This window comes from Nannobrachium achirus (genome assembly GCF_963921795.1).
Source record: "Nannobrachium achirus genome assembly, chromosome: 10".
Taxonomy (NCBI): Eukaryota; Metazoa; Chordata; class Actinopteri; order Myctophiformes; family Myctophidae; genus Nannobrachium; species Nannobrachium achirus.
In genome coordinates this window covers 30,623,617-30,695,705 of record NC_137819.1, presented here as the reverse complement: position 1 = coordinate 30,695,705, position 72,089 = coordinate 30,623,617, and the positions used below count along the sequence as shown (strand labels likewise).

The 72,089-nt window shown below is 41.7% G+C and overlaps 4 protein-coding genes across 5 annotated transcripts; 2 read left to right on the top strand and 2 right to left on the bottom strand.

Annotated features, from left to right (window-relative positions):
* Nucleotides 1-5,523: 5,523 nt before the first annotated feature.
* Nucleotides 5,524-10,668, bottom strand: LOC308292958 (G-protein coupled receptor 20-like; the record flags this gene model as incomplete). Its single annotated transcript, XM_080735384.1, has 4 exons — nucleotides 5,524-6,129; nucleotides 6,440-6,572; nucleotides 8,337-8,593; nucleotides 10,498-10,668. 4 exons carry the CDS (start codon nucleotides 10,666-10,668, stop codon nucleotides 5,524-5,526), a joined length of 1,167 nt encoding a protein of 388 aa, XP_080591510.1.
* Nucleotides 10,669-14,914: 4,246 nt separating this feature from the next.
* On the top strand, nucleotides 14,915-18,223 carry cfap20 (cilia and flagella associated protein 20). 2 transcript variants are annotated; one of them, XM_080734751.1, is made up of 6 exons: nucleotides 14,915-15,053; nucleotides 15,721-15,800; nucleotides 16,275-16,386; nucleotides 16,537-16,725; nucleotides 17,702-17,812; nucleotides 18,104-18,223. In XM_080734751.1, exons 1-6 carry the CDS (start codon nucleotides 14,970-14,972, stop codon nucleotides 18,104-18,106), a joined length of 579 nt encoding a protein of 192 aa, XP_080590877.1. In that variant the 5' UTR covers nucleotides 14,915-14,969; the 3' UTR covers nucleotides 18,107-18,223. The 2 variants fall into 2 exon arrangements, with proteins under 2 accessions (XP_080590877.1, XP_080590876.1); XM_080734750.1 differs by having other exon boundaries at nucleotides 18,101-18,209.
* Nucleotides 18,224-18,970: 747 nt separating this feature from the next.
* On the bottom strand, nucleotides 18,971-46,986 carry LOC308292723 (diacylglycerol O-acyltransferase 1-like). Its single transcript, XM_080735135.1, has 17 exons — nucleotides 46,596-46,986; nucleotides 40,051-40,138; nucleotides 35,387-35,427; nucleotides 33,960-34,045; nucleotides 31,842-31,894; nucleotides 31,390-31,495; nucleotides 30,428-30,556; nucleotides 27,742-27,816; nucleotides 26,389-26,492; nucleotides 26,269-26,307; nucleotides 26,093-26,134; nucleotides 25,222-25,266; nucleotides 24,296-24,408; nucleotides 23,920-23,985; nucleotides 23,676-23,763; nucleotides 23,371-23,433; nucleotides 18,971-22,372 (listed from the first exon to the last, which is right to left on the bottom strand). The coding sequence occupies exons 1-17, from the start codon at nucleotides 46,886-46,888 to the stop codon at nucleotides 22,226-22,228; spliced, it is 1,578 nt and encodes a 525-aa protein (XP_080591261.1). The 5' UTR covers nucleotides 46,889-46,986; the 3' UTR covers nucleotides 18,971-22,225.
* A 3,441-nt stretch (nucleotides 46,987-50,427) lies between these two features.
* LOC308292957 (TBC1 domain family member 20) lies at nucleotides 50,428-61,991 on the top strand (the record flags this gene model as incomplete). Its single annotated transcript, XM_080735383.1, has 10 exons — nucleotides 50,428-50,521; nucleotides 52,064-52,118; nucleotides 54,109-54,239; nucleotides 54,392-54,472; nucleotides 55,143-55,329; nucleotides 55,598-55,699; nucleotides 56,449-56,590; nucleotides 58,566-58,753; nucleotides 60,389-60,489; nucleotides 61,564-61,991. The coding sequence occupies 10 exons, from the start codon at nucleotides 50,428-50,430 to the stop codon at nucleotides 61,746-61,748; spliced, it is 1,266 nt and encodes a 421-aa protein (XP_080591509.1). The 3' UTR covers nucleotides 61,749-61,991.
* Between the last annotated feature and the right edge of the window lie 10,098 nt (nucleotides 61,992-72,089).

Below are 72,089 nucleotides of genomic sequence, written 5' to 3'. Positions count from 1 at the left end.
CCCGTATATACAGGGGTTAATTATTATAATTGAATTTAAGGACACAACTGTTCAAGTGTGGAGAGCTACAGAGCTGGCGAGAGCCTAGTGCAGTGTTCCAGACGGATCCAGCCTCATATACTCCCCTTATAAGTCAGTGGTTCAACTATGGGACCCCTAGAGGGGTCTCCATACTCCCCTTATAAGTCAGTGGTTCAACTATGGGACCCCTAGAGGGGTCTCCAAATGATCTTGGGTGGTCCCAAATGTTTAGCTTAATGTGAAACATTGTTTTTCCACTCAACAGTATACAGAGGCTATCTGCACATTTCTAAAGAGACAATTTAAGGACTTTTTAATACTTTTAAAATGATAAATTAAATATTAGGGGCAGAAATTGTGAAAATATCAGATCTACATGCTCACGCCGCCCTGCGTTGTGAGGTGTTGTGAGCATGTAGATCTGCTATTTTCACAAGGCCGTGTTTTACAAAATGTAACGCCTCAACTCTTTGTCCAAACAGTGAGGCATTGTGAGCTTGAAGATTAGCTATTTTCGCCATCTGTTGGAACCAAGTCAAATAAATGCAAGGCCTACAATTCTCTGTCTGTCTGTCTGTCTGTCTGTCTGTCTGTCTGTCTGTCTGTCTATCTATCTGGCAATATGTTCAGGGTGTCCAGTCAAAACACCACAAAACTGACATTCAAGGAGTAGTTCACCCCCAAAATGACTTATTTTTTCAATGTATTACTCACGCCATGGAGACTTGAGTTCAATAGAAAAAAAGTCACTTTGGGGGTGAACTACTCCTTTAATGAAATGTTTTTCTTCTCTTCACCCACACCAAATGATCACCACTCTGTTTTGTTACACACGTGTGGTTCTAAAGATGAAAGAAAAATGCAGGGCATTCACAATCCGGCTAATTAAACAACAAACAAATTGGAATTATCAGAAATATTAGTTAGTCGCACGCATACTGTACCAACAAAACACAGTAAGTCCAAATGGAAAACAAATACACTTGCACTGATCTGAAACATTCTCTCCCAGTGAACTTGACTGACCAGGGAACAAAGACAGACTGGTGCCACTCATCAAGCAGAAGCCACTGATCAAAAGAAGGCACTAATTGACCACACCTGGCTTGGTGGCCTGAGTGGTGTAGTATAGTGTGTTGACAGCAAGGCTTATGCAGGCCAACCTACTCTGTCCCTGGCATGTGCGAGGTGCTTGTAGATCTGCTGTATTGGGTTTTTTAACTAGTTTGAAGTGTTGGTGCCGTGCTGTGACAGCTTGAAGCAGGGATGGCTCCCCACAAACCCAATTGTGATGAAAAATATTTATGAAATAAATAAATGAAATATATATATATATATATATATATATATATATATATATATATATATATATATATATATATATATATATGTGTATATATATATATATGTGTGTGTGTGTGTGTGTGTGTGTGTGTGTGTGTGTGTGTGAAAGACAACTGACTTTTATGTAAACCAAACTATGGACAGTTTGTTCTGCATGTCACTATGCTGGAAAGTGTCCTAATCGGGAGATAAGCCCTGGGGGTCCCTGGAGGGGTGGAGGTTGTGGATTGGCAGGCAAGGAGTGTGTGTGCAAAGTTTGGCATTGAGTAATATGCTGGCTGTGTACACATGTTCACAGCGGCGTCAGTTCAGGAAAGGCTAAGGTATGGCAACATGACTGGTGTCTTGCAAGACACCAATCATGTTGCCATACCTTAGCAACAGGCACGATGAAAAGTACATTTAATTATTTCCCCCCTGTAGCCAAGGTATGGCAGCTGCCATAGCTTGCCATACCCAATTGACGCCCCTGCATGTTCACCTCCAGTAGGTTGGGAAAGTAGCCTGCCACCCTGTGGAAATAGGCTTGAACTGCAAGATAGGACCCTAAAACAAATAAAATGGAATAAAAAAGCATCCGTAAGACGGATGGGCGAACAAGTGGTGTCCATACGTAGATGGGGTCCCAGAGGACATGTAGAGCCCACGCCCTTATTTTTCACGCCCCCAGGGAACACACAGCGGGGTTTGGAAATTTGTCGTGTACACCAGCCCTAGGACCTCGGCTTCGTGGACCGATTTAACGATAGGGGTAATAATAATAATAATAATAATAATAATAACAAATCTTTATTTGTATATAGCACCTTTCATGACATGAAATGCAACTCAAAGCGATTTACAGAGCAGAAAATGAAGCACAAGTGCTTAACAGAAAAAATACGCATGATTACAATAAAGCAGAGAAAAATAAAAACATAAAACATTGAAGAACATTTAAAACATTTTGAGAACAGTGCGGACTTCAATAGCACAGGAATTTAAAAATTCCGCTAAAAGCTAGAGTAAAGAAATAGGCTTTGAGCTGTGCTTTAAAGCTATCCACAGAGGCTGCCTGTCTAGTGTCTTGGGTGTAGTGGGAGTTTATTCCAAGCTGTCGGTCCGTAGAAGCAGAAAGCTGCTTCACCATATTTTTTATATGTCATTTTAGGCACATCGAGCAGGTCTGCACTAGAAGACCTGAGGGGGGCGGTTTGTAATGTATCTAGGCAGGCAGTCATAGAGGTACAAAGGTGCCAGACCATTTAGAGCTTTATAAACAAGTACATCGTTTTAAAATCAATCCTAAAAATAACCGGGAACCAGTGTGACGCTAAGACTGAAGTAATATGTTCTCTTATCTTGGTTTTAGTTAAAACTCTGGCTGCCGCATTTTGAAAAGTTGTAATCTGTCGGTAGTTATCTTTGGCAGACCAGAGAGAAGTGCGTTGCATTAATCAAGCCGAGAGAAAACAAAAGCGCGGATCAGCGTTTTTGCATCGTCCAACGACAGATAAGCTCTAATTCGCACAATATTTCTAAGGTGAAAGAAGGCAATCTTCATGACATGATTAATGTGTGTATTAAAATTCAATTCAGCATCAATGATCACCCCCAGGTCTTTTACAGTAAATGGGTAGTCTTAGCTAAATTAGGCTACTTACATCTGCCTGTAGGTGTAGACCTGTAGGCTATATTAGTAACCTGCTGAAATGTAAAGTTACTTAACCACTTAAAGTAAACCATCTCTTTGTAAAAAAAAAGAAAGAAAAAATATAGACTGAGGTGCAACAGTGCTCACAAAACGCTCACAAAACCCAGAATGGATGCTAGCAAGTGGTTAGTAAAAACATGAGAAACATGGTAACATGGTCCCACGGCCATTGGTAACATGATAGTGCTGGTACCATGTTATCATGTTACCAGCGATCTACAGTACATGCTCACAACGTGTCGACGATGCATTGTTAGGTAGATAGGCCTGTTATTTTTAATAGACTTTCTTCTTCCACCAATGCTGAAGAGCATGCAAGACAATAGACAACATAGAAACCCCAGTACTGTGGTATGATTTCAGATCTATAGATGTTTCTATATATTTGTAGCTGGCTGTAATCTTTCACTGAAGAGCATGCAGGGCAATGGTCAACACATTTTAACAGTTTTATAAATACACACAACAGTTCTATAGTGGTAAACACAGTCCGATGCGTGTACAACAACAATACCCTCCCCATGGGCTCAAGACAGTTGAAATGATGTAAACTCAAATTTACATATTTTTGCAACGTTTGGACAAAATCTTTTGGAGTAACATAGTCTCTGGCCTGGCGGGGAGAATAATAATTAATAACTTTATTGTTTCCAAACATAATGAAAGGTAATAGGCCTACACTTAACAACATCGCAAAAAGCACTTTAAATAGTTAAATTAAAAACAACATCAAAGAAGGATAAATAATGAACAAACAAAAAAGATATCAAGGAAGGATAAATAATTAACGAAAATAAATTGGCAACTAATAGTTTTTTTTTTTTGAACAAAAGGTGTTTATTTGCCATTCTGTCTCCATAAACATTCACAAAGTTATCAGCAAGTTATCCACAAATAATAATAATAACATAAAAGCAAAATAAAAATAAAGATAAACACAAAACACACACATCGGCAAACATTAAATAAAACAATTTCGGAATTTGGAAGAAATAACAGGACATAAACTTGGAATCAGAACAACACACACTCAAAATCTCACAATAGCATGGCAACTACATTTACATTCATACAGGGAGGTTCAGATAACATATTACCGGGGCCCAGTTCTTAAGGAAAACATCGAACTTCATCTGGAGCTTAATCAAGGATACAATACAAAACAAGTTACTTTTTAACTAACTTGTTTTGCTTTATAGAAGAAGGACAAATACAGAAACAGTTTCTCGGTTATGTAAAGAGGTGCATGGTGAAGAAAAATAAATAACCCTAAAAAGGATTGATGATTCCCTGTTATTGGTGTCCTGTTCACTAAGCGAATTGAAAATAAGCATAGTTTATGTGCTTATAAATTCAGTTGAGAAAGCAATAAAACAAGTGGTCTGCTCTGGGCACTTTGAAGTAGGCCGCCTTCATCCCTACAAAATCCTCTTATGTTTTTACGCTTTTGCACAATCCACATTATGTACCAAAAATACTTCATGACCCCGGGAGCCAAGCCAAATTAACACCTTGTATGGACTATTTGACCAAGACAACAATATCAGTGTTAAAACAACTAGTTTTGATTATTTGAAAGATTGTGGAGATAGGAGGTCTCTGTGGGACTCTCATGGCATGCTTCCTTTTAGACACTTAGGAAAGTCATAAACAATGGCATTACGAGTGGGCTACAATAAGCACTTGAAAGAGTAACTGTTGCAAGTGTTTATACAGGCACAGATAGGATCGCGTCTAGCTTATTAACTTTGTTGACTCAAGAACATTCTCTCCGTTTCTGTCTCGCTTTCCCCCTTATCTGTCCGTCCCTCTCCCTATTTTACATTGTGCTGCTTAATTTATGCTCCGTGGCACGATGGTGTTGCACGCACGCCGAAGATCTACAAGCACACGACACATTTTGTAGGCTGTATAAATCGGGCTTACCTTTATTTCTTTGGCTCTGTCGATGACATCATGGCTTCAGAATCTTACTGCCTGAGTGAGAGCTTGTGAAGCAAATGGAGACATAGCCTACCATAAAATACAATATTATCATATTATTGTAGGCTATAGATATAGACCTATCTCTTGTGGACCAAATCGTGGTCCAGCATAACAGAGCGTTGCAATTCTCTCTGTCATTCTTCAGACAGACTAGAGAGTCAATCTGCCTTTAGACTATACAGAAGTTATAGTGACGGGTAGGAAGACGACTTGGCCACTCAGTTGCTTCACAGAGAAGATCAGTCTGTCAGACCCATTGCAGTTAGGTCTAATTTGTAGTTATCCACAGGAACACAGTCAGTCCACTCTGTCCCTGTAACTAAGAGAGGACAGGACCCTCCCTGCGTGCGTGTGTGTGTGTGTGTGTGTGTGTGTGTGTGTGTGTGTGTGTGTGTGTGTGTGTATGTGTGTGCGTGCGTGTGCGTGTGTGTGCGTGTGCATGTGTGTGTCTGTCTGTCTGTGAGGGGGGGGGTCGGCTGTTACACATTGGTCACAGAGCGGGACGAGTTGGCCAGCGTGAGCGCCGCCACACTGTGCACTATCGCCAGCGCCGTGCCCGAATACTTATTCACCGTGGAGTTCCTGTCCCCTTCCCCCCCGCTCGTCCTCCCGCCCTCCCACTCCCCGTCCAGCTCCCTCGCCCCTCCTCCTCCTCCTCCTCCTCGCCGCCGCCTCCGCCACACCCGCTTGAAGCTGTCCGTCACGAAGCAGTAGACCACGGGGTCCAGGCAGCTGTTCAGGCTGCTGAGGGTCACCGTGACGTGGTAGGCCAGCACGTGGCCCGCCCCCGGCCTCAGCCCCTCCCCGGCGACCTCCACCCGGAAGTAGACCAGCAGCTGGCGCACGTGGAAGGGCGTGAAGCAGACGGTGAAGACCACCAGCACGGTGGCCAGCAGCCGCACGGCACGCATCTTCCTGGCCCGGCTCTGCTGCGGCTGCATCAGCCGCTGGCTGGCCGAGAGGAAGCAGGCCACGCGCAGCGTGAAGCCCACCACGGCCAGCAGCGGCAGCAGGAACTCCAGGATGGTGAGGGAGAAGAGGGCGGGTATGAGGACGCAGGAGGAGCTGAGGTCCAGGGCCGTGGTCTGCATGGGGAGGGGGAACAGGGGAGAGGTGAGGCGGTGGGAGACAAAACACAACAGATTCCACACTCTTCACAGATCATCATCATCATCATCAATTGTCTGGAAGAGGTGTGGTGCAGAAACGAGGAGAGTGAGGAGAGGGTGGATGGATGCAGATTCTGGGCTGAACTTTGGGTTCATCTCCTGTGTGTGTGTGTGTGTGTGCGTGCGTGTGCGTGTGCGTGCGTGTGTGCACGTGTGCGTGTGCGTGTGTATGTGTAAATGAGCACACGTGGTGTTTTCATGTGTATGGGCGTGTGCGTCTGTTTACCTGGAAGGAATAGGTAACCACCACTGCAAAGAACCACACGGCGCCACTGACCCACTTGGCTGCCCCGGTAGTTCTCCATCGATGAAGGGTACCGGATGCATGGACAACAGCCAGGTATCGATCTATACAAATACTGGAGGGAGAGGATAAAGATTTAATAAGCAGGCAATGGTTGAACTCACTGATTTTAAACACTCCTGTGGGTGCAAACAACTCTTGTTCTAGACCTGTCTTTGTTCTTGACCTTTGACTTTTTTTTACCCTAACATCTTTTTTAAATGGTAGCTATTCCAAATGTTGTTCTGACAATATCGAGCACAGACCACAGCTGTTGGGTGGGTTCTGCCAGGTCTTCTGGCCTAGGCTGGGCTGTAACAGGTGGGCATCGGCACATTGCGGCAGTTCCTGACTTTCATCAGTGCTTTGCTCCTCCCCTGCTCCACACGCAGTCTATTTCGAGATTTCCACTGGTCGCCCATCCAAGGTCAAGACCGCTAGCAAGGCATTCAGTGGGAATAATGCCTCTGTCGAGCCATTCAAGAGCTCAGCTGTCATAATCTTCGCATTCATCTTTCCAGAGGTTGCGGAGAGGCAGGACTGTCAGCTGGTTCTCGATCTCAGCCTTGTTACGGCAATATTGGACTGTCATCATTATTGTATGACTATTACAAGTGACTGACACCCTAGGTTTCCAGTCAGGGGCCACACCCCATTTGATACCCCTGACTTCCTCAGCATTAAATGAATCTGTATGTAAAAGGCCATGCCACACCTAGTATTGTTTGTTGGTCATAGGATCCCTGGGCTTAGCTTGAGAGAGGGGCACTAAGAAAAGATATGAGGGGACGGCTTGGGAAGGAGATGACATGCAAGGCTGACATGCTAGGCTTAAGCCTAGTATATGGGATATGATGTATATTTCCTTGTTGCGCTTCTAAATAAACTTGGACTTCTTCATCTTCCGAATGGACAATATATTATTTCCTTAACCGTCTCTATGGAGGTGCAACAACTAATATCAAACTCCTGTATTGTGCATTAATCTTGGTAGATAACAGATTGTCTGGTGTAGGGGTAGTGATGCAGACTATAGGCTTAGATAGGACAGGTGTTGTCTTAATGCATGGAGTCGTAATGTGACAGGTGTAATTTAAAGCTGTGTCAACCGGTTTGGTGTGATGTGATTAGCTCGAGCTTGAGGACAACTCTCACTTGGAGTTCTGTAAGACAGGCTCAAATTTACCTAAAAATAAAGACAAGTTAAAGTACAAGGAATGTCATATAGTTAAACATAACGGTTTGTTATACTATCAAAACAGTTACAAATACAAAGGGGTTGTTATACAGTTATACACTCATGAAAGAGTGTCTTATGTTAAGTATGAGGTGGCAGGCTTTGGCACATTCACTGGTGTAGTGTTTAGCAGTTACAATTACACACAATGTTTATCATTGAGATCATTAAAATGTACAACATAGTCGGAGAGTAGAAGAAACAGTTCTGAGCAAATCTCTGCATATACAGTACAGTAGTTAACAGTGCATGGCTTTAATATTGATGACATCAGGGATCTCCATATATGGGCATAAAAGGGACAAGGACAGAATTAATTTGCAAGTATGGTTTCCATGACGCGAGTCACACTTGCACATAAATTCTGTCTTGGCCATGTATGGAGTGTGACATGAGGCGTGACTGACTGACTGACTGACTGACTGACTGACATGACTGAAGCACATGAGCTGCAGGTCCTCTTAGTAAATGCCTCCCATGGTAGCAAAATAAGTGTCTGTTTGGGAACCAGTGAGCTAATGTACGGTATGCATGTTGACAAAGTAACTGACAGTCAACAAAGGATATGGAGAGATGAAGGGAGAAGAGCACTGGCCTACCCACCTGGTCAGAAAGAGGATACTGCAGTACATGTTCACAAAGTAGCTGAAGGCGTGCACATAGGAGCAGGCCAGACAGTTCCCTCCACTGTAGTACAGAGCGATACGGGCTGGGAGTGATAGCGCCACCAAGAGGTCAGCTATGGCCAGGTTTATGGTATAAACCACAGGGGCTGAAGGCTGGGTGGAGGCCCCGCAGAACACGAAGAGAGCAATGCTATTGAGCACGACCCCAACTACCAGCATCACACAGTTACACACCTGGGAGAGGGAGTGAATATGGAATGTCAGTCAATGATGAAGTATTCTGTTGAGACAAGACAGACTGTAGGCTGCTATGCTTCTAATTAGCTCACATAACGTTTCCTCCAGACAGCCAAGAGTTTGATCGATTGATTGAATACTTTATTAGCGGTTCACATAGGAAAAGCACAGGACAGTACAGTTCAGATACAAGGTCTACTAATAGAATTTAAACCCAAGAAAGCACTATGGCTTGTTTACTTTGAGGTCCTTGGAACTCAATTCATGTAGAGACACCATGACAGCTAAACATTTGCATGTTTGTCAACTATGCAAATTATTTTGGGCTGCGCCATGGATGTCAGGATGAGTGCTACTGCTACTTTGACCTTTGACCTATATATACTGTACACAGCTTGGTCTACTAATTGGATGTGGAAATGATGGTGATGAGTCGGACACAATCACCCTGCCAGTTCACTGTGGGTGTGCTCCTGTTGGCTCTGATAACCATAGACATACGTGTAGAAAGGTAGACGCCTCCTTCGTCTTTGAGGCATAGCATCAAGGAACCGAGGGAATCTGCATGGCTTCCGTGTGCGTCACACATACGCCAATACAGCTCTGTTGAATTGAAGTCCCGGAAAAGACGCGCTGTGATTGGCCAGTAGTCACTTTGACTGGCAGCGATCCCTCGGTTTTTCCCGGACGTCCTGCCTCCAGTTGTTGCACATCGGTACAATGAACTGCAGAGGCGGATGAGGTATCTAATTTCATATCTATGCTGACAGCCCTGATCATCAGGTGTAAGGAGATCTACTGGGACTCTGATGGAACTCACAAACTGGTGGTGAAAATGACTGAAAATTGTAATCTGATACCCACTGCAAAACATTTTCACATTATTATTTCTGCAGGCCACATTTTTCAAATCGGCCTCATGATGACGCTATAGGGCCATTTCTGTTTTGGCCTTGCACAATATACAACATTGTATAATAGAGAAATAACTGCATTGCATTGTTGTTTTTTTCAAAATGACTATAACTCCAACTGATTTTGTCCAAACAGCAGGCAAAACAGTACACATATAATCATAGCGAGATGGACCTGTCAGATTTTTCATATCGAGCACAGCACATTTCTTTAGTTGGTAGTGTAACTTGCTGCCCAGAAGGGGAACAAGTAGCCTGAATTTATGGAATTGTTTTATTGAAGCCTCTGTTTAGGGAAGAGCATAGCCTATGTGCCTGTATGTTTGGATTCCAGTGCCATCAGACCATAAAAACCTATGGCTGTACCTCAGTCACCTCTGCAACACAACAGTATCCTTCCTGAGTGTTGATTTGCCACAACGGACAATAAAAGGACGACTTCGCCCATTTTCAACCTTATCTTCATGTAATTGGTCCACACTAATGCTCACTAAGATGCTCACTCTGACGGTTCAGACCTGCATACATCATCAAAGGCGATTCCAAGCTAATAGACATTACAATCTTTCTCTTCTTGGAAAGTTAGCATGCTGAAGCAGAAGCCATTGTTCTTTCATTAATACAAAATACACTTTGAAATAAACCAGACCTGCCTACAGATGATGTCATGGTGGAAGGCAGGCAGAAATGGTGCCATCTTTATATGAAGATCGGCTGCAAATGGGTGTAGGGGTCCTTTAAGTAGATCAACCTGGCATCCCTTATTTAGTCATGTAAATAAATAATATAATTGAATTCATTAATTTGTTTCTAAATATTTTGCTAAAATGGCAGATCTACAGTACAAGCTCACAACGCACCTCATACTTCTGTGTACATTTCACAGTGGTTTTACAGTATATGAAAGAATCGATGAGAGATCTGCCTTTCCAAGGACAGAGAACAGCAATGACATTAACCTTTCTCTACCCAACTGCAATGTCTCACCATGAGGGACACCCAGACAGCGTAGAAGTCTTTGTAGAGCTCGGTGTCTAGGTGGGCTACCTTGCGCAGATAGGCGCCTCCCCACTGATCGTCCCAGCCACTGCAGTTAGTAGGTTCTGGTGTCTGCGCAGGCATAGATGTGGAGCTCAGGTTTGTCAGAAGATTCTCCATCGGTTAAGTAGGATGACCAATGGTTTCTGAATGGGAGGAGAGAGGAGGGGAGGGGAGGCGAGGCGAGTTATTGATCCAGTCCACAGCTTTTCCACGACTGCAGCTAACCTACTCCTGAGCAACACACTCCACACCTACAGAAATGTGCCCTATTTTGGTATATTTTATACATATAGCTCTGTATGGAAAGCACCTTGAATCCCTGGGACATACAGTATACGCAGATGCAGATGTTTGACTGCATTAGACTCACACATTTAACATTGAATCATGGTGAATAACTGCTTCCGTCAGATAAAGATGAGGTCATGTTTAGAAAGCTCTCAAATCTAAAGTGATGGATTAGGTCCCAAATACACACTTATATTCTCTCTCTCTCTCTCTCTCTCTCTATCTGACAAATATTACACACACACACACACACGCGCACGCACACGCGCGCACACACACACACACACACACACACACACACACACACACACACACACACACACACACACACACACACACACACACACACACACACACACACACACAGAGAGAGAGGAAGAGTAATGACCCACAAGGATGAAAAATGGTCAACATCAGCACAAGTTAATCCAGAGAGGGAGACTTATACAGTCTCTCTCCGTGTTATAAACACTGTGTTCTTCTACTGTACGCTTCCCTTGGACACGAGAAAATACACGCTCAAAAAGGATGTGACATTTACAGCCAACCCACGCACAGACTGAGTAAGGGCCATGGGCAACATACTTATTCTACAGGGTGGTGTGTGACATGTCAATGTGTGTCTGTATTCAACACACCTTTCACAGTTGCGCAAGACAATCTACATTGTGTTGCTGATACACATTTGAATGTGATAAACATGGCACATGCAGCATGCTGTTAATTGTGTAGGGGCTGAAACACAAATGTGTTTAAATATGTTCCATGGTGGTAGGTAGGGGGATAGGGGGGTGGAAAGAAAAAGAGAATGAAAGAAGTTGAGAAAGAAGGTGATAGAACTGCCCAAATACATATCTGAATATAAACACAGTTTCTACTCAACACCTGAAAGTGATCATTCAGCTCGCTGTCTGTCTGTCAGTTAGTTACTCCAGACTTGTAAGATTTTAAAACCTTTAGCCAAGCCACTCAATTGGAGCTTCAGTAGAAATGCTTAAGCACTTTAATCATGAATTACAACCTTATAGCATATGTATTTTCCTACTATTTCAAATTATTTCACCAAAATCAAAGAAGCAAACCTTGAATGTGATTATTCTGCTAACGTTGCAGCTGGTTTAGTGAAACAGAGACATTGGTTATGAGGGAAGTGTCTTCCTTCTTACAAATACCAGACGGATGAGTTCCTATCTGTTAACACTCTTCATCATCATGCACAGACAGCTTGATAGAACATGGCCAGGGTCCTAGATTCACATCAACATCTTCTTATAGCACTAAGATAAGATCACATAAAATCCAAGTTATACCATTAACAGGATGTATTATCCATAAACACCGACCAGTTAGATGTCATGTTATATGTAGCTAATTTTTTCCATTCGTCATCACGCCATTTTAGATTTAACACTCACGGTATATGATGGAGAGATGGATCGATGTCAAAAAGTCAAAGGAAGGGTGACAGTGCAGATCTTTGGAATGGAATGTTTGCTATGGAAATTGATAAAGGGGTAACCTTCACCCCCTCCCTTTCATTTGTCTAGTGAACATGTCAGTAGTCAATTGACAACTCCTAGTCTATGATGTTGCATACATTCTGGAAAAAGACGATACACTTTTCCCTCTTTCATGCACTATACAATACATAAAGGTAAAACACATGAATAAATGAATAAACACATGTGTAGTTATCTTTCACTAGTCTAAAGCAATCATGGAAAAAACATCAAACCAGCTTAAAAGTCTGTTTTCATAGTTTTTTGTTTTCTGAAACCTACCTGGGTGAAGAAAATGAGGCAGATGTACTTAGTAGAATTTGAAATGTTATCTGTCTTCTTCTTTATCCCTTTTGTTTCACTCCTTGCCACACTCTCTTTTCCCCTCTGTTCCGTCGTGTAGTGGTCGTTCAAATGATTGGAGAGGAGTGAGTTGCGTAGAGAACCCATGTACTCACAGTAACGGAACTGTTATCTTTCTGGAAGGACAGAAGAGCAGGGGTTTTAAGCCACTATACTACAGGCATTGACCTCTGCTTCACTCTCTCTTTTTTTCTTTCTCTATATCACACCAAGTCCATCAGTGACACAACATAGTACATCATTAGAAATTAGAATGTAGAGTATATGAATTATAGAAAAGTCATGAAGTTTTTCTTGATTCTTTTCAAATGTGGCTTTTGTCACTTTTTCACTCCCGTCTCCCCACTCCCCTCTTCTCCCCCTCTCCTCTCATTGTGCCTCCCATTAGAGAACCTTCTTTCTCACCTCCCTCCCTCCCTATAACCCCCTCCTGCCCTCTTACCTCCCTTTGCTCTCATCTGCCTCCCAGGAACCCTTCATCCACTCTCCCCTCCCTCCGACCCCCTCTTGCCCTTCTCATTATTTACCACTCTCTTCTTCTCTTTATGTCAACACTGTCAATCTAGATTCTCCCTGGTTCTGTGAAGTCTCTCCGTCTCTCGCTCTCTCTCTCCGTTATTTTCCTTCAGACTCCCCATCTCCCGCCTTTTCTGCCTGCGCTCTCTTTCTGAGGCCTGGAGGACTGACTTGATTTATAATCTGTGCAGACTGTCCAAGGGCCTCGTGTATAAAATATTGATACATGACAGGCAGGAAGGAGATGAAACAAAGAAAAGCAGGCAACCAGAAAGAGGGCAAGGAAAGCAAAAGTTCTAAGAAGGTGAGGAATAATATGAAGGGCAGAAGAAGGGAGTGGGAATAAAGAAGTGAATAGAACGGTCTCAGCCACAGAGTGTAATGTAAAGGTTTGCTCAGAGCAAAAATGCAACCTTGAAACAAAGTGGGTTTTCAATAAAGTCTGTTTAAAGTCGTCTCTGGGGTGGTCCCATTATATGGGGTCTGAGGAAAGATATCCCACAGCACTTCTGTTTGTATCCATATAAATACTGTCTCATTAGGTGAGAGAGAGAGAGAGAGAGACAGGCAAAGAGAGGGAATCACAAAGAGACATGAATAGTCCTCCAGCTTTACATAAACATTACATAAAAAAGACAGAAAGAGTGAAAGAGATGGGACAGAGGCCTGCACGTGGAGCCGAGCAAGAAACAAAAAGTAAAACATGGAGATGGAGAACAACGAGAAAAAGAGAAAGACAGATGTAGACAGAGACACACTTCTTTTGCACTTTTCTTAACAGAGAATCTATTCGCAGCACCCCATAAAACACGGTGATATAAACAACTTGAAGAATGGGTCCCTCTCATGGACTCTGCCTGAGTGAGTGTAAGTGTGTGCTCTGTGTGTGTGTGCGCGCGTGGCGGTGGCTGCGTGCACACACGTGTGTATCTCAAAGTACCTAGGCCTACATGTCAAACAAAAGACTGTGAAGCACGGATTTTGCCAATTTCTGAACGTGTTCACTGAATAATAGGATATACTACTGTAATTGCTTACCGTGTCTTTGATTCATGTGTGATATCAGTACAATTAAAGCCACACAAGAGTCTGGCTAATGTTTAATTCAATCTAAAGTCCCCATACTTGTTCAAATATTTGTTCAGATTTTGCCAAGGTTGATAAAAAAAAGGATGGGAATCTCCACTGCAGCCTACTTGACACTATGGCTATGTGAAATAGTCTTATAGCCTACAGAAGTAAGTGTGCACTGAAATTTCAGCTACTACAACACAGTTGGAGCTTTCAACTCTCTGATCTGCATTTAGAATTTTGTTGCCACAGCACCAGAGATCCAGATTCGTCAACACTGCCAAATGTAACTCCATCCATATCCACAGAGAGAGCCCTGAGTGGGTGAGCGCAGGAAGCATTCCGTCTCCTAGCAACAAGAGGAGCTGAGAGCAGAGCAGCATTGCTAGCGCGGCAGAAAGAAGAATCACCACCATTTGATAGTTTTTCCTCTATCTGGGGAAGTGTGTGGGGATTCGGCGGTACAACACCGTGCTTTAGAGAAATATATGATTGCAAAAATAGTGTCGATTCCGTAAAAACGTAGTAACAACAGTTTGACTAAGCCGGAACGTGGAGAGTTATTTTGTTTCACACGGAACCATTTGACGGGCAGATACCAACAAACGTAACGTTAGCAACAGTTGTTGGATTCGACCCAAACAACACATGTGCGTAGGACGATACTAAGCACTGCAGAACATGTTTAAGAACACGTTTCAGAGCGGATTCTTGTCCATCTTGTACAGCATTGGCAGCAAGCCTCTTCAGATATGGGATAAGAAGGTAAGCGACACTTTGTAGCTCTGAGCTTAGCTAATGCTAACTACAAACCACCCCACCTAGTGACAACAAGCAATGCATTCAATTACTCAGGCTTAGCCTAAGTTTTATTGTGCACGCCAGATGGAATCAAATCCGTAATGTAAGGGTCTTTAATATTATTTAACAAAGAATGAGCTAACGTTAACCTGTCTATTTTATCCTGTTAACTATCGTTCTGTCGTTACCATTGCTAGTTCTATTCAAATAGAGCAACAGCACATTTAAAGTCAATAAAACATTATAGTAAAACATACAATATGCAAAAATAGCAGCTGGTGTAGCCGAGATTGATCACAATAGAGGGTACGCGCGTGACATCAATATCATACCCGGAAGTTATGCGGGAACGCCTACTGAGTGGCAAAAAAACTACTTTCTGACCAGTTGACAGCCCATACATCCAAACTGAAAAGTCCTATCTGATTGCATTAAACAATGTTAAACAACGTTAAACTCACTCTACCACTCACTTTGCCACTCGATTTGCCATTCACTTTATGCATGCACACGCATACCCTCTATTGATCAACAATTATTTGGGAGCGTTTCGCTGTTACTAATTGTCATCTTTTCGACACCCCTGTGTGTGTGTGTGTGTGTGTGTGTGTGTGTGTGCGTGTGGTCACAGGTCAGGAATGGTCACATCAAGAGAATCACAGACAATGACATCCAGTCACTGGTGTTGGAGGTAGAGGGGACCAATGTCAGGTGATATCATTTGTCCATCTAGCAGCTGCCATTGAATCGGGTCGCATTACTTGGGCGCGTAGCGATATTACGACGTCCCATTAGTCTGACGCTGGGGAATGCTAACCTGGTGAACCCTAAAGGCATGTCCATACTTTCTCCGAAACCAAACTTTTAGAGTTCCGACTTTACGACGTGCAGGTTTCAACTCTAATTCGCTGTAATGCTTTTCAGAAGTCGCGTGCGACGTCATTTTGTAGTCGAACCGGACCTTTCCGACGAAAAGGTTTCGGAGAGAGTATGGACAGGCCTTAACCCTAACCTCAGTAAAACTATGTCTAAACCTAACCCTAGGTCCGACAAATAGGACATAGGAATATCGAGATTTCGCCACATCACTTCACTGACACGATGATTCTCATCATCATACTTTTTTTCTCAACTCCTCTTCTCCCCCTCACCTCCTCTCCTCAACATGTCATTTCCTCCCTGCAGTACCACATACATAACATGTCCTGCGGACCCCAAAAAGACACTGGGCATCAAACTTCCGTTTCTGGTCATGATCATCAAGAATCTCAAGAAGTATTTCACCTTTGAAGTCCAGGTACGTCATAGGACACTTATGATTACTGAAGCACAAGCCAGTCACACATTGTACACAGACATAAGCACTGGTAGGTGTTCAGTTATCCATTAACTGATGTCATCGGGTGTCATGCTCACTCGCCCTCATTTTCGTCCCCTCTTTTTGTAGGTATTAGACGATAAAAATGTGCGTCGTCGGTTTCGGGCGAGCAACTATCAGAGCATGACGCGAGTGAAGCCTTTCATCTGCACTATGCCCATGAGGCTGGACGACGGCTGGAACCAGATTCAGTTCAACCTGACAGACTTCACCCGGAGAGCATACGGAACCAACTACATTGAAACGCTACGCGTTCAGGTAGTGCTATAGCTATACATTCTACTTGTCCCAAACTAATCATCTGGGGGGGTGCCCAGATGATTAGCTTAAAGGTGATACACCATGAAAATTCACTTTTCCTATTTTAAAACCTTTTTTTGGGGTCCCACTAGCACCTTCTATCCTCACAAAGTCCCATTTCAGACCGTTGTCTTTCTCTGGTTTTGGGAAGGTGGAGGTTAAAAGCATCCCACGGGTTCTCAAAACAGGCTGTCCAGATTTGCTGCCGTTTGTGAGGGGGGTGGGGGGGTGGCGCAATTCAGGCCAAAGGTGGTACTGCAGCTGAAAATGCTCAGAGCCATTCAAAAATGAGAGGCTCTCTATTCAGGAGTGGTAATTTAGCCTCAAACCTTTTGAAAAATGTTTTTGGGACATAAACAATATGACATAAATACTTTTTAAATGCATGGTGTATCACCTTTAATGTGCAACATCTGCTATTTTCACAATATTCATCTTTGGAACAGAGTCAAACAAAATGTTCAAATATGATTTTTTTTTTTTTTTTTTTTGGGGGTTGCAGCCTATAATGTTTGGGAACCCTTAAGATAGAGGACAGTTAATTATTGGTTTGCTGTAAGCCACTGACCTTGATTGACGTAATCACCACCTGAATGAACACCTATCTATGGAAGTGAGGATTTTAGTACCCGAGGGGTGTGTTGTCTCAACATGCAGTGATTGTTCCATCTTTAAATGTGAGAGAGCCCTTTCAGATAATCGCACATATATACACACATCCCAAACTGTGTGTCAGATATGCAGACAAGCCTTATTTAGCACATGCACAAAAACGTTTGCATGCACAACGGCCTTGTGCTTCCTCCATAGCCAAGACTGTGCCACGACTTGTTTTTTCAGAGCTGAGCAGAACAGGATGTCATTTCAATTGCATCTATCGGTATGGATCTCAAAACATGCCATTTGTGTCGCTCTGGTCCATTTCCTTTCTCAGATCCATGCTAACTGTCGCATACGGAGGGTGTATTTCTCAGACAGACTGTACTCAGAAGATGAGCTCCCAGCTGAGTTTAAACTGTACCTGCCTGTTCAAAACAAGGCTAAGGTGAGGGAAATGCAAACATTCACACTTTTGTTTAGGCATATGCTCAAAAAATGTTACCTTTCAGGAAATCGGAAAAAGAACAAAATTGGATGTAGCTATTATATAAGCTCGTTAAAACTTTTCATTGGTTAAAAATTCACAGACAAGATGTAACAATTTTAAACGTGTCCCTATTTTGGAACAGTATAATGAAATAGGTTTGTGCCTGATGATACGCAGTACACATTAATACTGTATGAAATGTGGACATGGGGTTTGAACCTAAACAATTGTCTGTGCTTCTTTCAGCAGTGACCCTTCCCAAACCCCATCTCATTCCAGACGTGTGCATCTGTAAGATTCCCTCTGCTGAATATCGATATATATATCCTCACCTCTGAGAAATTAGAAAGCTTGGTATTTTGTAATGTTTTGGTTTTGTTGTGGAGCCATTTTCAGTTTTTGTCACACAGCACAATAAAGATTTTTTTATGTACTAATCAGTTTGGTTTATGCATAGCCTAGTTGGGAAATGTTATGCTCATCTTATTCATGGATGGAAAGGTCTTAATTTAACCACTTGAACCCTAGCTTCCCTTGTGAAGTGGGTGAGCTTGTAGCTCTAATTTCCGCAAATCAAGAGCAGACCAAGAACAGAGCCAGTGGTTAAAGGAACAGAGTTGGAGGATCTTTACAGAATACAGAGAACTTGTGAAACAGCTTTGGTTTCAGCATTTTAACCACTTATACTGTATACATAGGGGCTCTATAATTGGTTTGCTTCTACACGAAATCTCTTCACTTAAAATAGTGAAACACAAGCCTGTCAGTTGCACAACTGTCCTGTAAAATATTCCATTTAATAATGGTATATTATACAACCTCTGACTTTAGACTGAACTCAATGGTTAATTTAAGTATTAGTGTTATCTCTGGCTAATTATGTTGTTAAAATACAATGTTGCTCGTCAGCAGACTAGGAGGGGGAAAAAAAAGACAAGTCCATTTATTTGTAGAATATAAACAATGTTTATCAAACATCCAATTATTTCATTTGGAAAGCTTTTAAAAAATAACTTCAATCTGTCAAAAGATTTTCCGTTTCAGTACTTCACTTTCTTTATACAACAGATGAATACATAAGATTAATATATTCTTTTTACATTTAGACAAGGTCACATGATGCATTTAGAAAGAAGAGAACACACAGACCTCCCTGAAATAGAATTGTAAAGCTTCACTTCAAACACAACATCAAAGCCAGAGCTTCTCATACCGTGTGCAACACATAAGGGAGGTTTCTGACCCACAAGTATGGACAGAGTTCCCATGCTTCCTTCTCCCAGTTCAGGCTCTGGTGACACCTCCCTGTCCCTCCATCTTTCTAGTTTGGTGGTCATTTCCCAGGTGTCTTTATGTAATTCACTTAAGGACAGACTCAGAAAATAGGCAGGGTATGAGTCATTAACATCTAAATTACAAAATGTAGTACCTCTGAAAAAGGAATTGCTCATATCAAAGTAAAGAAAACAAATGAAATGCTCTGAGTTGGCTATAAGCTGATGCAATGTAATTGAGTCAAACAGGACTGATTTTGTAAATACGCTCATGTGGTCAGCAGGTACACATATAGTACATAGCATGAAGTATATCGTTGCATGCTACTGTGAAGCTGCAGTTAGTCAACAGACATTTCTATACACAGATGATTACTTCTGGCAGCTGACACTTAGATGGTCTATGTTGATGTTTGCATCACAGATACTAGCACTGCCTGCAATAAAACAAAGGTCATAATAATGTAAATGAAAAGCGTTTACACACTGAGAATCTGAGATACATTGCTTTTAAGCCACGAAGACCATTGGAGAAGATTGCTTCAGTGTTGCCAAGCATTTGACTGTGCAACCCCAGTTGGAATGGTACATTGGGTCAATTGAATGAGAAAACAGTATCGGCAACAATACTCTTATGTACTCTTATGTTCCTATATGCATTTCTCTCAATCATTGACAAACAATTGACAAAAGGAATGACGTCAATATACAGTGTCAGGAAGTGGATTCTCAAAAAAGCTAACTGATTATTAGACTTTTGCATGACAAAATGGTCATATCCAACTTATTTGGAAACAGTTGAAAAGGAATGCTTTATCATTTGCAGTTATTTGCTGAATAAGACAAAAGCAGCAACATACAAGTAAAATACAGAAGACAACAAAACATACAGAATATATTAATAGAAGTATTCTATTGCTTGTGTCAAGAGCATGCATCATGTTTAAAGTGCATAAACAAATATTCTTACAGACTCAAATAAGTAAATCAACACTAATAACACCCTGGCTCAAATCACATGTTTTGGCTTAAATTAAATAATTGGTCAAACATACAATATATAATAATCATTTAAGGACAGCTGAATATTATCACAGCCATAGCAGCAAAAAACATACAAAGCTGAAAATAAAACAATCTGGTAACTCAAGGCAACACAATAAAAGGGACGGTAATGAAATGGTAGGTAACACCTGTATTGGAATTCACAATACAGGTGGTAATTGCATTGATAATTTTCAAGATTTAACCATATGAACCCTAGTGTCCCCATTCTGGGCATGACATAATAAGCAAACATTCACCAAAAATAGGTGAACATAGGATATTTCCTGTGAAGAGATTTGGTGTAGAGGGAAAGGGGGAGGGGGGCCAAGTGCAGACCCCACCCCAGTCAACAAAGTATAAAGGGTTTAAGTGCTTAACAAATGAGAACAGTTTCCTGTATACCTGGGATCTGTACAAATAGTGTCATACTTTTATTCATTACCTTCATTGGTACCCTTGTCACTACATTCCCTCCCTTCCTTGGTTCCTAACCATTTCACTCTCATAGGCGGCAATCACACAGTCGGAGCTAGATGGGCTGTTAAAGCGTTTTTGGAGATGCAAGCACTACCGCAGTATTTTGCGCCCTTGGTTAGTTAATATAACTGTGACGAGCAGTTCAAATGTGTGCCTTGCACCAAAAAGGTTCAAATATTTTATGCACTTTAAAAAACTGCTAGAAAAAGGTGACACACAAATGTGAGAGGAGTGTACGAAAAATCTGTGTGATCACCCCCATAAGTCTGTCCTTCTAGTTTACCATACTTTTACTTCCTTGTTTGGAAAAGAAGGAAGGAAATGCAGAAGAAACGGAATTAAAGAAGGGAAGGAAGGAAGGATAGTAAACTATATCGTCTCTGTCAGGGGGAAACCTCATGTGTCCAAAACATATACTTTTCAGGATTGTGTGATGCTGTAGTATGATCAAGTCAGGCGTTATATCATGAAAAGAGACACAAGTTAAAATACGGAGATAGGAGGTTTCTGCCCGACAGCAACCATATGCAACCAAAAGCTTTTCTTTGTGTAATGTAAACAGATATTGGGGATGTTCATCACAGCTGGAGATAGCCTCAACACATTATTATTATTGACATTGATTCTCCACTTAAGTGTTTTTGGTTTAGATCTAATGTGGTTCTTCCTACCTTGACTCTCCATTTCTAAATCTGTAATTTGCAAGGAAGGAGGCATCACACGTCTTCCATCTCTAAACACATTTAGAATCATGATATCTTGACTTTATATTCACTCCATACTCTATATTCATAACCATAGACAGTTGCTTTGAGTAGAACATTTTCATCTTTTTATCGCACAGAAAGCTTCAAGAATGGCACGTCACCAATATTGGCCTCTCTTGGGATCTTAGTCAGCGCCTCAGAATTCAATTATTAGTACCAACAGTCTTCAAAATGGCTAATGTCCACCAGGATCTCTTTCCAGTGGTTTAAGAGGTGGCTCAAAGCCTACTGTACTTGCTGGTGACAGTGGATCCTCAGATCAGCTAATGACTCATTTATACTCCATCCTATGTCGAAAAAATAGCAGATCTGCTTGTAGATCGGCAATTTTTAGCCACAGAACAACATTGAACTACTAAGTATAAATCAGGCTTTACGCTGGAGAATGACTACTCCTGAACTTCCAAAAGCAGTTCTTTAATGGATTATGATGAAAATTGTTCTACTACTGTACATTGAAATATATTAAATCAAGTGCTTCTTGTGGGAAGCCATTTAGGAAAAATGTTCCGGTCCAGTTCTACATAGTGCAAACATGATTAGGTCTCTTAAGACACTTTCTGTTCCAGGGTATTCCCTTTTCCATAATCTAAACGTATTACATTCATTCATTTGCATTGTTCTGCAGTGTTTGTGTGTGTGTGTGTGTGTGTGTGTGTGTGTGTGTGTGTGTGTATGTAGGAGTCATTGTAGTTTTGTGTCTCATGTAAGTACATGCTACCTGTCCAGTTGTTACTGTAATGCTACTGTATGTTTTGTAGCTTGGGGTGTGTGTGTGTGTGTGTGTGTGCCCCCATTGTCCAGTATTACCTAGTTGTCTCATAAAGTAGTATATAGTAGTCATGGACATACATTAAGACGGCAACTGGCTGGCCAATAATAAGTGAGATCCACACAGCAGCGTTGCCATAGTTACCAGTCAGGAAGCGACCCACAAACCAGGCCAGAGGAACCTGCAGAGATAAAATAGATCAAAGTGTGTGTATGTGTGTGTGTGTGCACAGCAATATACTCAGTGTTCAGTTTAACCTCTTGGAGCATAAAAATGGACCCAAATGGAACCGTCGTTTAGGGTCCATTTGTGTAAATCCTGTGCTACAGAACATGCACGAGGGACGTGAGAGTAGAGGTGTGTTTGATTTCATTCATTTCAGTGAACGGATCATTTCGTTCACGGTAATGATCCGTTCAAAAGATTTGTTCAAATGATTCGTTCATAGCACGATCGTCCCGTGAAAAATACAATCGCGGGAGCGTTTTTATTACGTTGCAAGTACAGCCCGCCGTCGCGTCCCGTCTGCCGGCCGGGGCTACTAGGGGGAGGGACGGGGTTGTGAACGAAAGTGTGAACGACCCATTTCAGGGATTTGAACGAATCGTTCACGAGTCATGCTAATGATTCGATTCTTATGAACGAATCACTCATGAACGACACATCACTAATACAGTACAGTATATCGTCTGTCGTGTGGAAACCCGACACACAAAAAAGTCCAAAACTCTTCTTGTCAGGATTCAAATGCAAAAATTGCAAAAGCAGATTCTCAATCTGCGTCAAATCTCAAAACGTGTCAATTGGCACAGCTTTTAATTGATTTATTTTATGTATTTATCAGGGACAAAGCACATTAATCAACACGTCAGGCTTTTTCATCAGTGTAAACGGGCCAGAGAAAATAGTAAATAGTAAGGGGACATAGTTATAGCAAATTATGAGTGACACCACTGACAGATGGAGCAGATAATTACCCATTGATTTGCTTTAAGCCACCTCTTAAGATTGAATTTGAAAATAGTAATAGTAAAATAGTAAATAGTAAAATTGTTTCAAGCTTGCGGTCAAGTTGCGGATCTGCTACTTTTGATGCTTATGTGTGATGCTGTAGTATGATCAAGTAGAGGCGTTACGAAAAAAACAAATATTGTAATATGGGGAGAGGAGTTGACTCACCTGAGCCATCATACCCATGAAGGCCCACAGTCTGAACATCTTCAGAGGAATGCTTACTAAGTACTGAGAGACAGACCGACAGAACAAATATTTTAATGTCAATGATAATTTACCTGGTAAAATAAAGGATATGATGAGAAAGAAAGAGAGAGAAATGAAATAGATATAAAGCGGGGAAGAGACGGGGGGATAGAAGAAGTGAGACAAATCTACTGTTGCGTACAGAGGTTTCAATAGGATACAATGAGGAAATATATGAATGTGTGCATAAAATAATCCATTGGGAATTAGTGCTCTCAGCATACCTCATGGAAGAATGCAGAAACCAAGAAGACGAAAGTTTGTGCCAGCAACTTGTTCACTCCATTCCTCAACATGGGCTTATAGAAGTGTCTGTAACACACACATAAGTCTCTCCTTTAATCCTAATTAAAGACTGATTTGTAAGTGTTTGGGTTGTGGTTGACAACACTGGACACTCTGCACATTGACCTGTCCATCATAACATTTCCAATCCACAGTAATAACAGTATAGCGTCTGGTACTCACCGCAGACACCATTTGTGAACTGGAATATTCCAGTTGGACCAGAAATATGTGACAGACTCAGAGTTCCTGAATCAAAGACATAAAACGCAGGTTTAAACAAAACTCTGTTCAATTAATTCAATTCAAACTTTATTCAAGACACTCACAGGGAGGTCCATAGTGCAGAAACACGTAAAACGAATAAACAGAAGCAAAATAAAAAACAGAACAAAAAGTATTCAAATATCAAATATTTAACTACTGTTCCTACCTTAAAAACCAACTTCCTACTTTTATACATACATTTACACGGATTTGTGTGTGGATATGTATTTGTGTGTGTGTGTGTGTGTGTGAGAGAGAATGTGTGTTTTGTGGGTAATGCGTCTCCACTCACCACCAGTCCCTGTAGAACTCCCTGTCTCCAAACTGCATCAGCTCTGCCACAAAATTCATGGAAGAGTGAAAGAACCAATAGAAGAATATTAACCATATCAAATGGTTAGGGACCTAGTAGAGGGACAAAGGGGAAGAGAAGAGAGGAGGGAAGAGTTAAGAGGATTGGAGGAGAGTAGACGAAGGCATAAGGTAAAACAAAGAAAAGCAGAAATAAAGAATGATGGAGATTGGTCATGGTAAATGCCAGAAGAGGAAATTTAGGTGGAAGAGAGAGAGAGAGAAGAGGTAACAGGGGTGGAAGGGAGGAATTTATTTCTATAAGTATACTCTGTCGTACAACATTATGCAACACCTGAGCTTGTAGATTGGCTATATTTGGCAAGCGACACCATCGTATGATGAAGTATAAATCCGTCTTCATAGGGTTTAACTTTAAGGGGTTTAGGTTGTATATCAGAGCCACACTGTTGGAACTAGATGGGGATGTGATCTCGTGTATTAACGCAATATGAACAGAGGATGGACACATCATCATCTCTGTGCTCTTGAATAACTTAAGTCACTAATTTTGCAGTTATTCATTGTTTAATGTGATTTATTGTCACATAATTCTAAACGTATAACGTATAACCAAGGTTATTTGGGATATAATATTTCACTCAGCACCCTGCAAGATTCATTTCGGAGCGGTGCGTCCGTGTTTTTGTTTTGAACCGAATTTCCGGGAATCGTTCTACCAGACAATGGACTGAATGGAGCCACCGGGGTTGTCAGTCATCAAAAAGATGACTAAAATGGACCTTAAACAGTGGAACCAGAACAATCTTTAAAACGTGAGCTAGTCCAAACTCTTAATGACCATACTTGTCTTCATCCTGATTCTGTCATCTTTATCCCTATAATTTAGCCGTCATGGTCACTCACAGCTAGCTTCAGCAGGCGTTCCACCATCCTGGAAAAGTCCATTTCCTGTCACAGAGATGGAGAGAGGAATACATTATAGATGTTTCAATGAAATGGTAAATACATGGTGCATTTATATAGCGCCTTTATCCAAGGCGCTTTACGTAGATTGTGCATTACATTCACCCATTCACACACACCGATGGCAGAGGAAACCATGCAAGGAACCAACCTGCACATCGGGAGCAACTAGGGGTTCAGAGTCTTGCTCAAGGACTCTTCGACACTAACTCTGGGGGAGACCGGGATCGAACTGGGAACCCTTCGGGAACCCTCCGTGTTCTTAAGACGGCAACTCTACCCCTGAGCTACTGCCGCCCCTTGATTAGGGCTAGGGAATATATGAAAACAATATCTACATTATATTGATTTCATGACATGAGACATGAGATTTTGTATATTGTAATATCGTGATATGGCTGTGTTTTGAAGGTTTTGACACACAGTGCTTTTCCTGGTTTTGAAAGCAGTTTTATTATTTACCCATGTATAGTTATTAGTGATGATTATTATCAAAAATCTCATTGTGTAAACAATATCGATAAGAGAGGTATGGTATGTACAGTACTATGTGGTAATATATATATATATATATATATATATATATATATATATATATATATATATATATATATACTTTGACATTTTGTCAATATCACCTAGCTCTATCACAGATGAGTCAACACTTTAGTGTATGAACATGACTAACAAAAACAAATCTGAAATTTGTGCAAATTACGTCATTGTACTGTCCATGGGAAGACAATACATACCGTAAATAACAATCTGAAACAGTGTGTGCGTGCGTGCATGCGTGCGTGTGTGTGAATACCTGGAATGGCTTCATAGAATTCTGTATGGTAGGCACCATCCACTGAAAAATATGTGTACATACAAATAATGTTATCAACACCTAGTCGTTTTCTGGTATTGTAGGCAAACCAACATCAATACAGAAATGTGTTAAATGAACTGACTTTTTGTGCGTTACTTATTCATTCAACATACCTGTTGTATTAAACCCACCAGCAACTGTATGAAGAAAAGCTGCAACAGAGAGCAAGTCATGATGAAGATGCTTGAGTGCGTTTCTGTTTATGTGCGTGCAATTTTGTGCATTCTTCTTACCATTTCAAATAGTCTTCTTATGAGGAATCTCTTGCGTACTCGACGTGAACGAGGGAAATTTAGCTGGTAGCAGAGAGTAGGGGCAAAGACAAAGTAGTACATGTCTACACACACACACACACACACACACACACACACACACACACACACACACACACACACACACACACACACACACACACACACACACACACACACACACACACACACACACACACACACACACACACACACACACACACAGTTAAAATGTGTTATATTGGTGGGGTGAATACATACAATACAGTTTCTGGATTGAAACCCAGTACCTAAAAAAAGAACCTTACATTCTCTCTTTCCCCTACCTATCGCTCACATATGTGCTGTTCCTTGTCTTCAAGACTAATTTCTCCCAAGGGAAACAAAATTAAGTAACCTTGAACCTTGAACACACTACACTTGAGTACAATAACAAAGTATATAGGGCTTAAGTGGTTCAAATTGTTGACAAAGCAAAGGTTGTCCTGCAGCTCTGCTTAAGTGTCGTAAGTTGTTCTGGTCAACAGTGTCACCTTAATGCCTGAAATGTAAATACACTTAAGCTTTATTTAAAACATCAGTATGTTATGCTGTCACCGTTGCTGCTGTTGGTGAGGTTGTCTATTAGGTTTGCTGGAGAATTAAGTTTGTCCGTGAAACATGTTCCAGCAAACACATGGTTGTAGTTCCTCATTTCTTCTTATGCTGTACCTGCTCTGTTAAGCAACCTTGAATTAATGATAAAACCTTGTATTAGTTCATATGATATGAACTAATACAAGGTTTTATGATTAATAATCAAATATTAGTGATAACTTGGAATGGATGATTCACCAAATCTGTCACTGTGTCTGGCATAACTCGGAAAAGTGTCCGACTGAGCGGTCTCAAACTTTAGGTATATCTTACAAAAAAAGAATTCAGTCCGAATGGCCATTCGTCACTGCACCAACATGGTGAGGAGGAAAGGAAGGTATCTTTATCAAATTTAATAGAAAAGGTGGGTGAGTGAGAACTGAAGGTACAGTATGAGGTCATCATAATAACATGTTGAACGTATTCCCGACGTGCATCGTTTCCGACATGCATGTTCATTATTATTACATCAGAATTATTATGTCAGTCATCTCCATATTTGGGCAAGGTTTCAGCCCGATTCAACTGCCCTTGACTTTTATGAACTTAAACTTAAGTAGGCACTTCTTAGGGCCTTCTGGCAGCGTCTACAACACATGTGGTGCTGTTCAGTCCAGCGGTTTGCACGATTATCTTTGACACAATAGCATAGTGAATGTGTTGTTCATGTGTTGGTCACATTGGTGTTGTCATGGTTACCTCTGTGGGTGAGGTTGCCCGGGTAGGAGACATGAGCGTGCACTGCAGAACCATTGCAATTAGCTACAGTTGGACCTGAAAAACAACACATGCACAATTAAGACGGCATAATTTCTACTGTGTTAGAAACAGTTCAGAACCCAATATATTAAACCATTAAGACCTGAGGCTGATACTAATAAAATGCCTTCTAAACCAATAGTCTAACTATTTCATGTCAAGTACCCCCAAATTGATATATGTATATAAATGGCCGTGGACCCTATCTGAAAATGTTTTGTGCCAGGGACCCCAAGAAGAGAGGATTTTCAAAAATAGCAGATGTACAAGCAGCACAAAGTGACGCGTTGTGAGCTTGTATCTGCTATTTTTGAAAACCAACGCTAAAATCTAAAATGACAAAGAAGCTTTCCCTGTAAAACAAACAAAAATAAAACAAAAATGTAAAGCCATGATGAGGCATTGGTAGAACATGTTATTGTCAATCATCTTCATCCGTTGCTTGTGTGCTCTGATATCATAGAACCATCCATTCACTCTCATTGCTTGGCAAAACACATCTCAAAAATCACACTTTTGGACAAACAAATGCAAACAAAGCAATAACTTCCTTCCCATATACTACTAGTAAGACGCCTCAGGGCGACAAGCGACCTTGCGCCATGTCCTGGCCGTCTGTCCAGTGATGTATATTGGACCAGTTACCCATATATGGAGATCCATGTACTATATATGGAGATATGCTGTGACCCCAAACATGCTTACTCAGTTATTGGTTATGTGAAAATCCTATGACGTCTATCACATCCGACATCATACATACAATCCCTTTTATGCCCATACATGGAGATCCCTGTCTGACTCTGAACCAGCCACACAGATATGGGCTGTCTTCCTCCATATATGGGCATTCCCAATGATGTCCCGTTAGATATAGTTAATATTGATGACAGCCCATATATATATAGACATTGAGATCCCTGTCTGAACCAGCCACACCCCTGTGATGTCACCTGTTTATGCCCATATATGGAGATCCCTGCGCTGAGTATCTGACATCACTGTGATGTCAACTGTGATGTCACAGTGATGTGTCAGGGGAACCACAGTGTCAGGCATGACTGACAGAGATACGGAAAGTTGTGCCGGTTTTCATAGTTAACTGCAACCTATGGTCGCAATAATCAAGGAGGGGTCTAATAACGGTGTGGCTTCCCTGCGGATCTCTGACATAATGTTCATGACATCATACTATGATGTCATGAATATTAAGTCAGAGATACAGAGAATAATAACAATATTATTGTTAACGTAAAGACTTTCCCAAATATGGAGGCATGGGCGCACACCAATATTAGTGACCTATCAAATTTTGTTGCAGAAGACAACTTGTGTCATAGGTAACACAGCCATTTCATCTTTTCTATATTTGAAAAATGCACTTTGTTTGCATTAGGTTATGTTTCTAAAAGTTTGATTTTGAAACCTGGTTTGCCATGCAATGACAGTGAATGGAATCCCTACCTCTCGTTACTCGATCACGGGCGCAACAGAGAGAGAAAAGTCGACAATATTTGGACAGATATGATTTATTTGTGTGAGGTGTACTCGGCCACAGAAAAAGTTATTAATTTACTTATATTACACTCGGGTAGCTTTACAACCATGTGTTCTACCAAAGTTGTCATTGTCTTTGACCCTGATTTGGGTCCCAAACCACTGATTTAGAAACGGTACCAAGCTGCTGGACGTATAGTAACGTACGTATTGAAGTGTTGGTGTTCACCAAGTGGACTTTGTGACCAGACTCAAAAAATAACACATACATATATATTTAATTGTGACTAGTGTTACAATTTGTAAAGCTACAAGACTTTGATCTGGACCATTGACTTGAGGGTGGTGGTGCATGAGCCATTGAGTGCATGTAGCATTTCCACCACAAGATGGCAGTAGCAACACTTGTGGTCTGCAGTTAAATGTGATAGAATACATTCAGAGGCGCCGGGTTTTGTCCATGCCGCGGGGGGCTGAAGCCATATCGAACGCTGCCTCCTCCGTGTGACAGTTCAGCAGAGTAAGATGGGTTTAGTCTTGCTTGTTCCATTGTGGATAGGTTTTCAGTCTCCGCAGCCCTGAAAATGACTAATCTCTCCCACAGCCCCCACACCAGCCCCCCCACAGGAATGTACCTGCCCGGTTAAAACAAAAGAACTAGGCAACGTTTGCATACATGCAAATAGGCTATGGGAGCGCTCCGCCTCCCAACGGTTAGTTTCAATGTCTCCCACAGCCCCCATACCAGCCCCCCACAGGAATGTGGGGGGCTGGTGTTTTCCCCTCAAACAAAGCCGTAAGTGTTAATTTCGGCTTGATCTCGCGGGGTGCCGCAGCCCTTCATACCCCACAGACTCGGCGCCTATGAATACATTTGGGGCAGGTCACATCCATTTTCAGATGGGGGTTTGTGGCCAAATACATGTCAATTTGGGGGTACTTTGGGACGAAAAGGTTTGAGAACTACTGTGCTAGACTGTCTATGCAGGTCAATCAATATATTCTAATATGACTGTCTATGCAGGTCACTCAATATATTGTAATACAAGTGGTTGAATGTGTTTCCAAACAGAAAGTCGTTGGTTTGCATCTGCTAAGTTAATTGTGTGCGTGTGGATAATATACGTACACGAGTTGGAGCGTGTCAGTCTCCTGGCCTTGGCATGTCTGACTTCTCTGCACCACCTGTTGGTGTCTTTGTAGGAGTACAGCTTGAGAAACAGCACCGTGTAAACAGACAAAGACAACACACCACCCACTGACACACACACACACACACACACACACACACACACACACACACACACACACACACACACACACACACACACACACACACACACACACACACACACACACACACACACACACACACACACACACACACACACACACACACACACACACACACACACACACACACACACACACACACACACACACAATTCCTTGAACCTGTGTACATGCATCTTGTCAAATATTTTAACATGCACTTCATGTGCCATATCCTAAAAGTGTGTGTGCACAGAGAATACTGAGATCTACAAGCTCACGGTGTTGTGAGCAGCGGCGGCTCCAGAGAATTGTGACAAGGGGGGGGTATGGGGAGCAGAGCAGGGGCTAATGAATTTTGGCAACAAACAATAATGAATAATATTAATACGACAAACGATCGATAACTGAACAGGCCAGATCATTCCAATCCAATCCAAATGCTGATCATTGGCAGAAGCCAGCAAATCTATGGACTATAGGTGATCGGATGGGGTTTTCGTGAGACTTAAGATGCTTTCCAGCATAAAAAGTATGATTTTATAAGATGCTTTCCAGCATAAAAAGTATGATTTTATAAGATGCTTTCCAGCATAAAAAGTATGATTTTATAGTATGGTCTTTCACATATCGATATATATTTTATTTATTTATTCCATAAATATTTTTCACCACAATTGCGTTTTTGGGGAGAGGGGGCTTAGGGGGTGCTAAAGCTAAAAGGCAAAATAATTACAGAAAATGACAAAAATGCGATAAAATCAAAACATTGACGTCCTTTTAAGTATAGTAATACAAACATGTGTACTGTGTACACACCTGGGGTCATGGATGTCAATATGAGTATAGTAGCTGCAGGAAATATCAGTATGGTAGTCAGGTTAAAGATGTGTAGCACCAATCCTGTTTTTTCTGATATGGTACCCTGGAAAGAGAGCACAAATGAGAGAGATCAATATCGTTGCTGTCGGGTGGAAACCTTGTATGTCCAAAACCATCCAGTTTTTATTATTTATATAAAAAAAGAGAAAATAGCCGAACGGCTCAAACATTTTTCAATTCCAATCCCATTGAAATCAACTTGATATACCTCATGAAGCTTCCTTTATACTTAAATCGTAGCCAATCTACTGTAGCATTACACACAGTAAAACCCTGTGTTCAGTTACTTCTGTACACTCTTGGAATGTACAAAACAAATCACGCATTGGGAGCTAGTTTTGAAACATGACACCATGAAGTAAAAATTAAGCATTATTGAGAAATATTACCACAGCCAGACGTCTCTCTGTGTATAAAGCTGCCATGATGAACACATTAGACCCTAGAGACATAAAAGACAAGAGAAATGTTCATCGGCATAAGACCATAACAGGTTCATGTAATCATATCTTTCGGCATTCGGCTGATGCCCTTATGCATTATGTACTGTACTTATGCTGAAATTAACATTATTTTTTAACCATCTGTATGGTAGAGTATGTTAATACAATATAACTAGCACAGATCGGCTATATTACGTGGCTTAGATATTTTGAGAAACATTTTGTAAAAGTTCGGAAAACGTGAGGGTGTGACGATCACATGATCTGAAGCAACAGGTAAAAATGCTTCGATTAGAAGAGCAGGAGGTTCTTCCTACTGGTTGATAGGAAGTACTGCCTGAAGCTATACCTCCCCTGGAAATTTGCGCTCTCATGCAGGAGACCCGGGTTAGAATCCAGAGAACCTCATAAATGTTATGGATTACAGCATTAAACACAGGGAGTATGGCTATTACATTGCCTGGGTTAAGAACCACCCGTTAAAAGACATACACTAGTATGCACTACACAGTAAAATCATATTTGGTACACGTTTGAGAGTTACAAAATAATGGAAAATGAAAGCTAAGGACTTGTGTATGGCCTTATGGCTCTTTGGTGTCACTCCCCATCTCTCTACTCCCATATCCTGTCAACATACCGTCCTATCAATAAAGGCATAAAAAGACCCCAAATAAATCTTAAAAAATAAAAGAGAAAAGTTGCTGTAGTGTACAATGACAGAGCACTGTGAAACTTATTTAAGAAAAGACAATGCAATGGTCATCCTGTTATCATCCTGGTTGTGTGGGGTCTGTTGCTGAACAACTGTGTCCTTACTCGGCCCTATTCAATATGGGCTATCAAGTTGAGATTAATAACTAACCTAGTGGGAGAGAACATGATGTTAGAAAGATAAAGATAGTGAGAGGAGTGGCGGAGGATAGCTGCAGAGCGCGGGAGAACAGATGATGTACCAAAATCTACAGGCAACATTCTTAGCCACTGTAACTTCCCAGTATTTTCATCACTATGTCTCCAAGTATTTTGTCATAATGATGAGTATATTCATTCCATAGTAATACTCAATATTATCCGGTGCTCTTGTCCACTTTGTGGATTCCAGTTCATGCTGAATTTTCTATGAGAGGCGAGTGGGTAGGGTATATGCCCATGGATATATCCCATGGAACCAAGCGAGTTTGTAGGCTTAATGCGCTCATCCTATGTGAAAGGATTTTATGAATGTTGTTATGCATCATCCTACTTACCGTACCGTTTGAGGCACATTTATGGCATTGGTATTGTTATGTATACTGATAAGGGCTGTCCACATCAAGGATAACTATGACGATAATAACTATCATTTTACAAATCGTTCTAACTTAAATGGATGGCAGAGTCCCCACCACAACTATAATGACAACAACATTGGCAAATGATATTATTGGGATCACTTTCAGAAATATTTGGTGAACGATAGAAACACTGTCAGCAAATCAAAATCCCTTAAATTGTACGCGGGCATCACGTACAACGCATCACTCACATTCACGTTTACTTTGCACGTTATCGCTCATCAGTGTGGATGCTCACATTACTATCATTCTTGGTGTGGACACTGTGTGGGTAAACGATGATTGTCATTGAGATTACAGACCTCAGTCGGCCTTCCCTGAATAAATACAGGTTGAACAAACACAAGCTGTGAAGATTACCCCATCTAGCATTGAGATTAAACACCAATTTCCGTACATGTTTCTATGCTTTAAGCATTTTTTAAGTTCAGTGTACTGTAATGTAGACCATGCATTGCGGGGGCCCCCAACATGAGGCAACTGATTTGCATTATGTTGCAATCTTTAACTTAAAGGGGAAGATATACCTTTATCCCGCCCATGCCCCTTTTTACACTCTATTATGGGTCTATCTTTTCTTTTTATTATTTATTTTCATAAACATTTTATCACTATCTATACAGCATTAAAACCCCAGCAGAAGTTAAAGACCTACAGATGTACATCATGCCTTGTGAAACTTTGTTCATTTGGAAAATACAGAGGCATCAAAGCAAGTGTTCCATACCTATGATCAGGCAACAGGCTGGCCAGCTATAGGGGTCCTTTAAGAAGAGAGACACTACTTGGATGGGGTCAACCAAGATTCCATACCTGGGAGGAGAGAGGGCAAAGGGAGAACATTTTCACAACTAGAAAAAGTGCTCCTCGGAGGACAGGTCTCTGCCAGGTCGGGTAGGTTACTGTGAACCAGCAGATGTGAAAAACGCAGGGAAGACGTTTTTCCTTGGCCTCTAGGGAGTGTGAATAAAAAAGGTTTACGTAGATCGGTGCAGTTATAGGTAAAACACGAATCGGTCTATTATCGTGCCACCATGAGGCTGATTTGAAAGATTGCACACTGCGTTCATGATTTGAGGTATTCTGTTCAAAACGGAGCACTCCTGCAAACTTAGGAAGCCAATCTTAGCCAATCAGGAGGAAATATGAAGAATCTGACAGACCCTTTTTGTTTAATGACTATAGAGATACTGGGTACCGATTTGCATAATGTTCAGACAAAATCTGAAGGAGTAAAAAGATTGTTTTGCAAAGATCGGCCTCTACCATCCAGGGAGTGTGTGTGCACAGTTTCGCTGCGATCGGGTCAACGGTGCCAGAGATTAGCTGCTCACAGATGGACGGAGACACAGACACAGACACACGGATGGACGCCGGATGGACAGACAGGGTGATAAACATACACATGTCTCAGCCACACCATCGGCCTGGCAGAGACAATACGGATACTGTTGTTGGAGGTCTGGAGGGTGTTGTTTAGGGGGCTTCCTGAATACTTAGTCCATGTCACTCTCGGAAAGGTGGCAAAGGTTACTATGCATTTTTAAGAAGCTCTATATCTGTAGATAATATTTTGGTATGATTACCCTTCCTGAATCACAGCTAAATTGGTGTTATCAACTGCTAAAGTTGGTGTCCCATTAACTGTGTTGTTTGTCTGTTATTTGCATTTTTCTTTTGATTGTTTTACTTTTTCTTGTTCTGCTCATATGTATGTCTATAATTTTGATTCACTCATGTTATGGAAAAATAAAAATAATTGATAACAAAAAAAAACTTTACTATACAGGAAAAAACCCTAGTTTAACCCCTCATATGCTACTTAAAGCAGATAATCTTTTGCATTTTCTTCCTGTATAGTAAAGTTAATGGGACACCAACTTTAGCAGCTGACAACGTCGGAAGGGAAAATGCTAAGTAACCTTTGTCACCTTTCTCGTATGGCCCATGGACTAATTGAGATCACAGAGAAATTAAGTATAGAATTTGACTTACAAGTACATGACACCACATGCAATAATATAAGTGGTCTAGGAGAGGAGTTTAGTTAGATTAATAGGGTGGGGGGAGTAAAGATGAGAGCTAAACATAGCTTTGGCACTCTTAAGAAACAGGTGAAATGTACTGTACCTTCTGTGTGTACACTATACTCACTTTATAAGGTTCTCCAAGAAGAGGCGTGCATTGCTGAGCACCTGAGACAAAACAACAACAAAGCATGAAGTCCAGGATTAGATTGCAATCATGCATGCCAAAGTTCAAAGTCTAGACTCTAGTTTTATCACTTACTGTAGGAAAACCAAGAGTGTGATAATCAATAATCAAGGTCACACATAAGATAAGAACCAACCAACCATACACTACAGAAAGGTTTCCTAGATTATATTTATGGCACTTCTGCTTAATCAAGAGATATGAAAGAGACACATTATAAACTGGCAGGCATCCACAATGTCACAACCATGTGGCTTATTACTTCTCAAGTTACTTGTCTGGTGCAACTAACTATTTTTCATTGGTCGCATCAGTGCATCTTACACATTAGCAGGTCTGTCTATTTATATGTAATAGCCCTTACCCGTTCAAAGATATGAGCTCCGAAATGATGTGCAGTGTGTGGGTTATGGGATGTGCACTGTGCACACGGTATATGAGGGATGGAAAGTAACTTTAACTGGTGCTTGCATGATAATACTGTATGTAGGAGCATCAATGTAAGAAATACCGGTTTCGTTTAATGGCTACAGAGATACTGTGTACCGCCTGTGCGCACACGCACACACACACACACACACACACACACACACACACACACACACACACACACACACACACACACACACACACACACACACACACACACCTGGTTAAACATGTTGCCTCATGCTAGATGCAGAATAGATAAGCCTCATGCTAGATGCAGAATAGATATAGATACACCATAAAAATGCTAATATACAGCATATGATTTGTGAAAGTGACAAACAGGCTTCACAGTTATGTCAGGTGTGTTCATATGCTAATGGCTAATGGTGATGCGATTCAGATCAATTGCTCCAGCCACTGAGGAGAAACTCTGTGACAGACAGACAGACACTCACTCACTCTGACACTCACTCACTCAGACAGACAGACAGACAGACAGACAGACAGACAGACAGACAGACAGACAGACAGACAGACAGACAGACAGACAGACAGACAGACAGACATTCGGAAAATTATATATGTTTGATGTGACTGGGTGCAGGGTGCACCTAAATTATAATGCTGGTGCACCTACTGTACCACATGAAATGGTTAGTCGAACCAGTACAACCAACATTTTTTTTCTGAAGCCATGTGATGTGCATTCCAGTTAATTGTTGTTCAATATTTTAGTCTATTGAAACAACCATATCTAGAACACAGCCCTATTGATGGACATTCGTGTTTTCTTACTATGAGTCCCATGATGCATTTCACAGGCAAGCACCAGTCATGCATTACAAGCCCGTTACATCAACATGATTCACATTTTCACTTTTGTGCTCTAAACAGTGAAAAAGGATGATGTCACGGCCACCGAGGGCACCAGCTAAAGAAAGAGGAATTAAGGTCTGTAGTTTTCATTCACTTACTCCAGTGACATCACTGGAGTAAAGGTTTCAGTACAAATCCAGCTCCGTTTCAGAGTCATACAGGAGGCTGGTTAGATCTATGGCTACTAATGGAGCATCAGTACTACAAACAAATATACAGATAATGTTGAAACTAAATGATATTCCTGATGCTCTTTATCTTCTGTTCTTAGATTGTACAGTATGTGTTTTGATTCCAGGTTATATTAGCACTAGTAAGACGCCTCAGGGCGACAAGCGACCTCGGGCGAGGTCGCGCCATGTCTTGGCCATCTGGCCAGTGATGTATATCGGACCAGTTAGTTACCCATATATGGAGACCCCTGGTACCCATATGGAGATCCATATACTGTATATGGAGTTATGCTGTGAGAACCCAAACATGCTTACTCAGTTATTCGTTGTGTGAAAGTCCATCTGTCTTGGCCATATATGGATTCTGTTAGTGTAGTATGTGGCCTCTATACAGTATGGGCATTCCCATATGAAGTCCTGTTAGATATGGGCTTAATATTGATGACATCAGGGAACTCCATATATGGGCATAAAAGGGATTCTGTTCACAGTAACAGAATCTCTGACATCACGCTCTGGCTTTCACAGTGAAGCCAGAGCGGCAAACCCATTCTGTTAGAGTGGTTCCCCTGACATCACAGTGATGTCAGAGCAGCAAACCCATAGACTGTAAAAAAGTGTACACGTCCAGACGGACGGAGTCAGCATGTGCCGTTTCACCTACTAAACTGCGACCTTCAGTCGCAATTAAACATCGCAACTCGTCATTTTACCCCTTAGTGGCTAGGAAGATGAAGTTATTCTTCAAATAATTCACTTCGAATACTCGCTTTGGGAGAGTGTCCCCTGACGTGAACAAAGAAGCAATACACTTATATATTCTTTGTTCACGTCACCTGACCGGGCGTTTCCCTCCGCTTATAGCTGTGCAGCCTAGTGCCGAGAACGTATGACATATACAAGCAGATAAAGGAATACAGGCCTAGTGCAGTGCATTTTGCTTGGGACTCTTATTTTAGCTCCAGCAGAGGCCTGTCCGGCTTTACCCCTGTCCCAGTGTCCTTAGGTCTACACTGGACTTACAAAACCTTTGGTAGAGATCCAGATCTGCTTGGCAATAGGCCACTATAGGCTGCATGACCATCACCAACCACATAGTCTGAACAGCTATTGGACAGTAGCAAAGCTTTAAAAAGTTTCAGGAGGAGCTCCAGGGCGTAATCGGTGAGCGTGCGGCAGTTCTTCCCACTCAACCGACTATGGAAATAGCTAGGGAATTACTCTGCTCCATACTTTGCAGTAAGCTCTTTATTTCTCAGCATTTTGACATGTTGGTGCTCTCCATCCATGCTGGCCGGCTCAACTTGATTGTGCTGTGTTTATCATGCCACAACAAACTTCATATTGCATGATTCTATCAGCAATTTACAGAAAAAAACAAGGCCTTGCATCTTGCTGTATGGATGCATATTTATTTTTTACAGCCAGTTACAGTATAAGTGAGATGTGAATAATTAAAATCTAGACTGGATACGAGACCCTATTAATGAACAGTGTTTAGCCTCTATGTTAATGAAAGCTATATGTTTCAATGGATTAATATACGGATTGTAAATAGAACAATTGGAAAAAGGGTTACCAGTAATATTATCTACAGAAATGTAGAGCCCAATTTACTTTTGGATTAATAAATGAACTATTTAGAGTAGACCCACTGGATAGTAATAACATCTGCACAGGCACAGTACAGATAAACAGAGGGGTTCCACTTTATTAATGACAATAGTTCAAATGTCAACAGTAAGTCAATTTATCAAAGTGAAAATGTGACAACTCTGTCAAACCTTATCTGAAATGGTAGAAGTAAGCAATTTACCCCGAGTGAGAGGACATTATGCTCTCATAATGTCCGCAGTGCGGGTGTTATCGTACGAGGCGCAGCCGAGTCCGATAACACCCGCACTCAGGACATTATGAGAGCATAATGTCCGACCCCGAGTGGTAAATAGCTTTTCTACCACTTTTTCCCGTATACATGAAAGAAAACACATAGTTGTAACTTGCAAGGATCTTAAGTTACAATCATTATTGCCTATAAAACTTCCGCGAGACAGCAGATAGTTCCACAAACAACATCTTCTACTCACCAACAGATGGCGCCAACTCCATAGTAATCCATGCGACTAGCTTACAGCTAAGCTAACGTCAGTTAAAAGCACCGTTCCGGCCGTAAATAGAGGCTGTTCGCTTCCAGAAAGGCATAGGTTCAGAGAAAAGGGGCTTTAAAGTTGGCGGATTGCATTGGATCCAAATAAATCGGCGACGATAGTACGCACGTTAGTAAACATAGGACCGCTGCGACCTTCATTTGTTGGTTGGGGGAAAGTCCCCGTATGTACACTGAGGCGCATTGATCTCGGACACACAACTTTGCGGCAGTAGTCCTCTCATAACCTCCGGAATTTAGCCAATCAGAATCCAGTATTTGAACACGTGACTCGAAAAAGTGGTAGAAATGGGAACGTGAAATGATAGTAATTTGACCAGTGTTTGAACAACTGTTTAACTGGCCCAATAAACGTGGAACGATATTATGATAGTAAATGATCAGAGCTCTCACAGCGCCGGGATGGATAAGTGATAAGCTGCACACAATGGTTAACCACTTAAACCCCATATGGATGAGTGGAGTCACTCTGAGCTCTATGTTAGTGTCTTTTCTGTTATTGTGGGGAAAGCTTACAGCCGGGAACACGCGGTGCGACGTGTTGTCAGCTTGTCGATCTGCTATTTTCAGTGAAAGCTTTCCTCACAATACGGATGCTGGGGTTTAAGTGGTTAATTGAGTGTCTGTGTGTGAATGTGTGTGTGTGTGTTGGAGACACAGCAGGATGTCAATATCAGATTAAACGTCAAACACAGCATGTTGCACCACAACTGTGAGTGTGTGTGTATGAGAGGAGAGAAGGCGACGATGTATGAGTCACGGTTTTGTTGAGTCATACTACTCACTCACACACTCCATGGAATACAGTGTAAGAACGGGGGTAAATGGCAGAGGAGGAAGGTTTACTTTCAACATCTCATAGAATTCACAGTTTTGGCACATCTGCGACTCATCAGGGGTGTGAAAGAAGAGCCAACGTCAACGCAGTGCTGCAGTGGTGGGTGGTTTGTACTCACCAGCATGACAACACACCAGTTGAGGATCCCTCTGTAGTTGCTGTAACCACTGGCAGAGCTGAGGAGGGACTCTTGAAGGACATGACAGCTACACACAGACACACACACACACACGGTCAGCTTTGAAGCACATTGTATTGGCTCATTGCATGAGGTGAAATCAATTTGGACACCAACTCTGTCCCCAAACACACACACCCCAAACACCACCCCCCCCCCCCCCCCCCCCCCCCCCACACACACACACACACACACACACACACACACACACACACACACACACACACACACACACACACACACACACACACACACACACACACACACACACACACACACACACACACACACACACACTTTGAACCTTCAACCTTGGAGGCCAATAGATTATTTTTCTCTGTGTACAAAATATCTCCACTGAACCTGAACTTGCTGTCACAGCCTGACAGCAAGGTAAACTACAGTGTTAGCCTCCAGTGTTAGCACACCAGCAGATGACCGGATACTGCTTTGACCACATAATCTTCAGTTCGATTATGGCTGAACTCTGGAGACCTGTGTGTTCCATGCCTTTACAACTCCCTGCCCTCAGCTTCCTGTCTCTCCATTATTCCTGTGTCACTGTGTCAACGAAGATGGGAAAGAAGGAGTATAGGAGGAGAAGGAAGGAAATGTTTGATGAAGGAGGAAAGAGGAGCGATGAATGAGGAGATTGGGTCAAAGGAAGTAGGAAGGGAGGTGGAGTGAGGAGCCAAGGCCATGTGAATGAAAAAATCACACCCGTGTGAAGTGGAGTTGTGTGTGTGTGTGTGTGTGTGTGTGTGTGTGTGTGTGTGTGTGTGTGTGTGTGTGTGGATCATGTGTACCGATTTTTGTGACATTTGAAGAAAATATGTAGGAAAAGGAGCAAAAAGTGTGTTTTGGAGAAAATTCAAGATGGCGGAAAATCTATCATGGCGCAAATGGGCGTGGCCTATATGGGGAGATGCGTCATGGCCCAAGGAATCCAGGGAAAAAATATTTTTATATTTTCCGACCTACGGTTCAAGAGTTACAGGCCAAAACGTAAAGTGGGGTGTTATGGCGCCACCATGCGGCCAAATGACACAATTATTTTTTATTTAATCCTTGAAATCATTATGAACCTCCTCTCCAAGTCTTGAAACTCTAGCCCCTATGGTTTGCGAGAGACAAATAATTGAATGTGAGTTTTTGCGATTCCCATTATAAGTCAATGGGGAAAATTAATTCACTAATAAATTAATATCAATTAAACTATAGAACCTTTCTCTTAGAAAAGTAATAGCCCACGATTCCCGAGTAAGCCGGTCGATTTGACATATGGCGCGAGTGTGTGGTGGCAAAACTGTGGGACTAGTGGCGTGCCGAAGTTTAGGAAGTTCAGGCTACATACACACACACAGACAGACAGACCCACACAGCCACGTATAGGGAGCCTGTGCTTCACACAGCTCCAAAAGAGGGGATAAATGGAAGGTCAGAGAGACACAGCCAAAGACAAAGGAGACAAGACTCAGGAGTTCTGATTTTGCGTAATCTTTTTATACGTTGTTGTACAAGAGTCTGCTATCTGCCATTTCATTCCTTTTTTAGAATTAGAGTTAGCCAATTATTTGTACCCATTTTTCCTATAACTTTCATTTTGCCAATTAACCCTCCCCACACATTTATGGGCGCTTTTCGACCGGCAAAGAACCGGTTAGGGTTCTTTCTCCCGCCTATGGGATGAACCTGAGGTGAGCTTTTCCACAAGAAGGAGAAAGAACCTGAACCGGTGTCATGCCTTGTCGTGTAGTGTCAGGCTAAAAACTGGTATGGAAAACCGGCTTAAGTGTTCCCACTGCTATTGTACCCAACGGCTCACTGCACTGCTCCTCACTGACAGGTGTTACCCCAGCCTGTAGGTGTCACAGGCAAGGGACCAGACCCCCTGACACTTGGGCAAACTGGATGCAAATGCACTGCCGCGGATTCAAACCCTAGACTCTGCGGTGGTGGGCAGGTACTGTACCCCTGCGCTACCCAAGCTCCTCTCAATATGAAAATAGTAGGGATGGTCCGATCAGGTTTTTTGGAACCGATCACCGAGCACCGATCACAAAAGTTTGATCACCCGATACCGATCAATCACCGATCCGATCAAGTTATTATTTATATATTATTTATATTTTCTAAATGTTAATGTTTTAACTTTAATTAATTAATTCACTCATGAATTCATTTATATATTTGCCTTATAGTTATTTACCAGCATTACTATGAATTTATTATCATAGCAGTAACTAATTATTCCTTCAGCACTGTGGAAATCAATACCCCAAAATGGCTTCAAGTGGGCATACTGAACGGCTGGTTGATTGGATGCACCGATCAAATCGGATCGGTGAATTTACCTTTTGATCTAAACCACCGATTATCGCCGATCACGCTTTGATCGGGCCGATCCGATCCATTGCCGATTGATCGGTAACATCTCTAGAAAATAGCTGATCTGGTGTTTGGGTAGCGCAGGGGTAATGTACCTGACTTTACCCCTACTTACCCGCTACTCAAGCGTCAGATCAGCTTTTTTTGGTGTTCAGCTGTTCACCTTAGGTGAACTGGGGTTAATGTGGTAAAGATTTCATGTGGCTTCTCTTCATTTCGACAGCTGTGAGAGGAGCATCGGAGACGTGCCAAGAGGAATGTAGGCAACAACCGAGGAATTATGAAATATGACACTGCTGTTTCACAACCTGTTGTACACAGGTCACTAGGGTGGGGCAGGACAATTTTGCATTTGCAAATGTGTGTTGGACATTACAAAGTCTGTCCAGCATATTTGCATCCATAGACAGCCTGCATAAAGTGTTTTAAATCTGATCACCTCAGGGGGTGAAATACGTAATATTTCTAAGTTTGGGACTTTCTTACAAGAAATCTTATTATACTACATTTCTGACTGTAAGTTGTAGACGTATCATCCCTGTATGTAAATAAAGAAAGATCTACACTGCTGGTTACAGTGTCCACTGTCCAGTAAGCATTACAGTATGACCCTGTTTTGGATGGGGTGAACTGTGTGTCCTCTTAACAGAAACAAAGTCAGTATTTGTGCTGACAGGTTGTAAATGAGACTACATGGACTGTGCATGGACTTATGTCAAGTTCTCAGAAGGATGCATTTCACACACACAATACATGCTCTCTCTCATTCTCGCACACACACACACACACACACACACACACACACACACACACACACACACACACACACACACACACACACACACACACACACACACACACACACACACACACACACACACACACACACACACACACACACACACACACACACACACACACACAGCTAACAGGTTCAAATGTATCAGAAGGCTGGAGGAATCTAGTTTACTAGGCTAGTTCAAATGAGGACTGGGAATGCTAAGCCACACAGTACGAGACAAGTAGCATAACCCCTATCCACTCCCATGTTAAGGGAATAACCCGGAAGTGGCGTCTGACAGCAAATCTCGCAAACGACATGTTTACTGGTTCTAGATCCCGCGAGAGTGTGTTGCTGGGACAGATAAAGGGCGATAATGAAATTGATTTTCTCCTAATTTGTGTCTCTGAAAGACATTTTAATATGAACATTTTGGGAATATTATGTGGCTTGTAACAATCGGGTCCAATATTTAGTTCAGTGACCATGGAGCTAAAGAATGGTTCAGAAGCTGTGTTCACGTTCACTCTCCCATTGGAAATGAATAGTCTCCAACCTGCTTCCGCCTCCTAAAAAGGTATCCACCTACGTCACACAGATACGGGAAGTAAACCGGAATTGCCATTTCCATCTTGGATACAGGTTCATGGTTAAGCACTGCTCAACTGTCACCCGGTATTGATACGAACTAACCAATGGGATAGACCTAAACTCCGTAAGAACAGCACTTTGTAAGAACAGCACTTTGTTGACACTCCTGTTAGCCGCTCAAGTGTCAAAGTTCAAAGGTATGGCAGGAATTACATCTGTACACAGCGGAGTTCCACTCTTTACAACTCGCAATATTGGACCGCTCTCCAACAGGTTCAAATGAGGACTGTGAATGCTAACAGCCAGGTCAGGTGGGCACTAGGGACATCTGGGCACCTCGATGTAAAATTGTAAATTTATATCCAACTAGCCCTTACCCGTTCAAAGATATGAGCTCCGAAATGATGTGCAGTGTGTGGGTTATGGGATGTGCACTGTGCACACAGTATATGAGGGATGGAAAGTAACTTTAACTGGTGCTTGCATGCTAATATGTAGGAGCATCTATGTAAGAAATACCCGTTCCATTTAACAGCTACAGAGATACTGTGTACCGATCTGCATGATTTTTGGACAACATCTGTAACAGGGCCAGAACCCCCCCCCCCACCCCACCCCACCCCCCCGTGTGTGTGTGTGTGTGTGTGTGTGTGTGTGTGTGTGGGTTTGTGTGTGATTGTGCATGGCCTGAACAACAGCGCCCCTCCCTTAACATGTGTGGTCACAAAAGGTACTGTAGGCTAAATAGATAGATACACCATAAAAATGCGAAAATACAGCATACGATTTGTGAAAGTGACAAACGGGCTTCACAGTTATGTCAGGTGTGTTCATATGCTAATGGTGATGCGATTTCAGATCAATTGCTCCAGCCACTGAGGAGAAACGCTGTTTCAGACAGACAGACAGACACTCACTCAGACAGACAGACAGACACTCACTCAGACATTCGCAAAATTATAGTATAGATATGTTAAAAAATAAAATATTTAAAAAAAATGCAATAATAAGGGAAAGTATACAATTGTAGAAATATTAGACCTTAATTGTCAAATGTTGAAGCATGTAATGATCATGTATACTTTATTTTAGTTAAGACCATTTTTCTAATATATAATGTTTTAACATTTGACAATAAAGACGATTTTACATCGAGGTGCCCAGATGTCCCTATAGTGCCCACTGCCCACCTGACCTGTGTCCCTGGGAATACATTAGGCTCTATTTTACCTCAATTCAATCAACCGCAGGTTAATTATAGCCCCCCCAAGGTCCAGACTAGTGAAGAAGCAGCAATTGTGTTCTTGACAGTGTCAAGGCTGTATCAGTTCTGCTTCCAACAAATCACTATTAGACCAGACTACATTATATAATATTTGGACACTAAATGGCTTTCGGATAAGGACATGCCCTAATTAAGTGTAATTTATTACTACAGAAAGATTTGCTCACTATCAAAGTGCAAGCCTATAAAGGCCCATTCTCACTGGGCCAGATAACAGATAAAAAAATCTCTTTCTCCAGATATTTTTCCATTCAAAGTGGATGGTAGATACAGATAAAAAAATATATCTGCCACAGATAAAAGAAATATCTGTGGCAGATATTTTTTTTATCTGTATCTACCATCCACTTTGAATGGAAAAATATCTGGAGAAAGAGATTATTTTATCTGTTATCTGGCCCAGTGGGAATGGGCCTTAAAGCTTATGAAACTGTGATGTAGGTCCAGATTAAAAGAGCAGCTACTATATGATCTTATCAGAGATTCTCTGGTGGCACAAATCAAATATTGTCTTGACCTGAGTAACCTTAATTGACAGGAAAAACTTAAAGGGGCACTCCACCACTTTTCAACCTATCTTCATATAATAGGTCCTCACTAATGTTCATGATAAAATATTTAAAAAAAAATCTACTCAGTTTGGGTCTCATAGGAGAGCTGTGGGTGGGTCAAATCCTTCCTACCGGTGACATCATCAATGGGAAATGTAAGCTAATAGAAACTGCAGGCTTTCTATTCCTGAAAAAGTTCCAATGTTAAAGTGGAAGCCATTGTTCTCGTGATAATAAAACTTTTTTTTTTCTTCAAAAATATTATTATTATTTTTTTTGTCAAACGATGATGTCACCGGTAGGAAGGATTTGACAGCTCTCCTATGAGACCCAGACTGAATAGAAAAAAATCTGCTATTTTATTATGAACATTAGTGAGGGCCTATTATATGAAGACAGGTTGAAAAGTGGTGAACTACTCCTTTAATCATCACATTATGTCAATGAATGGGCAGCAAGACTCGAGATAAGCAAAAAGCACAAACTTATTGTGTCCATTATTATGCTCATAAAAGTGCCATACTTGTGTCCCTGTGTCCCAAATCTCTCTTAAAACATAAACACATTGCATGAAAAGCAAACATAGAATGTAAACAATGGTAAACAGATAAATGTCAAAATATAGCTGTAATAAATAATAATAGGCTACCTAAAACAAAAAGAATGAACGTGCTATGTTTCTAAGTAGCCCCTAGGTTTGAAATATTCTTGATTTATGATGAGCATGTTCATGTTGACATAATGATAAATCAATGTCAGTTTAATGTCTCGTCGTACTGTGTATGTCTCAAATAGAAAACAGTCAGTCTACAAGCCCACAGCTCTTTGCACCGCTACGCCTTGTGGGCTTGTCGATCAGCTATTTTCGGCAGCTATAGTGGCGGCTCACCCCAGTCTCTGGTTGATATCTTCCACTTTGCTCCTCTCCTTCCCCGGACTGCGTGTTGAGGTGGGATGCTGCTGCTGCTGCTGCTGCAGTTCCTGGAGCTCATGTTCCCTCTCCGCCACCTTCCCATTGCTCGTCTGCCCGGTGGAGGAGGACACCTCGGCCGCTCTCCCTTTAGCGGCCGCCCCGGCGTGCGTTCTGCTGCCGTTCATTTGCTTCGGCTGTCCGCCGCCGACCGTGATGGTTCTCCTCCGGCGGGAGGAGGAGGATCCAGACGTCTCGGCTTTGTCGCCCATTTCAGCCGCTTTGCCGTGGTCACTTCTACCTGGTGGTAGAGGTGGACATCGCTTCTTCTTGTTAAAACTGCTGCGAGCGTGACCTGAAGCTTCCTTCTGTCCCCGGTCTCTGCTGTCTGTGATTGAATGATTTGACGCCGGAGGAGGTGTTGCCAGATAACACACCAACGTAAAGCTGTGCTGTTCAGTTGTAAACTGGGTTGCCAGGTTTGGGTAGAAAACTGATATCCCCCTATCTATTCAGGAGACCAAGAAGACCAAGTGAGTGAGTGCATGTTGCAGACTCTAGCAGTCAGCCAGTGGTTCTCAAAAGCTGCGTCTCAAGTCCTTAAATGGTATTCCTAGTTCCTATTTCTTTGCTTTTATCAAAATACCTTGCAACATACAAGGAAATAGGAAAGAAGTGTAGGAAATAGGATCTAATTTAGCCAGAGTCCTGTGCTCTGCCATTGACACCACAGATTCAAGCTAGGCCCCTGTCACCTTGCCAGCCCACCTAATCAGTCTGTCCATTCTGACTGTGTCCCTCTGTCTAGCATTGCCTCCCCAGCACACCACTGCATAGAAAAGTACACTGCAACCGCTGACTTGATAGAACACCAGCAGGAGCTTCCTGCAGATGTTGAAGGAGGCAAGAAACACAGCCTATACTCTGACCCTTCTTGTAGAGACAGTCTAGTCCAGCTTGAGGTCGACCACCTTGATATTAAAAAGCAACCTCCTCTCACCCTAAAAATGAAAAGTTATTTTCAAAAGCACCTACTCCAATACTTTAATTTGACTGAGCAACTTTAGCCATATAAGATAGATACCTTTATTATCCCACATTATCCCACATCTGCTACCTGGGTTGCATCCTGGAGGCTAACCTATCCAGTGAAAAAATGACCACCAAGGTAATCAATAAAGTCAACCAACGAATTCGCTTCTTGCAAAGGGTTGCCCCGCTGATCAATATTAAATCCCGAAAGACACTAGGAGGTGCTCTTATTGGGCCCCTCATTGATTACGGAGTCCTTGTCTGGTATCGCGACGCCCCAGCTGCCTTAAAGTTAAAGCTCCAAACAGCCCAAAACAAACTAATTAGGGTTGTGCTTGGTCTCCCTCCTCAGACCCACCTTACCGATCATCACCACGAAAGCGTGGGATGGCTCAAAGTTGCTGACAGAGTACAGCATCTTGCAATGGGCATGGTGTACAAGATACACTACACCTCCAAGATTCCCATGTACCTGACAAACTACTTCTTAAAGGTCAAGGATGTTCACAATCACAACACCAGAGGCAGCTCCACTAATCATCATCAATTTAACACTAAACAAGGCTCTAACTCGTTCTCCTGCTACACCATCAACATGTGGAACGCCCTTCCACAAGCCCTAAAGGAGAGCAAATCCCTAGCCTCCTTCAAAATTGGTATGAAAAGTCACCTTCCCTGCTAGAAAAAACAGCACAAGACCAGCAGTAAGACCAGCACCAGCACATGTTGTGTTTTACTGCTGGTCTGTGCTGGTGCTGGTCTGTGCTGGTCCCACCATCTAAACCAGAATGAACCAGCACAGACCAGCACCAGCACAAACCAGCGCATGTTGTGTTTTACTGCTGGTCTGTGCTGGTGCTGGTCTGTGCTGGTGTGGTCAGGGACCTCCGGGGGACCCCCCTGAGAAGTGGACCAGGTCTTTGCTGGTTTAATTTGCACTGGTGCTTGAATCCAGTTCTGATGCTCTGCTCCATGGGTATTTGACAATATTAGATCATGACATTATTTTTGACATTGTGAGTGGGATTCAAACTTACTACCTCTGGCACTTCAGTCCTGCACTTATCCTCTGCGCCACTGGAACCTGTTAGTGAAAGTGGGTGTTTGTCCCTATTTGTATATGACCAGCTTAGACCAGCACAGACCAGCACAGACCAGCACCAGCACAGACCAGCACCAGCACAGACCAGCAGTAAAACACAACATGTGCTGGTTTGTGCTGGTGCTGGTCTGTGCTGGTCTATGCTGGTTTATGCTGGTTCATGCTGGTCTGTGCTGGTGCTGGTGCTGGTCTATGCTGGACCAGCACCAGCACAGACCAGCAGTAAAACACAACATGTGCTGGTTTGTGCTGCTGCTGGTCTGTACTGGTCTGTGCTGGTCTATGCTGGTTTATGCTGGTTCATGCTGGTCCGTGCTGGTGCTGGTGCTGGTCTATGCTGGACCAGCACCAGCACCAGCACAGACCAGCAGTAAAACACAACATGTGCTGGTTTGTGCTGGTGCTGGTCTGTACTGGTCTGTGCTGGTCTATGCTGGTTTATGCTGGTTCATGCTGGTCTGTGCTGGTGCTGGTCTGTGCTGGTGGACCAGCATGGGACCAGCACAGACCAGCATAGACCAGCACCAGCACCAGCACAGACCAGCATGAACCAGCATAAACCAGCATAGACCAGCACAGACCAGCATGACAATTGTGCTGGTCTGTGCTGGTTTTTCTAGCAGGGTTCAGACAGCTGCTACCCGTGACTTGTAAATAGACTAAGCCCCCATGCTCCCCCCCCCCCCCCCCCTTTTCTCTTTTTTGTATTTGATGTTATGCTTTTGAAACTGATATTATCCTAGATAAAGTACTATGTTCTATCCGTCTGTCTTTCAATGTTATATGAGATACTTAAAGTGTGGTTCCTGTGGAAATAAGCCTCGGCTTTCTAGGATCTCCTTTTAGTTGACCTTGTACCAGTGATTTGTACTGTCATGAAACTGTACTTTTTTCTATTGCAAACTTCTAATAAATTCTTCAATCAATAAAAAAAAAAAAAAAACAGGGGGGAAATCATTCATGATCATGGATCATGAGCTTATTTATCAGCATGTGTCCATTTATTATTCCAAATGAATTCACCCCTAAATTCCAAGGAGGTGAAGTGTGATACACATTCGATCACAATATTGTCCCTCACTCTTCCAGCTTTTTTTTTTTTTTTTTTAGGTTTTTAAGCTTCAAATTCTTAAAACGTTGAAACTGTTTTTCAAATATGTATAGGCCTACTGCATTTTACAATTTAAAATTGCACATTTGTCACTTGACACCATAGGTTGACAGCGACTGTGTTGAGGGGTTGCAGCCTCACATCTCTACTGTGATCCGTGGCTATAGAACACTGCTCTCTAGTGGATTAACAACTACACTGCTGTTCTGTAGACTGGGATCGCTTTTAATTACAGATCCGGTCTAGAGCGGATGCGGAAACGGTTTGAGTGTGGGCATACAACAGAACTTCAATCAAGGTAGATTGATCCACATAATAGAGCAGAACCAATAGCAGCCATGGGTTTAGTAAGCGTCACATACCTAAACCAATCATAGAGTAGCAGACTGCCTTCAGTTCAGGCTAGATTGAGTTTGTCAAAGTCCCAGCTGACAGCTTTGCGGTGTTTCGTGTCTGTCTGACAGTTTGACACATTTTGTCGTTTGTTTCTACCCGTTTAGAAAGGCTGCCTCTTTCTATGGCACGACAGCTTAAACACTGTGTTTGATACGGGCTGTTTGTCGGTGATGAAAAAGTCGAGGAGACATAAAATAAAGACAAACGCAGGGGGAGGTAGCGTTAAGGAGAATGGCAACTCACCTCCTGTCAGTGCTGTAAGAGGTAAGACAAGTAACAGCAGTGACTTTTAAACGACAGACCCATCTAACGCGACCCAAACTAAATTATTGAGCACGTTGCGTGTTTTTTTGTAAACACTTATAAGAGGTGCAGAAACGTGTAGTGTTATCTTAATATGATTTGCATGACGAAATGTCAATCAAGATGTGTTCTGAGTCAACAAACCTCATATAAAAAAAAAAAAAAAAAATCTAAAAGATCTTTTGTCAAACTTGTTTCTAGAGTCTAGAAGACATGCTTTCTAGTAGTAAATCTAGCACACCATGTAGTAAGGGGTTCAAGTTCAAGTGCTTGCGTGGCGAAATGTCAGCCAACTTGGAAGTAGCAATTTGAAGTGAACTGGCAGATAACTGAAGTTACGTGGAACCTTTTAAATCTCTGGGAAAAAAGTTCCATGCAATTTCAGTTATCTGCTACTGCCAGGCCTACACACACACATAGTGTTAACTCCATGAATGTACAACATGATGGAACCTAATTGACCATGGGGTCCATTTGGTTCCAGTGGTGACCATATGGTTCCAGAATCCAGGCAGTGAACAGTCAATGGATTCTTAAGCTGTTTTAATATTTAATTGTTTTACACATTTACAAATGCACTCCACAATATGTTTTTTTCCTCCACTATTACTCCACTATTTTACTGTATGTAATAGATATTGTTGAATTCTGCAGCGCTGAATAATAGGTCTAACCTATTAGGTTTTCTTCAGACAAAGTCTTTGCAATTATGCAATTCTAGTCAGTATTGATATGATATACACAAATTCTTCTGCTTTAATAATCTTTGGGCCTGATCTTTTATACTAACACTGAATTGATGTAGACCTACTGTTGCTAATACCATGACCAAGACATAGCTCTGGCTTCACTTGTGATGTCACACTAACATAATCCCTTTTATGCCCATATATGGAGTTCCCTGATGTCATCAATATAAAGCCCATACAGTACATGGATCTCCATATATGGGTACCAGGGGTCTCCATATATGGGTAACTGGTCCAATATACATCACTGGCCAGATGGCAAAGAATTGATGTGACCTCGTCCTTTAGGGCGTGTGTGTGCATGTTGCCCTGAGGCGTCTTACTAGTCATAATATGACTAGTAAGACACCTCAGGGCGACATGCATTATTATTATTTGTGCGTGTGTGTGTGTGTGTGTTTGTGTGTGTGAAGATGACATTGACCAATATGATAATTTATTGGTCTACGTGTGTGTGTGTGTGTGTGTGTGTGTGTGTGTGTGTGTGTGTGTGTGTGTGTGTGTGTGTGTGTGTGTGTGTGTGTGTGTGTGTGTGTGTGTGTGTGTGTGTGTGTGTGTGTGTGTGTGTGTGTGTCACACTGTGTGAGCTTCACTGCTTGCTCAGTGCAGATGATTAACAGTTTCTATTTATAACTTATTTGTGTGATCTCTCCTGCTGTCCCTCACTCTTCCATTTCCATTGTTTACCTGCACTCTTCCTCCATATGTCATTGTCTCTGTCTTTACATTCCCCTCTACTCTCCTTCCTCCACAGAAAATGAGTCTTGGAAGAACCGAAAGCTGGTTGAGATCCACCAGGCTTTAAACAGGTTGGCAATGGCATCAATGCTCGTATTGTAGCCAAAAATATAATTACTGTATAGTGTATGCTATACCTGTATTATTAAATAGGTATAATATTGACACTAATAGTATTCTAATTGTAATAATATCATTATCGATACCAGTCTGACACCCTAAAATGTGATTGTAGGCCAAAATCTGTAGGAGAAGTGTCCAAAAATGTGTTTTGCAAAAATCAGCCTGATGGTGGCACTAGAAGAGGGTCATGTGAGAAATGAGTGGAGGGGGGTTGTGAGTTGCCATCCAAGAAGTGTGTGTGCAAAGTTTGGCGTGAATAGGGGCAACCGCCAACGGTGCCGGAGATAAGAGTAGGGCAAAAGTGTGACGCTACGGACAGACAGAAAAAATTATATCGATTACTCGCCCCATGGAGACTTGAATTCATGGATTTTTTTTGTTTTTTGTTGCCTTCATCCTAAGCCAATAATTTGAGGAGACGACTCTTTGTGTCTCCATAGGGAACTACTGTTGGTTATCAAATTATTGCTCCAAAAACAATAAACTATCCATAAATTCAAGTCTCCATGGCATGGGGTGAACCATCCCTTTAATGGCAAATGGTGTCCATATAGTTCCATCACTTTATCCAATGTGACTGTGTGTTACATTAACCCAGTCACACAGTGGTGACAGAGGCAACCATGCCAGACACCAACCTGCTTATCTGGAGTAGCTCTTGCTCAAGGACACATAAGCACAAAGCCAGGAGGGAGAAGAAGCGAGTACGGGAATTGAACCGGGACACTCCCCGTTCCCTACATCCTGAGCCAATTTAATCTATTGCTTCCTTTACAAAGTGATGTACTTTTTCTACTGTATATTATGAGGAAATATTTTCTATATTTATACTCAAGCTGGGCTTTCTATAACTCCTCTGACATTCAGAGGATAAATATAGTCTTTACAGATGTTTGGCCCAGATTATCTGGTAATGTGAGGGGTTTACAGAACCAATCTTAAACGTCCTGATCTGTTCACAGACTGTTCGAAGGCTGCCACAATAATATCAAACATGTTTGAAACTTTGTATTATAAGCTCATCTTTAGATATACTGTATTACAGCTTACTCCCAGCTAGAACTCGTCCCTCATTAAAAAATAATTGGTATGGTATAATGAGCTACTGTGTCTACTGTCTAGCATTACCCACTGATGCTAACGTGAATATTAACAAGCTGTTTTTTGTTGCAAATGCAGAAACAGCTTTTTTCCTCACTACTGTGCAGTGTGCATTGTTATCAGACAAGAGTTATCTAACAGTCTCCTCCAACATTGTCTCAGGGTACAATCTTCAGGAAGCAATCCAAATTGAAATTCTGTGTAGACGCCTTTGCAATAGCCAAGTCTAATAATGTTTTAACTTCTGTAGGGATGCAAAGAACTAAAAAAAGGAACCAAAAGGTCTTCAGAATTAAATGAACCCATTAAGACCTGGAACCACTTTAACCATTATTTTATGCTTTAACTATTAGAAAATAGCAGATATACAAGCACACAGTGTGGTACTGAGTGCCGCGCTGCGAGCTTGTAGATCTGCTATTTTGTGAAAATGTGTGCAAATCTTTTAAAATCTTGAGCTTCTGGGGGTCCCTGATACAACATATTTTGAGATGGGGGTCCGCGGCCAAATACCTATCATTTTGGTGGTCCTTGACATGAAAAAGTCTGAGAACCACTGACATAGAAACACACGTTTTTCAAAAACCTTTGAAGTATTTAGAAGACATTTATGGAATCCGGTCAAAAATATTCACAATTTTTCAAAAATAGCAGATCTACAAGCTCGCAGCGCGGCTCTCGGTGCAGCGCTGTGAGCTTGTATATCTGCTATTTTTTAGTTAAAACATAAAATAATGGTTAAAGTAATAATGTGTAATAACACGTTCCAGGTCTAAATGGGTCAACACAAAATACACTTTGAAGAGAGACATTTTCAGTGATGTTTTTCATTTCTAGTGATCCAGTGGACATAGAGGCCCTCAGAAGAGCAGCATCCAGTGAGGGAGGATTGCTTACCGACGACCTGAGGAGGAGAGTCTGGCCCAAACTACTCAACATCAATGTATACGATCTACCATATAAACCAGGTTAGTAATATAAGCTACCATATAAAACAGGACTGTAATATAACTTATAAGCTTACGACATATTGTTCTTCCTGCTATGTTTTTTATTTGTCTAATGTCTGGTGTCCTACAAATAATTACATCATTAAATAAAAAATATGTCTTTGCCATAGCTCGAAATGTGCGGGAGAACCACAAGGACTACAACCAGGTTCTACTGGATGTCAGGAGGTCAACAAAGAGGTTCCCTAAAGGTAACAAATAGCTCTGTGAGTCTGTGTAGCAAAAAAGGAGGGATAAATCTTTTAAAAGGGTCAAATGTAAAAGTTGCTCCAAGCACTGCTCAGACCATAGCTGATGGTTAGCTGATGGTGCTGTTCTGTGCCTGCATAAGAGTAAATAACTGACTCCTCAACATAATAATGTTATTCCCCCCTTTCCATCAAAAGTATATATACAAATGTGCGAAAACCTGCAAAAAAGGCAATTAACTTCCCCACACATACAGTAACACTCACTACAAGTTACAATTAAATGTCAATCGTTATATTCTTTTGCCGTAAATGATTGTGCTTGAAGAATGCAAGTCTCTCTCACACGCACGCACGCACGCACGCACGCACTCAGTCACTCACTCGACATGTTTCTGGTTCGCACATATCTATGAAATGCTTTCCCTTCCCATTGATCTCAGACGCAGGTTCAACATACTGTGTAAAAGGTGTACAAATTGAAATGAAAATCAGTATTCACATTATGAATGAATTACATATCATTTTCTAATGTAAATATCCAGAACTGACAAAGCAAATGACACAGTTAGCACCAGTGCATCTGAAACTGTTATTTTTGTTCCTTGCCGACTGACTAAACTCTTGTTTTTGATTGTGTCTTCTCTCTACGTGTCTCTCTGTCCTTCCTAAGGTATGCCAGCATCAGAGAGGGCAGTGCTTCAGGAGCAGCTCATTGACTTCATGCTGGAGATTTTGAAGAACAACCCTCAGCTCCACTACTACCAAGGCTACCATGATGTAGCCGTCACGCTCCTATTGGTGGTTGGGGTCAGGCCAGCCATTGCCATGTTGCACACACTGTCCAATCACCACCTCAGGTTAGGTGGAGTATTGTTCTCTGTGCATATCATGTCCAAGCCACTTCGTTGTAGAGTCATTTCAAACCACCAAGGAAAAACATAATCGTATCTCTTGTGTTCAATCTTTTGCGGCGGCTTGGCATGCCGGTGTTGCGTGCGATGTGCAGTTGTTGCAGATCTACAAGCTCACACAGCGCGTTGTGGAGTGATGTGCTGTGAGCTTCTTTTACTCTCAAACTGTGTGAAGTAGGTCTCACGCTGTCTGCCTCTTTCTTACTGCCTCTAGAGATTTCATGGATCCTACTATGGACAGTACTAAACATATACTAAACTACCTGATGCCTATACTGGAGCAGGTGGACACGGAGCTGCACAACTTCATGGTCAGGTACATGCATGCAGAAAAACGTGTGGATGCAAATTAACAAATGAACTGTTATGTGAAAAGTTGTTATTGTTGACCACCAGATGGCATCCACGTTCTTATATTCTATATATTCTCTAGTTGTGTGTGTGTGTGTGTGTGTGTGTGTGTGTGTGTGTGTGTGTGTGTGTGTGTGTGTGTGTGTGTGTGTGTGTGTGTGTGTGTGTGTGTGTGTGTGTGTGTGTGTGTGTGTGTGTGTGTGTGTGTGTGTGTGTGTGTGTGTGTGTGTGTGTTTTTCATTTTATTATCTCAAGCACAAAAGTAATTTTTCTGCTCCCCACGTGGAAGTACTTTTTTATGGTTAAGAACGATTTTTAGAGTTAAGATTACAATTGGGAAAAGATTCCGGTTATTTAGGGGTTTGTTTTACAGTTAGTGATGTTATTGATTGATTGAAGACTTTATTAGAAGTTTGCATAGGAAAAGGTACAGTTTCATGACAGTACAGTTCACTGGTACAAGCTTTTCGGCTTATTTACACAGGAAACCATTATGTATCTCATATAACATTGAATGACAGACGGATAGAACACAGTACTATGCAGTAGATATCATCAGAAAAACGAAACAAAAAAAACAGTGCAAAAAATATATAGATATTTACAATTCTGACATACATTTTAGGGTTAAGTGTGTTTAAGGTTGGTTGGTTGTAGTGATGATGAATCGGGACGTGAACTTACTTCTATGTGTATTGTGCAACTTTACTTTAGAGCGGAGGTGGGAACCATCTTCGCCCTGTCCTGGCTGATCACATGGTACGGCCACGTCCTATCAGAGTTCAGACACACTCTGAGACTCTACGACTTCTTCCTAGCTTCACATCCCCTCATGCCCATCTACCTCGCCGCAGCGGTAAGACTGTGTGTGTGTGTGTGTGTGTGTGTGTGTGTGTGTGTGTGTGTGTGTGTATGTGTGTCTGGTCTCACAGCCCCAAGTTAAGCCCAATCGTTAAACAATAGCCTATCTACACGCTCACAATGTGTTGCGATGCAATACATTGTGAGCTTGTAGACCTGTTTTAGCTATCTTTAATATTTCAGATTCTTTTGTAAATGTCGATTTAAAAATAAAAGAATTACACCTAAAATGACATGCCATATAAGAATGCCAGGTCGTTACAAAACCCAGTAATTATAGTAACAGAATAACACATTTAGTTAGTTTAGTTTGTTTATGTGAGAGGAAAGAAAGTACTAAACTATGTTGGTTTATTATTGTTCACGTTATTAAATAGATAGATACTGTATCTTTCTTGTCTGCTTGTCTACAGATGCCAAGTATGTTATTTAGACAGATGCTATGTCATATATTTAGACCTGCTATGCTACAGGTGCTGTAAATAACTACCTATCCTGTAGTTACTCTGTAGCACTCTATTTACTTGATCATTTACCATTTGTTGACTGGGGTTCATGCTGTTTGCTCTCATCTTGTACTTTTTAAGTAGGTCTGGATAACAACAACTAATTGAAAGGGAGAAGGGGGGTTGTATGTGTGTGTATGTATGTATGTATGTACTGTATGTACTGTACATGCGCACGCACAGAATGAGCTCTTTGCTAAAGCCCTTGGGAGACAAACATAGGCATACTGTACATATGTATACAGTTTGTACAGTATACAATACATGCTCTCTCTCATTCTCGCTCACACACACACACGCACGCACGCACGCACGCACGCACGCGCGCGCGCTTACAAGTACACACAGTAAGCCAGAGCATTGTGAGGTCACAGGGTTAATTAGATCTGTTCTAATGAAGAGAAGGAAAAAGGGGGATAGGGAAAGAATGGAGAAAGGGAAGGTCAGTGAAAGTAAAGAGAAGGACATAAAGAGAGAGGGATGAGCTTAGCGCTAGACAGAGGAAAGCAGAGAAAGGAATTAAAGGCGGTTTGGGTTTTTATTTCTCTTTCCTATCCTGGATTGGTCTCTTTTCTCTTCGCCTGTCTGACACCGATTGTGTAGGCAATTTCACAGCTGGAGACTTGAGTGTTTGCGCGTGCGTGCATGCATGTGTTTACACATCCCTTTCTTGTGTGTGTGTGTGTGTGTGTGTGTGTGTGTGTGTGTGTGTGTGTGTGCGTGTGCGTGTGCGTGCGTGTGCGTGTGGCCGTGTGCGTGTACGTGCGTGTGTGTTTGCGTTGAGGGGCTGGGCAGAGGCAGAGTTCTGTTTGAAGTGTGTGAAACACCAAAGGAGAAGAATGTAGTTCATGTCTCCTTCAAGGTTGGCACTTCACACAGTGTGAGTGTTAACTCTTCATCTGCCTGTTGTTGGGGCTGCTTAGCTGTCACTGGTGAAACCGAACACAAGAGGCAGTAGAATCTACTTCATATTTCCTCCATGCTTCATTACAACATACATCATGGTGTAGGCCTAGACAATTTGCCCTCCTGGCCCCCAAACTGTGTTATAAACTCCCTGTCACACTTAGAACTACAGACTCACTCCCTAGCTTCCGCCGTGGACTGAAGAATCACCTCTTCAGACTCCACCTAAACCCATAGCACTACTGTAACACTCCACTTCCCTCGATGACCACACATGAAGCTAGATAGCATTTTTAGGTTTTAGAAACGTTTTTGTACTGATTAGTTGCGTGGTCTACCTATGTTATTGTTTTTCTAGATTGATATTCCTATGCATTTGTTGTATTGTTGTTGATGTACTGACATTATCTTGCTTATTATATTGATGTATTAACCTGCTTATAGTAAATCGCTTTCGATTAAAAGCGTCTGCTAAATGCCTAAATTATAAATTGTAATTGTAGGCCTAATATCTTTCTCCACTTCTCCTCTCCCCCCGCTCTCCTCTCCTAAACACAGATCGTCCTGTACAGGGAAAAAGAGGTGAAACAGACAGAGTGTGACATGGCCATGGTCCACCATCTTCTCTCTCGCATCCCTCAGGATCTCCCGTACGAACTCCTGATTGGTCGTGCCCAGGTCCTGTTTGACCAATACCCTCCCTCCTTACTGGTCAGGCAGGCAGCGCTGCAGTCTCACAAGAAGAGGTGGGTGTGGATGGAACAACGCTTATGAAATGCTTAACTTGTCAACCAACAGGGCACTTGCTTTAATGATGCTAGACTTGACTGGGAATCATGATTTAACAGATTTAGAACATTAAAATGTTATTGCACGCTTTATTATCTCCACTAGGCAGGCAGAGATTATTTTGCTCACCCCTGTGAACAGCTAATCTTGCAAACTACTAGGCTGATCAATGTCATATTTCTAGTGAACGCTGCCAGCAGGCTAAGGATCTCAATTCCCAACCATTTTTCTTTTACTATTTCAACTATTTAATTGTGAATTAAAAAATGCAGGGATATATCAACACTTTTGCAGCTGATGAGCCTGAGAGAGACATTTTTTTGTTATCTGTTTATGTAGAATCGTGCTTGCGCGCCGCAGGCAATACTCACTGCCCTTTTCTACTTCCTTTTTAGAATGCTTAGTCATTCTTTGCCAGCAATTTTTGTGAAAGTAATGCAACAAAAGGGAAAAATCCTGCTCACTGCCTTGTTCTTGCAAGAAGAAGATATACATTTCTTGGACCTTTTCGGTATTTAGACAGACACACACACACACACACACACACACACACACACACACACACACACACACACACACACACACACACACACACACACACACACACACACACACACAATCAGTGAAAGTAATGCAAAATGTAATATGTAACACATTACTCTACACAGACAATAATAATAACGTATTACTTTACAATATAACTTTTTTAGATTGACGTAATTTCCCTACTGACCATGAAAGGCTGCTGTAGAATCAAACACTCTCTCTCTAACACACACGCGCGCACACACACAGACGCACGCGCACACACAGAGTACATATGCACACATGATCTTCAGAGGTTTTCTGTTATTGTGGGAAAACCTCCTTATCAACTTCTGCAATATATCTACATTTCTCAGTCTTATTGTTCTGTCTCGCTCAGTGTCCTTCCTTGTTCTGTGCGCTCCGAAGTCATCGCTCAGGGCAGGATGTGACATCACTGACAGAAGGCCTTGACTGACAAACTAATAGCAGCGTCCCATAATGCATCACTCTATACTTCCTGTACAAAGGAACTGCTGAGTCAGCAGTTCACTCTCTCTCCTATCAAATGTCTGTTAACTCGCTGTTAGCTCCCCTTCTAGCTCTCCACCCTCCACCAGGCACCATCACTCTCTCTCACTTCAGTCTCACTGTTTCCCTCTGTCTATACAATTTATTTTTTAATTTTCAGTTAGTATTAATTCATATTCAAAGTGTGTTTGCAAGTTGGAGTCTCACTCCAAAAAAATACCAAAGCAGTGCTCATGGGGAATTAGTTTTTGTCAAAAAAAAGTTAACGATCCATCACATCTTGACGCATTTTGAGCTTGTAGATCAGCTTATTTATTATTCTTTTTTAATTATTCATTATTTTTTTAATATATATATATATATAAAACTGATTACATTTTCTCTATGATGTTAATTCATTTTGGTTAGTTTTGTAAACAAATAATACTGTTTCAGTCAGGTGTTATTTTGTAAATCCTATTGAAATACTATTGAAAAGTAAAATTGACAAAACATTTTAGTTAACTAATGTATAATAACCTAGCCTTGCTCTCTAGTCTATCCATCAGCACCTTCCAGTCGTTCCAGCTCTCCACTCTCCACCAGAGACCAGACTCTGTTCTCCGACGACAAAGGGAGGCCCAAATCACCAGCCACGGTAATAATATCATAACTGGAGTCTTTGTTAAAGCCATGCTATACAATGTTGTTTTGAAGTGTGTAGTTGCCCAATTTCTTTGCATTTTGCTAAGAGATCCGTTATATAGTTTGATTTATATGAATGTATTTGTGAGTTCATTTTCTTCATTGGCCATATATGGGCATTCCAAGATATGGGCTTAATATTGATGACATCATGGATCTCCATATATGGGCATAAAAGGGCAAGGATGGAATGGTTAGCACCACCCGAATAGGGACAAAGACTGACAGATACAGAGATATGTGCAAGTGTGACTCGCTTCAAGGCAACCACACTTGCTATTTCCATTTGTCTTTCTAGTTTTTGAAGCGGTGAAAGCCGCTTCCAAGGAGTGGCTTTGTGTGTCCCCCATGTCCATATTTGGTCATTTCAGTCCAGAATGAACAGGTTTTATCTGTCTGTAAATGTGTGTCCCATGTGTGTCCCCCATGTCCATATATGGTCATTTCAGTCCAGAATGAACAGGTTTTATCTGTCCGTAAATGTGTGTCCCATGTGTGTCCCCCATGTCCATATATGGTCATTTCAGTCCAGAATGAACAGGTTTTATCTGTCCCGTACGTCCAGATTATGTGTGTAGTGTCTGTCCCGGTCTGATGATTGGATGATTAAAAATGTCCAATGAGACCATAGTTTGAGGATTGGTCAAGCTTCACATGACAATCCGGCCCTCCAGATAAAATCATTCATTCATTCAGAATTCAGAATTCTGTAGCTCTAGACAATTTTATACTCAGATTCACTGCTTCACTCGAACCGAGGTTTGATTTTTATTATTTGTATTCTCTTACGGAAATAACAAAAACCATGGAGCTTGCACAAAAATGAATTTCACCCACTGTTTTACACCTGTAAACTTGTGATGTGACAATAAAGTTCTGATTCCACTAGAAGCCTCAATCTTCATACAGGCAGCACAAGTTCCACTGCATTCAGAAGTCCGATTATGTCTGCTGCTCCATAATAACTAACATAGTAATATGTGTCTCTTATCTTTATACTGGTTCGCCCCTTGCTTTGTGCTTCCAGCCTCCAGACGCCCAGGCCTGCAGACAGCTTTACCAAGGGACGTTGTGGGCCCTGTGTGGGGGCAGGGGAGGCGAATAGTGAAGATGGCAGTGTGGGGGTTGTCGGCGACCCTCGGGGCAGCCGTGTTTGCTGTGGCTCAAACCGCCATGGACTGGGGACCGGAGGCACTGCTGCAACTGTTCTAATGGGAGCTTGGATGTAAACGGAGTGACAGACAACATTCACACGCACAAACACACCTGTTCCTCTGATGCATAAATATTTACATACACAAAGGCTTGAAGTTCCTCTCAATGGTGAGAAGAAAGGAGAGAGAGAGAGGAGGAGAAAAGGGAAGGAAAAGCAGGTTAGTTGACTTAGTGCCAAACAGGTTGTTGTCACTTATCCAGACCGAACATATGGAGACCACTACTCAGCCTCAGGACGTGTGTGTGTGTGTGTGTGTGTGTGTGTGTGTGTGTGTGTGTGTGTGTGTGTGTGTGTGTGTGTGTGTGTGTGTGTGTGTGTGTGTGTGTGTGTGTGTGTGTGTGTGTGTGTGTGTGTGTGTGTGTGTGTGTGTGTGTGTGTGTGTGTGTGTGTTGTGTGCGCCATGTGTGCATCAGACCTCAAAAAACGCCTGTCTGATAGACATCCGTTCTACATTCAGGTTAATGTAACCGACATGGTTCTGATAATGGTTGTCTGAGTGCATGCATGTGCTGACATATAGTACATGCACATCATACAGGTACCATAATTAACTTGCGTTTTGTGTTTTATGTTTATGACTGGGTACTTTTTCCTCAACTACTTGAGTTGAGTTTTTTTGTGCATGTGCGTTTTTTTCCCTGACAGTTTTTTTTAGGTGCGCATGTTTAGTCTGAGAACACTACGTACCTACAGTTCCCATAGCTTCACGATTACAACGGAACACAAATTATTCAGGAGCAGGGCTTTCCCGCTGAAAGCTTTCAGTTGGGGGGAGAAAGCATAACAATGTAAGAATGAGTGAGAGGAAAATAGAGGCTAGTTATTTTGACTGTAGACCACTGGCAGAACAAAGTTAATCAATTGAGTCACTTGTACATTTTGACTCGGGAAAACAAACCGTTGGCCATCCCACCCTCTTTGGGGAAAGAGTTTATTTACTCCCAGAGTATGATGAAAAAGCTGTATAAATATGGTCAATATGAATTTTCCCTATTTCACTACAGGAACATTACACACAGTCACCAACACGTACAGTAGTAGTACATGGTTGCATTTGGGTTGAGTTTTGCAGGGAATGCAGATTATGTTATGTTTTCTGCGGCACTGGTGGCAGTCTTCTAGCCCGCCACTGCTGAATGCATGTAGGGGAAACACTGGACTTTCTGAAATATTTAGCAGTTGGTGCACCGACATCCTCCCTTAACAAGCGTCAACAGGATTGTGTGCACTCAATTTTGCATACGTTTCTCAGTCTTCTATTAGAAACCAAAAACATTTAATCCTTATGGAATAGTCTATCAATTATGTGACACAAAGTACATTTGAAAGCTAGGTTATTTTAAACAAAAGGATATGTACTGTATGGCACAGCAGCTTAAGGTATGTGTGCAACCTCAATGTCATATGTGGAAATTCTTAATGCATGATGGTACCAGCTCAACACGACTTGACTCTGCTTTACTTCATTTTCCACTGCAGATCGATGCTAAAGTTAAAGCTAATAGTAACACTGTTTGGAAACGGTCATTTTCACCTGCACAGTTAACAGGTGATGGCTCAATCTAAATGGGTAATATCTCATTTTATAGTTCTAATTCTCTACTTTCATAGGGGGTAAAGGTTTACATTTTGATGATAATGTTGGGTCACAACTCACAACAGCTAAGTTATGTTTTTCCATCTTGATGCAAATACATACAGTAGTGATGAGTATCTCTTACCAATCACTATTCTGCAGTGTTTTCATGTCACCGTTTGGCATGCAGCGGAAAAGTGCCTTATAAGAAAATCTTTGAAAATATACAGTAGATGTATCCCAAACGAGTTAGTTACACATGTACCGAATAATAACTCCCTTTGACAATGTGTCTACCCTGTGTACCCTTGTGTAAACTTAAATCATGAAAAATGTATGCGCTTCCACTGGCGTCTAGCAACAGCCGCTGTCAACATGTGTTCCATGGCTTCACGGCTTCCTCTCCTTCCTACTGTATGTCGTCAGATTGACAGAGCAGGCTGTGTTGCATTCACACTCCATTTGCATTACAGTATGTTGGCGTGCACAATTTCCTTAATTTCTAATTCTTGTTAAAGACTGCATGTGGCCAGTCTGGCCACATGCACTTTTTATGCAGGACAATTCATTTAGGACCTACAGTGAATTCTCAAGGGTATTTCTTAGCTGTGGATGAAGAAATTGGTCATTGTGTTAGTATTTGGTCAGTCGGCTATTAAATTAGTCAGTTGCAGTAGTTCGGTCAGTCAGCTGATTAGGCTTAAAGGCAGTGTATCTACTGGAGATCTGCACAAGAAGTGCTGGCACTGTTTTGTCCTACATTTCCTATGGAAAGGTTAAGGTATCTCAGTCAGCACTCATGACCCAAAGCAGGAACCTGACGACTTCTTAGCCGGACGCTCCAGGATTTCCTCATGTTCAGACAATTACTACTTTGAAAATCAGCTCTCATCAATGTCCCTTCAGGGCTCTGCCAAACAATAGGAGTGAAGCAGAGGCAGATTTAAAGGAGTAGTTCATGGTAGTTCGTTTTGGGGTGAACTACACCTTTAAGCTTGATTTGGATAACAAATGTTTGTGCCAGTATTGGGCACTAAAAGGTGTTCGGTACTTTTGTTCGTTAATAGTCTCTAAAAGGCCAGTAAGTCAGCCAGTGACCAAGTCACATGACACGAATCCTGCATAGGAAGGCTTACTGCTTTGTTTGTGTATATTTACTTAGATTGGATAGATTCTGTATGGGATATATGGGCAACAATGGGCTATATGGACAGCAATCTAATTGTCTATTTATTTATTTGATTGTCAAAAATAATTGTTTATGCTATTTATGTCAAATAAATGATATCATGGGCAAAATAGATTGTATCTTGTGCTTGCAAAAAGGTTGTCCATCCAATGTAAATAAATGCAGGGAACAGATATGATAGTTTGTGGTAAACACAATTTAAGGTGCTACTGTGTAGCTGTCTGTTTTAGTGCCATGTAGTGAACACACACACACACACACACACACACACACACACACACACACACACACACACACACACACACTCTAGAAGAACCAAATAGTCTAATATTGGTTTAGTTCTTGATATACTGTTAACAAGAGAAAATTAGCAAACTAGCTATGTTTATATTATAATTTGACAATTGATTTGTGGTCCTCATGTATGGAAAAAATTGACCTTGCTTGTTTTTTTTCTTTTCTTTTGGGCAATTCTATACTTCATTTCAGATAGGTCAGTGTAGAGAAACAGGAAACCAGTGGCAGATAGACGTGAGACAAGATGGGGGGTGGATTCAAACTCCAGTCCTTCCGCTCACAAGTAGCATATAGTCTCTGTCGGACGAGAACCTCTTACGTCCAAATCTTTTACTTTAAGTCCAGGGTGACCAGGGAGGTTTCTAGCTGGAGTCTAAATGTATTGCTTTGCTGCCTTATAGGAAACCTCAGGTGTGTTGTTCACACCAAAAATGCTTTTAATGTCAGATTGTGTGGGCAATTAATGCACATTTCTCGTCATTGTGATGACAATGGTAATGACACATTTGGAACAAACATCTTTGAACATACACGTTTTTTCTTTTGCACAGTACACTTGCTGTAAAAAACTATGGTTTCACTGAACTGTGTATAGGTCTGTTTAAGATATAGGCTTGAAGAATCTATTGGCTATTACACAGAGTGGTAATAAATTCACAAAGAAAATTGCTACTTGGCTCTTGTGCTTCTTTTAGTGTATCGAACAGAATTCCTTCTGAACATGAGGACCGCGCTTGTAGCATAAACACACATTAATGGATGTCCTAATTTTGGAGGGCTTTCCTCTTGTGAGTACATTTTGGTCTAAGACTTGTCATGATGGAAAACACAAACTCTTGGACAGCCCCCCCCCCCCCAGTGAACAAGCCTTTGAATTCTAAGATGCATGTGTCTGCATGTGTAGGCTATTATGTAGCCGTCAGTTGTTTCTCAATTGCAATTTGCCACTAAAGCAGACCCCTTGGAGACCTGGGGTTAGAAATGTGTCATCTGTGCACAGTAGGCCTATGCGTACACGTGATACCGCGCGCACATGTGAGTGTGTGTGTGTGTGTGTGAGTGTGAGAGAGAGAGAGAGAGAGAGAGACCGAGAGAGAGAAGTGGGCTGCACATCTGTCTCTCTGACCTCCAGGGAGGTTAGAAGACGAAGTGAACGAAGAAGGCGAGTGGGAGATGTGAAGCAGAAAGTCGAGGGTTAAACAGACAGATGAGACGGAGAGGAAGCCATGGAGGAATAGAGCGAGCGACGGCGATGCAGAGGAGGAAGAGTTTTTTTTGGTAGAATATGCTGTACATCTGGACGACAAGTTAATGGGGGAATGAAGAGAGCCGAGATCATCAGAAACTACTCGTGTCCAGTAACTTGAGTATTTATAATGAGGTCTAATTAGGGTTGAGAGCAGGTGTAGTGGGGGTGGTTCAGGGATGCCGGCATTTACCCCCGAGCCTCATGAAGGTGTCATGGGTCAAAATTAACAGAACATCTGCAGTAATTTACCCTGTAAAAAAACAGACACACTAAAAAACACACACACACACACACACACACACACACACACACACACACACACACACACACACATACCGTATGCCCCACTTACGCCTGCTCAGCTTCCCTTTAAAATCTCAGTTAGACATGGACATGGCGTACGTATCCACAACTTTCCAACATCCCATCGTGCATTGCGCAGAATGTGCAGGCAGCTTCCGGCGCCGCAGCCGAGAGTGATCTACAAGCTCACAACGGTTGCATCTGCGACGCGACGTGAGCTTGTATGTCTGCTGTTAACCAGAAGTGTGCCGCAAATAATGCTACAGTAAATTCTCGCGGAAACAGGTGGATAAAACTTGAAATAATTTTACTACTACTTTGGAAACATTTTTAAAACGGGTACTCTGGAAAGTCCATTGATAACTCACACTTCAGACATTACTGACAACGATTTTCCAAAGAATACGATCTTAGATTTTTCAGTCGGCAAAGGAGTAAGGATTATTTAATAATAACAATAATAGTAATAACCAGTAAAACTAAGGGCCCTAAGGGCGAGAAGGTACTTTGCCCTAAAGGGCGAGGGCACACACATGGGCGCGTGCATGCATCTGCCGGGGTGACAGCAGATGCTGGGTGATCGTAGGCACTTTGGCATGGGATCACCTTGCCCCAAAAAATGCACAGACCTGGTTGGTTGTTTATGTTGGACAAAATGTGGCCATATTTTCCCAAATATGTCTGACATCATAAATGTTTGACCTCAGACTCATAGACCTCATGAGACGAGCGTGACATGAGGCATGACTCAAGCACAGGAGCTGCAGGTTTTTATAGTAAATGCGACCTATGGTCGCAATAATTATGATGATAGTGTCCACTTTAGTTCTCATTTAAATTACTAGTAAGTACTGCTGCTTCTGGCCCTCTGGATCCATATAATCTCATTTTATAATCTATAATAATACATCTTAATTTATTTGTTGATTAGCCTATATTTTATATGTTTATTCTCAACCTGCAAATAGTATCAACTAAATGAAGGCTACTAAACTAACTTACATTTACCTCCAAAATGTAGTGAGTAAAAGTACAAGAAATTTCAAGTAGTACTATTACCTCAAAAGTGTAGTTATTTTAGTTAATTGAGTTAAAGGAATACTTCACTTTAAAAGAACTGGCACGATCACACCACACTTTTATCCTACCTACAAGGGCGGATTCAGCCAATGCATTTCAATGGGAATGGAGCAGTTTGCTTCCATTTGCGGATTTCTAAAATATATTTATAAAAATAAAATCACATTGAAATGCTTTTGACAGAATCCACCCTCATATTATGTAGAATAAAAGTGTGGTGTGCACAGTTTTTAAGTTGATCGATTAGAAGGGCAGTATGAGTCACCAGAACTGAGGACAGGTGTTTTTGAAGGGTGTTTTGTTTTTTGAAGTTATAATGGGTTTAGGAAGGGGCCTGTCTGATTAATTGAATATCAAATATCTAAATACTGAATTGGTCATCCTAAAAACTGTCCGGGGTGCTCCAAAAAGCCTGATTAGAGTTAATCAGTTGTTTTTTTGTTATGAATATCATTCTGTATAAAAGCAAAGGTTGGTGTGAAGAGTCGAGCTGAAATGGTCCTTAGAGAAAAGATTGATTTTGACTTTATTCATTAAAGGTGTATTCAGTGAAAATGAAAGTGGCCGGGGGTTATCTTGTCCCTTACTGGCCTTAAAGCGTGGAAATGTTTAGTTTTTTATAGATTTTTTTACACCATTATAATGTTCTTGTTTTGATCATTAGACCCAATCACTGAATATCGGTAGGCCTACGTCTCCAGCTTCAGGATATGTATGATACTGATTTACTACGAGACTGTGGCATTTTATGAGTTCAGTCATTTACAATCTAGGCATTTAGCAGACATTCTTAATTCAGAGCAACTGTGGTTCTCAAAACGTTTATTTTGACCATCATAACTAAACATCATAACATAACTACGGCCATACTCTACCCTGATTGGTCAAGGACCGGCTGGCCACCTCTAAAAACCGAATCTAGCTACATGTATGCTCTTAACACTGGCCATGGTGGAAGTCCTTATATATCAGCACACATTCTAGTGACGAGAATGAATGGAAAATAGACCAATTATATTTTTATTTGAATGAAACACAATCACTGAATATACCTTTAATGCTTGTCAACACAATTCAATTATTGGGGTCACTATAATGTTTGAATAAAGAGCCTAGCACTATAGCTATAAACATATAGTTTTAAAAATAATTCGTACTCATTGAATGGTCCACACCATAGCTAAGACAATGGTGAACGATATAGTTAACGTATAGTGCTTGATGTGAACAGCCTTCAACGTTGGACAAAAAGGCTAAGTCTAAAACAAAGTAATTGATAGGAAAATGATCTATGTTTATGTGTGAAATATGACTGAACCTGTGAACAGGCAATGACATATTACCGCTGGTATGGTCCTTTAACTGCTGTGTATTGCTAAACAACAAGCCACCGCTTCCCTTAAGCATAATACTCTGCAAGAGACATTTAATGACAACACCGCATGAGACCTGTGTGTGTGTGTGTGTGTGTGTGCGTGCCGTGCGTGCGAGCGCGCGTGCGTGCGTGCGCGCAAGCGTGCGTGCGTGCAAGCGTGCGTGCGTGTGTGCGTGCGTGCGTGCGTGCCATCTGTTATATACCATGTGACCAATATGTGCTGTATGTATCTATAGTATAGAATATATAGTGTTTGTGGATGACAGTAGAGTGTAGTATTAATACAGTGCTGTATATGTATCGTATGGTTAGTATTGTGTACAGTGCTGTATGTATATCATACGATTATCGCTATGTAATAAATGTACAATGCTGCATAGTGAGGACCAAATACTATCTGTGTGTTTAAGGCAGCTATAGCTGCTTCAGGGGTCTGTCTCCCTTTTTTTAATCAGAGCAGTCCCTAATGCGCGCACGCACACACATTTATGTTTCTACAATGTGCTGTACTTGTGAGGACATTCACATTAGGATGACATTTTTTTAATTCTAACTCTAAAGCCTGAGTTATACTTAGTTGCAAGCCAATGCAGAAAACAGCAGATCAACAAGTTCACAACGCATCATGTTGTGACATGTTGTAGACCTGCTATTTTCAGTGCACAACACTATAGTGTAAATCATGCATATCTTAGAACCTCAAGACACAAGGAAACATGGTACAATTCTTCTTTGTAATCATTTTCAATTTCTCTCACGAGAACCAGGAAAACTGTCCTCACCATATCTATTTCTCAGATTCTATAATTGTGAGGACATTTGGCCTATACAGTAAAGTGTACAGTATAATAAGTACACACACACACACACACACACACACACACACACACACACACACACACACACACACACACACACGCATGCACGCACACACACACATACACACGCGCGCACACACACATGCGCGCGCGCGTGCACACACACACACACACACACACGCACACACACACACACACACACACACACACACACACACACACACACACACACACACACACACACACACACACACACACGATAGTTTAGGCCTTGAAAGAGCTCCATACTCTCTCTCTCACACACACACACACACACACACACACACACACACACACACACACACACATGGCACTAAAGGATTCTACCTTACTAGTAAGACACCTCAGGGTGACTTGCGACCTCAGGGCCAACCACAGCGTTTCTCTGACAATTCTAGTTGTTGTCATTCTGGGGGGAGTTTGTTCATGTTTTTGTGACACGGGGAGAATATGCAAACTCCACACAGAAAGGCCCCACCTAGGGTGTGGGCACTGATGATGCGGAGGGAGGAACACGCTGCCCAAATGTCCTTAATATTGATAACATAATATCCTTAATAATGTCCTTAACTCTTTTACCGCTTTGGACGTTCCCGTTCGCCCCATTTTTCCCGGCGGCGCGTTGCCAATAGTACGTTCTTTGGCTTGTTCTTTTGTACCTTGTTTTGATGTCTGTAAACTGATGAGGGGTCGCGCGGGTGTGTACAGTATAAGCATCTCCTGTAATCCTGCTTTGAAATCTCCACCTCACGTAAACATCAATAATGTCCAAATTCACTTCTTGGCTGCTAGCTGTCGTTCTATTGCTCTGATGCGACTCTGCGCCCTGAATGTATGGAAGCTGCAGTGGCCCATTTCACATTAATTCTTGCATGAGGCTGCCCTCTACTGCTAGTATAGCCAAAGTACACCTATTTAAGGAGAAAAGAAAATAATAATGATGAAAAAAATAAATGAATACATCTTTGTCTATAACATCGCAAAGGTAAGGTGCTTTTGCTGGCACAAAACCCAATAAATAAATAACAACATCTGGCAGTAATACAGTTAATATTGACAAGGAATCTCCATATATGGGCATAAAACGTACGTAAGTAATGCCAAGCAGGGCCTTGCTGAGTTAGGGCCTTGGTTTGATGCCTGTGGATCTCCATATATGGGCCATATATGGTACCCTAACATAATCATTTTCGACCTGGAATTTATGACATCAGAAATCTCCATGTATGGACATAAAAGTTTTTTCTTTTTCTGGGAATGACCATACAGTATATGGACTTTTATACCCTGAAAAGCCTTGTAGCTTGTCTGACTGTCAGTACAGGAAGTGATGTCACAGGACATCCTTTTTATGCCCATATATGAGTCATTCTGTACCACATCACTGTGACTCACTGACATCACACTGACTGTACAGGCAGACAGTCAGACAAGCTACAAGGTTTTTCAGGGTATAATGCGACCTTCGGTCGCAATTAATCCATAAACACTTGTGCATACTGTATACCCAAGGCCACAGAATTGACCCCACTTACTGAACTTAATCGAATACAGAACATATCTTTGCAAACCTCATCCAACACTGTCTGTTTCATTATTTCCCAATTCTTTAATACCCCAGGACGAATGCAGTGTTCAGCCAAAAAGCCCAAAATAATAACCCATTTCCAAAAATGACAGCATTTTCCTGTCTACAGCAGGTGTAGCTAATTAATGTTTGTGACCGTTGACTATTACTGCACTTGACAGTATTGTGATTATCTTTGCGTTTCTCTCCTTCACATTTTCGCAGGGCATAATAATTGCAAGACAATGGTGTGAAAGGCCTGTCTTTGTAAGAAATTATGTCTTGTGTGACTGTTGTAGTCCTTTATGGGGGGAGCTGTCTGGATTGTGGCTGCAAGACAATTAATCAAACATAAAGGCTTATGAACCTGGATGAACTCACACTCTCTCCTTCTCCTTCTCTCTCTCCCTCCCCCCCTCTCTCTTTCTCTCTCACCCCCCCCCCCCCCCCTCTCTTTCTCGCACTTTCTCAATCTATTTTCCAACCACTTGCTGATATGATAAGGATCAGAGAACATACCCCACTACGTTTAACAGGCACCACACGTATGTTCCTACGGTACATGCTGACTTTGCTGCCCCTGCTGCGTGCACGTGTGTGTGTGTGTGTGTGTGTGTGTGTGTGTGTGTGTGTGTGTGTGTGTGTGTGTGTCTGAAAATGTTTTGTGCCAGGGACCCCCAGATGAGAAGATTTGTGAAAATGAACACTCAAAAGGTTTATGCCCAAAAGTGACAGCAAAATCTTGAACAATTTATTGTTGCTATTTATTTCAAACACAAAGTTATCTTTGCCTTCATATAAACCTTCCAACAGCAAATGTACTATTATCAAATGGTTGCATTGC

Excerpts from the sequence above, each read along its gene's own strand:
- cfap20 (XM_080734750.1), top strand. The coding sequence starts at position 14,970 with ATGTTTAAGAACACGTTTCAGAGCGGATTCTTGTCCATCTTGTACAGC. Across the intron at positions 15,801-16,274 it reads GTAGAGGGGACCAATGTCAG|TACCACATACATAACATGTC; the intron begins GTGATATCATTT and ends TCCTCCCTGCAG. Across the intron at positions 16,387-16,536 it reads ATTTCACCTTTGAAGTCCAG|GTATTAGACGATAAAAATGT; the intron begins GTACGTCATAGG and ends CTCTTTTTGTAG.
- LOC308292723 (XM_080735135.1), bottom strand. The coding sequence starts at position 46,888 with ATGGGCGACAAAGCCGAGACGTCTGGATCCTCCTCCTCCCGCCGGAGG. Across the intron at positions 26,135-26,268 it reads TGGTGGGTTTAATACAACAG|TGGATGGTGCCTACCATACA; the intron begins GTATGTTGAATG and ends CATATTTTTCAG. Across the intron at positions 23,986-24,295 it reads GAGTTCTACAGGGACTGGTG|GAACTCTGAGTCTGTCACAT; the intron begins GTGAGTGGAGAC and ends TCTTTGATTCAG.